The following is a 66,635-nucleotide window of genomic DNA, read 5'->3' on the forward strand; positions in this document are numbered from 1 at the left end:
CAACAGATTTACCACATTTGCCTTACTATAACATTGAAATGGTTATCTGTTGACCTAATGTAAAAAAGTGTTTTTAGGAGGAAGTGTTAGTTTTCGTTCGATATAAAAAAAAAAATACTGATTGGATGAAGGGAACACTTGAGGTTTTGACAAAAACCAATCACAGATGTCTATTTTCCACTAGATATCACACAGCTCTTCTAATGCTATGCACTCAACCGTGTAGTATAACAAAGACTACATGGAGACTAGACTCGCTGTGCTGCAAATATCTTTGTACTCAGGTGTATCGAGGTGGAAACTGTGCGTAGATGTATTCGAGAATCGTTTTTGTAGTCAAACCTTTTCATATGATATGATTTGATGAAACTGTGATTTTCATGTTATTTTAATTGACTTTGCGCAACTGCATTTTTACACGGTTCAAAAAAATAGTCACTGAGTCCTTATCAATGGTCACACGCCAGTCATTTTACAGTTGTGGGAGTACAAGATGTTGATTAAGCTATCAACTAAATTATGTTGACCATACTCATACATCTCATACTTTTTAATCTAGTGGCATTTTTCAAACTGTATACTTTATTTTGATACACCCTGTATTAATACTGACATCGACATTGCCCTGTGCGAAGAAATTCTATTAACGATTTTATATAATTTTTCAATAATCTCTGACATGAATACATGCAATCTTTCGTATTTGTAGCATCAGTTGATGTTCTTGAGTATGTTAAAATGTAAGCGTTCTCTCTGTTATTAAATGTTAAGTCATGACATATTTAGATTAAAAAGATGAAAACGTCATCATTTGCTCTTTGAAGATCAAAAAGAAGAAAATTGTTATATTTTTATTAAACCAACACTTATTGAGGAGAGTTTGAGGGGTATGGCCTAGTGGTGTTTGCAATTAAATATTGAGACAAATAAAGCTGACACACAAGAGAGATGGTATAGATTCTATAAAGGAGATCCCAAGTGATATTTTTATAGGGGTGTCATTTCCGCCACATGTGCATGATTTTTCTCGGGAGGGAGGAAACACCCAAAACACCAACACTCAAGAACCGCAAGACCTATGGAAATATAAATGCAACTATAGGCTTTCTTGATTAATGTATTAGGTTACTATTAAGGTGGCACGCAGGATCACTCAAAGTGGGAAATTTTACACATTGTTTTGTATTGTATCTTTAAAAGTTATGATGATAAGTACATACAAGTATACATTTTCAGAAAGGAAATGATGCAAGGAATCCAACTAGCACGGCAGATTTCTGCAAAAATTTGCACTTTGTGAGAAAAGCGCCAAAATTAATTTTCCATGCCATTTTTTTCGGTCCGCCATAAGAACTTACCCTAAATATCAAAATTTAAAAAAAAATGGCATATCTGTGTTCTAAAGACACACATCTAGAAAGTATTTTCTCAAATTTTTGATTTTTTTTGCTTCGTTTTGAAAATATAACTTAAATTATCTTAAAATTTGGTCAAAATTGAAAAAAAAGTCAAATTTTGATCTTTTTTGACCCATATTTTTAAAACGAAGAAAAAAATTCAAAAATTTAAGAAAACACAAATATGCAATTTTCGTCCATTTTGATATTTTGGGTAAGTTGTTATGGCGGACCGAAAAAATTGGCATGAATTTTGGCGCTTTTCTCAAAAACTGCTCATTTTTGCAGCAATCTGCTGTGCTAGTTGGGATTCCTTGTGTCATTTCCTTTCTGAAAATGTATACTTTGAGTGATCCTGCGTGCCCCTTATTAAGATATACACGGTGGGTTTTTAATTATTTTGGTGGCTAAAACTTGACAAATATGGCCCAGTGTTATCTCATTCTTCTTAAAGAAATAAAATTAAACTTTATTTACGTTGGTACTTAAACCTTTGAATTATTTTCATCTTTGTAAATCTTTATTGCATCTATTTTGACCTTTTTTCCATGATTGTTTTTTTATTAAACATATGTAAACGGTATCTGATGTATTTTAAAGATCAACAGTAAATAAATATATTCATTACATCAAAATGAAACTCTCTGATTCATTATTAGGCCTATTTTTAACAGACATGAAAAATAAAAATTAAAAAAATATTTATCAGATTTGATTTAGATGATGAGTTGGCAGAAATTAGTCTTGGGCGAGTGCGCATTTCAAAGGCACATGATAATGTACCGGTATGTGTCAATTTACTTATTGTTATACATGTTATATCTCGTTAAACTTCTGTCGCACACTCGTTATTCAAAGTTGACTGAAATCAGAAAAATAAATCAACAAATATCCGTATTGTGAATACCCGTTACATTAAGGAGTGGGGTATGAACGTTTGGACAGTATTTATTGTGGGACATTAGAGCACATCAGACATATCGAATTGCATTCTGAATACGAAGAATGTCCTTCTGATATCAAATAATTTTGATTTTTTGAAATTCGAATTGTAATACACATTTTATGGCAAATGATTAAAAATTGATATTTTTGATATGTAACAGTACTCGAAGTAAACTTAATAATCTGATGATTTATACTTAAAGTGTATGTAGGTGGGATGAAAAGCCGACGATCAATTGAACATTTTGACCTTTCGTATTGAAGATATGAATTTTTTTCCCAAAACACCAACAAAAATTAGGCCTTTTTGGGAAAAAAATCCATATCTTCAATATGAAAGGTCAAAATGTTCAATTGATCGTCGGCTTTTCCTCCCAGCTACATACACTTTAAGAATATATCATTAGATTTATAAAATTTACTTCGACGACTGTTATACAATGTATCAAAAATGAGAAAAATATCAAATTTTAATAATTTGTAATAAAATTTGTATTATATCGTGAATTTCAAAAAATGAAAATTATTTGATATCAGAAAGACAATCTTCGTATTCAGAATGCAATTCGATATGTCTGATGTGCTCTCATGTCCCACAAAAAATACTGTCAAAACGCTCATTCCAGATCCCTTAAGAAGAAGAATTTTTAAAATTCATTTTCGCCCTTCCTGTTACTGTTAATTAACATGATTAAACATTACTTCAAATAAACTATTTATTTCATCAACTCCGTTTCCTATTGATGACGTAAATTTTACGCTCACTATTTATAACCTCATTTCTGAAAATTATGTAACAATTTGAAAAAGCAACTAATTGGAAGTTTCTAGCGCAATCGAATGCTTAGCTAATTTGCTAAATTAATGGACAAAAAGTAGGACGCTTTCAAATATTCCTTCTCCAATGTCAAGTCGACAATTGAAGCAAAAGAGATTGAAAACGGGAACAATGAAAGTAAGAAAAACAAATTTGTTAGCCTGAAGCAATATCTAAACAATGGTGGAAACTATTTTAACAAGGATTTATTTACTGTTACAAATATTTATTCGTAGATTTTAAAAGAGCCTTTGACTCTATAGAAATAACATTTTCACAAGGTGTTTTGGTTTCGTACCGTATCTTTTGTTTCAGTTACAAAAGGTGAGCAGATAGTCGCAGCTGTAATGACGTAAGCTATCATATAGCAATAGATAAACACTATTTTTGACTATATCGCCCTGCACTACAATGTTCACGCGGTATCTATGCATTGAACCATATCATGCTGATCACTCGCACCTGTACGATTAGTATCTTTGAAAAGAGCGGTATAGTATTCAATCCAACGCACTACAGGGTTTATTGTTCTATTGTGTCCGATTTGAGTGCTGACATATTGGAAAATGTTACCAGTCAATATTCATGAGAGTGTACCTCTCGATGAATAGCGTGTCGGTAAATCAAATCGACACAAAGGAACAATGCGTTACGTAATCTATGATTGCAGATATACACAAGTGATGGGTGCAACCTGTTTGTAGTGCAGGGCGATATAGTCAAACATTGCTATGGTAGTTAATCCGATTATGACGTCACTTCTACAGCAAATAGCCGCAGTCTGTGGCCCTCACAGATTTAGCGAGCGCGTAGCGTGACCAGCCAAGAGACCGAAGCCGACTGAGTTTGCGTCAGATAGTAAAGTAGCCTATAATAGTAAAAAAAACAATGCCCGAAAGTACTGCTAGAGCAGATCGACTGGTCAGTGCCAGAAGTGGGTAAGTGAAATAGCTGCCATGTGTAGATGAGTACAATGTGGGCATTTCCAAGCAAAAGTGGAAATGACTCAAAAATACAATTGCCTCTATATATTTCTTTTAACTTTCATATCATTCCAAACAGATGTAAGGTTCAAGCTATAAACATTTTTTGTTTAAAAAAAAAAAATTCTTCGGAGAGTATATTTTAAGCGGAAAAATCCTGTTCAACTTAGATATTTTCCAAGTGGGCCTATTTTATTAAACATGGGCATTTTTCTTTAATATTCGATACATTTTATATCTATGAAATATGGTCTTCAAGAAATATCCATCACATTTTAATAACCCCCGTTAACTTATTCCTTTCATTGTGATTTCATATTTGTCTTATAATAGTGCCTTCAGTAAAAATAAGAAATTGAAATACAAAACACTATCAATCACATAATATTGACCCATTAAGAACTGACATAGCACGAGTTATTAGTAGCACGAGTTACCAGTAGCACGAGTTACCAGTAGCACGAGTTACCAGTAGCACGAGTTACCAGTAGCACGAGTTACCAGTAGCACGAGTTACCAGTAGCACGAGTTACCAGTAGCACGAGTTACCAGTAGCACGAGTTACCGTGTAGCACGTTAACATAGCTCACTTGCCCCTGTACCAGTAAAGGTAATACAATTACCACTTGGCAGCAATAAGATGGTTCTCTTCTGCATGAATATGCATTTATATAGGTACCATTACCTTTACGGAGTTTAGGGTTAGGGTTGGGGTAGGGCAGTCTTGTAATAAGACTATAGAGTTCACTCTATTCGGTAATCGCTCCCATGTAAGATCATTAAGGGGTCATTAACTTAGAGATCCGGTTTTTATGATTTATTTCACCATATCCACCCCATGTGCATGATTTTTCTCGTAAGGGAGAAAATAACCATTCGTTTTGATATATTACTGGCCTTAACTCAAGAACCGTTAAGACCTGTGGACGTACACGTATACATGCAATTATTTGCTTTCTTGACTCATTTCCTTGAAATGTATTAAAATTAAGAAATACAATAATTATTTTAGTTAAATGGCTAAAACTGGATAGATATGCCTCGGTGCCATCCCATTCTCCCTCCTTAAAGAAATGAAATTAAACCTTATTTACGTTGAATTATTTTCATCTTTGTAAATCGTTCAATTGTGTTTTTTTACATCTTTTGTAATTTATTTTGACCTTTTCCATGATTGATGTTTTGTAAACATGTTAAAAAAGACGAAAACGGCATCTGATGTTATTTTATATACAAGCAGTTGTGATGTGCCCTGAGTAATATAATTTAATTTAACTTTGTTTGCAAGCTAAAAGTATTTAACGAAAGAAAAGGGAAAACCAAGAGTTTGTGTGTTATGACATGTTTTAGGGAAACCCCCTTTGGTTACCACGGTTACAGTAAACAAACTCAATCAGAGTTATTAATAATCTTGGAAAATCTCTACTATTCCAGAACATTCTCTGTATTGCATCATTGGGAAAATCCCTTAGATTGTAAAATGGATATGATGACAACATAGTCTATTAATAGATTGTGTGTATATAAGGTGAAGGTTTTAGCTCGCTCTTTGCAGAATATCATGAGAGTTTGCAAACTTTCTACGTGTTGGTCATTGTTGTGCTTCAAAAAGAGGTACATTTGAACCAGTTTATATGTCCAATAATGTGCTATTTTAATACAGCAACGAAGGAGATTTTCAGTGTATAAAAGACTTGCTGGAGTCTGGGTTATAAAACAACACACCTATCAATAAAGTGGAGAAGTGCAGAAAAATCCTGGAAAAAGAGAGTGATTGGTGAAAGAAACACAATTTTTGGAGTTTGCCATCTTCGCAAGGAGTTTTAAATGTTTGGAGAACTGCGCAAGGAGTTTTAAACATTTAAAAATGTTTGGAGAACGGCGCAAGGAGTTAAGTATTTGGAAAACTGCGCAAGGAATTAAGTGTTTGGAGAAAGCAGACCCATTTTTGTGCAAGGATTTTATACGCAAAGGATAAACGCAAGTGTACTGTGGACTTCGCTGACCAGTGATTTTCGCAGGAAAAGTGAATAAGGATCATATAATGTACATCAGCCGTCCAGAACTCTATAATCACCAAGAAGACTGCTGGTTAAGTACTGATTAAACTGTGCTTGTGTGATTATATTGTATGTGCAATTGTTGCCATGTACCAATTATATTTTGCTTTCAATTAAAGACTTAGATTTTGTTAACTAAATCAAACAGTGTATTTTTGTTGTGCATTCGTGTGAATTCGGGTAAAAGGTAATTTTGACCTTGAGTCAATACTACTCGTAACACAGTAAAGAAATTATATTTATTACATGTACATTAAAATGAAACTCTCTGCTTCATTAGTAGTTTTGAGAAATGAGAAATGCAAAAACAGATTTGATTTAGCTGAGGAGTTGTCAGCAATTAGTCTTGGGCGAGTGCGCATTTCAAAGTCACATAATAATGTACCGGTATGTGTCAATTTACTCTATATACATTATACATGTTATATGTCGTGAGGCTTTTGTCGCCCAATCATTATTCAAAGTTGACTGAAATCAGAAAAAAAAAGTGAATAACGCCCATCACATTCAAAAGCACATAATGTGGTAATAAACATTGAAGAAGGAGGTAATTTCATTTTATTTTAGATTTCTTTTTCGCTCTTCCTGTTAATTACTAAAATTTCACATCTAGTTTTCTGATAATATAGTAATAATAAACATTACTTCAAATTAACTAATTATTTCTTCCATACCATTTTCTATTGAAAACGTAAATTTTATGCCCATTATTTACAACCTCATTTCTCCAAATTATGTAACAATTAGCCTATTAAAAAACGACGACGAAGTTACTGCACTTTTATATATATTAGCGCTATCGAATGACTTGGCTAAATTAATGGACAAAAAGTAGGCCGTTTCAGATATTTCTTTTCTCGTGTCAAGTCTGATGTGCTCACATGTCCCACAAAAAATACTGTCGAAACGCTCAAAACGCTCATTCCAGATCCCTTAATCATGTTAATCAATTGGCATGTTTCACTAGTTGAAATTTAAAATGAGAATTCTTTCAAATCGATGAGAATTGGACAAAACTATAAGAATTAAAATTATAATCATTTCTATGAAACTTTCACATCCAAATGAACATGTGAGAAATACTAATTAACGCATCAACAGTGTGATGCACTCTTTCTAAAGTCGTATGATCTAGTGTCATTTTGGGTGTTTGTTTTAGTGGCATTAATTGACAATTAATTAGCTTTAAACCTTTTAAAGGTTTTTCGTTGAGGTTGGTCGATAAAGTAGTTGGAAAGTGGTCACTTATGTCAGTAATCGTAAATGTTGATTAGATTATTGGCATTTAGTAAGGATATTATCAATAAATGTAGCAGTTGATTCTGTGATTATTGTTGGTTTATAATGAACAAGAGTAAAGAAGTTCAAGGTAATCCACGGCTGTTTGATGTATATAGAACTGGCTTCATTATTAACTAAATGCAAACTATAGATGGCGCTATTTATCCTAAATCATATTTCTTTATTTGCAAGGTTTAGGTGATTAATACAGCCATTAAAACATCTGTAATATAGGTGAAACAAGCAACAACGAAATTGCATAAACATATTTTATCAAATAATAAAAGGAATTATTTGTATTAAAAGCTTGAAAGGGTAATTTCCAGTAACTAAATAGCGCCACCAATTTTGTCATTAATAGATACATTTTATATCTGAAGAAGCTTTAAAAAATACTATAAAAGTGAATAATTTTGTAAAAGAGGGGAAATTAAAGTTGCGAACGACTCAAAAGCATCTGTATACATTAGCACGATATCACTTTTAGCTGTTTAAGCCTAAAATTTGGTTATACATGATGTTTTGTTCGAAAAACTAATAAATGATCCCATCAAACAACTGTGAATCATGAGTAGGTCTGTCGCTGTCTACTTTAAGTAACTCGATGTTGAAATATAAATATGTTTTTTTAAACCAAAGTTAACTTCTTAAAGATAGAAATCAATTGATTGGACTGTATTAGCCGTAGAAGTGACGTAATAATCGGATTAACTACCACAACAATAGATTTATACAATTTTTGAATTGTCCATTAAAATAAAAGCAACATGAAATCACATGTTTAACCACTTTCTTTCGGTACATGGCCACCAGGATATGGCTACAATTCCTCTGTAAGCAGATATCAGCTCTCCTCAACATGGCGTTCACACAACGTCATATGAGAGGTATATTCTGCCTGGGGATGTCAACTTATGCAATTGTGTGTCTCTTGAGTTCATCAGGTCTGCAGGAGGACTTGTGAAAACCTTTGGTAGCCCCACAAGAAGAAATCTAAAGATGTAACACCAGGAGATCTTAGGGGCCATTCCACTTGGCACAGTGGCGACACCCTGTATTATAAATATTTTTTCCCTGCAACTTAATACTGACCCATTCCATGTCAACTCCAGGGATGTGCACCGCACCACCTCTTCAATTTTTTTCTTTTTCTGTGTGGTGGTAGATATTGATGAGAAAGTAAAATCCCGAAAATTTGAGCTTCATACTCCATTTTGTTTTCCCGTGGCATCAATTTGAAATTTAGGGGGATTCAGCGTAAAAAATGTGTCGCAACGCGAAAGACGACGTTTGGAGGTCCATAAATGTATAAAGGGAACCCTTTACAACGTTGAAAAGTATGTATCCTGGGGTACTTATTTGTGTAGAATTCAAATCTGGCATCAGACAACTTGTAACTCCTTTACTTGAAAAGATATAGGGCCCTCAAAATGCAACTTCGTCCATTCAGACTTGACATTTAATATGGAATATTTTTTCACAAAATTCTAAGACTGGTCTGGACGGAGTCTGCATAAACCGCACGGGCTAAATATTAATTAGGGTGTGTCTGGAGATGGTGTAAAATATTTGTTTGATAGAAGATGTGCTTTCCATAAGTTGAAATTATGGTTCTCATAATATAGTGAATTTGCCGAATGGCGGATTTAGGAAGGCTGAATTTGAGCTTAGTAGGGGACACAATTTCGGATTTTATGCAACATTGTTCAGTTGTTATCAAATTTATAGGGGTTTGAGGTGATATTTCTTAAACTTTGTCAGCAATTGGCATTCATCACAGCTGAAATACACTTGCAATGTACCAATTTTTTGAACATGGGAGGAGCTTAAAAATAAGGCTCTTAAAAGTGGTACGTACTCAGAAAGTTTGAATGGCCCCACTGGGGTCAAATGTTATAAACCTACGGTACAAAACAAATTCGTGGATTCCTTGTTGTCCAATGAACTCACGCTGTATCTTTGTGTACAGTAAGTCTATAACATTTGGCCCCAGGGGGGCATTCACACTTTCTGAGTGCGTACCACTTTTGAGAGCCATATTTTTAAAGCTCCACCCACTTTCAAAACTGATAGATTACAAGTGCATTTCAGTTCTGACGAACACTTATTGTTATTTAGGTTCAGCAAATATCGCCTCAAACCTCAATAAATCAGAATAATGTTGCTCAAATTCAGAAATTTTACCCCCACAAAAATCAAATTCAGTCTCCTTAAATGCGCCATTTTAGACTAATTCACTACATTATGAGAGCCATAACGTAAACTAATGGAAAGTACATTTTCTGTCAAACAATTATTTTACATCATCTCCCGACACACCCCAATTAGTATTTAGCTCGTGCGGTTTATACAGACCCCTACCAGACCGGTCTTGGAATTTTGTGAAAAAATATTCCATATTAAATGTCAAGTCTGTACGATTTAAAAATCGTAATGTATAAAATGCAGTAAACTATATGCGTATAAAGACAACAGCAATCGCCGCTGAGTGTATTGAATTTCCAGTTAGAAAACAAAACCTAGGTTTTACCTGACAACAAATCGAATTTTCTTGTAATGGCAATATCATATGGGGTACTGAGCATGCGCAAATCGTAAAAACGTGTAGAATAGAAACTCTGTGGTATCTCATATCGTGTAAATGGTATGCTTAGCCTGAGTCGCTCGGCCTATCTCGAAGAAAATCGCCATGCGTAGCTTTTGAAAAACGAGAGGATTCGTGTCAAATTTTGACACGAATATATAGGGATGATGACGCTGTGCTTGGTGCTTCAAAGGAATCACATGAAAAATAATCGAATTTGCAAGACGTTCATGAAGATCCGATGGGATGGAAGGTGTCCACTGTGTTGACATCATAATTTATGGTTACAATGACGGAGAGACGGTTGTCCAGATACCTTTACAATGGTTGGCAAATAGTTTATGGTGTCTACAAGGTATCAGAAAAAAATTGGTAGTAGAATAATTCATTGGTGTCGGATAGAAGAAATTACCAGCCTTAGAACAATAACAGACAAAGGTCTTTCAAGGTCTGGGGGACTCAGACGAAAGAAAGGTCGCGTGGATACTCCAATGGCACCGTTAACCTTATGACGTTGAATCAAACCAAAAACATACTCTTGTGTGCTCATTATGTATTTAATATCATGATGCCCTTGATGGAGTAACCATGTGACCTTGTAATGTCCTGATTCTCCTAACACTTGTAAAACGTCGGCCATCTTTGGCTGCTATTTTCTCCCACCTTGCAGAAACCAATTAAACCATTTGGCAACCATTTTAAAGGCATTTGGACATTTTGTTGACTTAAGTTTTTTTTGTCTCTCGGTTCAAACGGATTTTCACTATTCCGCTATATTTTAAGCACTGGAATGAATACGCACATGATGTCACCCTGTGTGCCACCTCTCTATCACATTGATTAGGCTGTTCTTACTATCTAGTACGTAATGTGAAATCGACAAGATATTTTCAGCTATGTTGCACTACTTTTAGCCCCGGGGGCACTTCAATATGAAATGGATATAGGTGTAGGGCTAGCACTTTCGCACTAAGGGGCATTCGGTGAGAGCAAAATGTAAAAAATATGGGGTCATTGGGTGAGAACATGACCTTTTTAAAATGGAATCTTTGGGTGAGAGCCGAAAAGCGCCACAGAAACCTCGAAAATCGAATTTCTAGTTCTAAATGGCTTCAAATGTCTTTGTTTTTTTTTCAAAATAAGTAACAAAATCAGGGATAAATGAAAGTTGCTGCTCAAATTGAACTTGTAAGGGTCTTTGGGTGACAGATCAAATGGAAAAATATGGGGTCTTCGGGTGACAGCGATGCTGAAAAAGGGGTCTTAACAGCCCTACATACGCGTCACCTCCTAAGTTGGAGTGCCCCCGGGCTTTTAGCCAGTCATGTGTGTGTACATGCAACATATCTGATTGATTAACAAAGGTTGACCTTGTGACATATTTATTTCAAATAAATAAAAATATAAAAATTGCCAACATAATGAAGTCCACCCAGGCATAATATCTTATATCCTGCCTTATGAACTTTTAATATCCGTGATTACTACTTGTAACTTTCATTTTCTGCTGAATTTTGAATTAACGTATACTGATAAAGCAATTCGGTTACGGTTGGTTAAATGACCTTTTTAGCCAGGTTATGATTTGACGAACTCATATCACGGTATCAATATTAAGAAAGTGAACATATATATTCGTTAAAGTCGTGGAGGTAGAAGCTAATAATTGAAACATGCTAATAAATAAGTCTGATCCTTTGATTTTGTTGACTACTGTAGTTTTAGATACACACTCTATAATAATAATAATAATAATAATAATAATAATAATAATAATAATAATAATAATAATAATAATAATAATAATAATAATAATAATAATAATAATAGGTACATATCCACTCAAATAAGAGCGCCCAAGGAACTAAAACAAAAACTGAACAATAGACAAAGAAAACTAGAAGTAAATTAAGGAAAATAAACTAACCTTCAGAATTACAGAATGTCTCTGACATAAGATAACATTTTAACAGCTTTTTAAACACAGTTACATTTTTAGCAGTTCTAATATAATATATAGGCAGTTCATTCCATAGAAGTGGAGCTGCAATTGCAAATGATCTGTCACCCCCATGTGCGGTTGGATTTTGTTTGTTGAAGAAGTTGCATGTTTCCAGATCGAAGCGTGCGGGTGGGAACATAATTTGAAAGGAGTTCAGATAAATATGACAGAGCAATATCATTATTACATTTATATACAATCAACATTAAGATTTAAAAAAAACAATTTTTTGTGTGACAGGAAGCCAATACAGTTAATTTAGGATTGGCGTGATATGGCAAGATTTTCTGGTGAAAATGAGAATTCGAGCGGCAGTGTTTTGAATTTTCTGAAGACACGTTTTAAAGTCGTGTGATCTAGTGTGATTTGCAGGTCTTGCAATTTGGGTGTTTTGTAGCATTAATTGACAATATATTAACTTTAAACCTTTTAAAGCTTTTACTTCTAGATTGGTCGATAAAGTAGTTGGAAAGTAGTCACTTATGCCAGTAATCATAATGGTTGATTTCATAATATTGTCATTATTTGTAAGGATATTATCAATAATTGTAGCAGTTGATTCTGTGATTCTTGTTGGTTTATTAATTGAATTGGCATTAATGAACAGGATTAAAGGGGTACTACACCCTTGCCCAATATTGTGCTTATTTGTGCATTTTTCTCAAAAATTATAGCGCATTGATTACAAGTAAGATATGTATATTATAGGGGCAAGGACTACAACTACTGCAGTGGAAATTTTATTTCAGCACAGACAACAGTTGTGGAGTTACAGTCAAAAATGAGGGAGACCAATATTTCATCAATAAATCAATAACTACTTGCCTTGAGTTGCTGAATTTTCAGTGCAGTAGTTGTAGTCCTTGCCCCTATAATATACATATCTTACTTGTCACCAATGCGCTATAATTTTTGAGAAAAATGCACAAATAGGCACAAAATTGGCCAGGGGTGTAGTACCCCCTTAAGAAGTTAAAGGTAATCATGAGTAGGTTTGTCGCTGTCCTACTTTAGGTAAATCAATGTTGAAATCGCCAATACTGGGTTTTTTTTAATCCGAAGTTAACTTCTTTAAAATAGGGTCAATGTCTGTAATAAAATCATTGATTGGAGTGTGTGCTCTGTTTAATACTCCGACTATATCCAATTTCTATATTCGGAGTAGAGAACCTTTTTTTAAATTCGGATTAAATAACCTCTTTTTATATTTTAATTGGGGAACCATTTTTAAATTCGTTTTCCATAATTATTCGGACTAGAGAACCGTTTTTAAAATTCGGATTAAATAACCTCTTTTTATATTTTAATTCGGGAACCATTTTTAAATTCGGACTATTAAAGAACCTTCGAAATAACGAGCATTCGAAATAAAGAACCTCTTTTTAATTTTTTTTTTCGGACTAGAGAACCTATTTTAAAATTCGGACTAGCGAATGCAAAGAACATGTGTTCAGACTAACGAACCATCGGACTAAAGAACCTTCGGATTAATTGGGATTATTGAGCAGTCCCCATCGAGTGGTACCTCAAAACAAAAGGTTTCCACCATTAAATCGGTAACTGACCTGACAGCATATGAACACTTTTCCAGGCAGCCTAGGCTTTTAGAATAAGATCAATTTTAATGCTAATTCATTGCACATGCTAAGGAAGCCTGATTACCTTTTGGAAACACATGGAAAGGTTTCTATACAAAAAACGATTCTCTTATAAACCATCATGCGCACAGTCTCCACCTCGATACACCTGAGCACACATTTTCGTCCCAAGAGCTTCCAAGCAGAGAACAACAAGCAGCGATGTCTCCACCACAGTCTTTGATTACACTACACGGTTGAGTGCATAGAAATGTAGGAGCTGTGAAGCTTCTAGCTAAAAATGGGCTTCTTTGATTGGTTTTTGTTCGAAACCTCAAGTGTTCTCTTCATCCAATCAGATTTTTTTTATATCAAAGTTAACACTTCCCCCTAAAACACTTTTAGTCACTAGGTCAAGAGATAACACAATTCAGTGTTATAGCAAGGCGAATGTGGAAAATCTGTTGAAAACTATTTTTTCAAATGTTATGTCATTAAATGAAAAAGCACACTTATATCGTCCATATACTGGAGTCACTAGAATGAGCAATGGTCAATTCTCTTTAAATTGCAATCTTGTGCAAAAAGTTACTATTTTCGCCTGTTTTATCATACGGTTGTAAATTCAATGAACTATGACTTTTAAAAAAGAGCACTTACAAATTGATATGCAGCCGAGTGGGAGAGTCATGTGGAAAGGTTTGTATACAAAAACGATTCTCTTATAATAAACCATCTATGCACAGTTTCCACCTCGTGTTCACCCAAGAGCTTCCAAGCAAGCAGTGAATTGTCTCCACGCAGTCTATGCTTACACTACACGGTTGAGTGCATAGCATCGTAAGTGTTGTGTGAGCTTCTATCAGTAAATCGGCCTCTGTGATTGTTTTTTGTCGAAACCACAAGTGTTCCTTTCATCCAATCAGAATTTGTTTTATATCACACGAAAACTAACACTTCCCCCTAAAAACACATTTCCCCATTAGGTCAACAGATAACGCAAATTAATGTTATGTCTCAGCAGATGTTAACACTTTTCTTTCATGTCATTATTTGAAGACCTGAGCGCAAGAAGACCGTAAGTCCACTTGGCCCCTCAACATGTATACACTAACTTACGTATAGTTTCTTAGGGTTTTAAAATGTTTAATACATGTTCCAGGGTGAAAACATCATGAAACGTTGTGAAAGATTTGTTTTGGCCCCTGAACATGTATAAAACATTACTAAACTATACGCAACTTTAGTGTATACATGTTGAGGGGCCAAGTGGACTTATGGTCGTCTTGCGTCTTCATTTGAAAGGTGGATAATTTATTTTTCAAATACGTAACAAAAACTGGGTCTCTACGTTAATTGTACAGACAGTAAATCAGCAACTTTCAACGCAATTATTCAGCAGGCTCCAGTGAGTATTGCGGCATACATTAATACATAAGCGACTAGACTGCTGACATTTGCAGGTATTTTTAGATATCTTACTTTCAATATATCGTTTTAAATCAGTAACTTTCATGTACTCAGTCGAAATCTTATCAATTACACAGTTGAATTGTTAAGCGCGACATTAATGCGGTCGGACTACGACCATTAATGACATCAAACATGTCAAATGAAGCAAAATTCAGGAATGATAAAATCGTGTAGAAGCTTACATGGATACATAATACACAAAGTCAAAATTGTAGTTTTTAATTTATTTGCAGTCCTTTCCGTCCGATCATCGGGTACAATTTACTGTTTTCTTTTCAGAAATCGAACATTTCCGTTACTCACTTTTTTTTATAATTAGTAATAATAATTGTTTTCTCTCATATTATACCAAATTCCTTTCGTACAGAAACAGATAATTTCCATTAGACAATGTAACTCACCATTCTGACCCGAGAGTGGTCCAACTCCCAGGAGAGAGGCAACGAAGTGCGCCTGATTGCCCTGGACATCAAAGGAACATTTGACAAGGTCTTGCATAATGCTCTTTTACGAAACTCATGGTAAAAGGAGTAGCCGACAAGCTGCTCACTTGGATGAGAAGCTACCCGACACATCGTTCCATCAAAGTTGTCTGATCTGGCCAGTCATCAAATACTTTCTCCATCAATGCATCAGTTCCCCAGGGGTCAATATTGGGCCCACTCTGTCTTCGTTGGTGACATTGGTGATGAGTGTGAAAATCAACTCTACCGCTACACGGATTCCACCCTGTTTTGTGAGATTACATGTAGAGACAACCCTGAAGCTGTTACTGCAAGCCTGAACAGAGATCTGGAGAAAATGAGGATCTGAGTGACATATGGAAAGTGACCTTTGAGCCATCGTAATGAAAGGCAATGATAATATCAAGAAAGAGGAATCCAACCAAGCTAGATCTTCTGTTTGCTACCACCAAACTGGCTGAGAAGGATGAGCTGGAAATTCTGGGAGTCACAGTTGACAGCAAGCTGACCTGGCAAAGCACATTTCTAACGTCTCATCCAGAGCAGGACAGAAGCTAGGCGCTCTGAGAAGAATTGCAAATAAACTTGATGTCAGAGGCAGAGCAACCGTTTACATTAAAGCTCAAGTTTGCAGTGTAATAGAATACGCCACACTGTCTTGGATCAGTGCCAGCGCCACCACTTTAGGATTACTAGACTCTATCCAGAGGAAGGCCCTTCGAATCATTTGCGTAAGCGAAGAGGAAGCAAGTACAGAGCTGAACATCACATCTCTACATCAAAGACGTCAAGTAGCTGCAGCAATGGTCCTCTACAAAATGCACACCAAATCTAAAGGCATTACGGTCAAAGCCATTTGAAGTCAGGAGAGCTACACGCTCCAGCCTGTCCATGCCTTGCCACGCTCTCACAGTACCAGTTTCTAGCCTACCAGATGGAGTAGTCGGAGACATATATGACAATGGCGCACCATCATTCAAGAACAGAGTGCATAAGCATCTTATTACACGTATCTGATGCTTTACTATATTCGTTCACTCTTGTTTCTCCTAAGCTGCTGTGAACCACTGATTGGCCCATGTGGTTGTCTTTTATAGTGCCTAGTGCCTCTACACCACCATAAAGCTCCGTAAATTTGTAGCCCCTGGTTTGTTTTTATTTTGCCAAAGGTGGCCGTACAATTACTTTGTTTTACTGAAGGTCGCGTACATTGTAATATCTCGAAAATGTACCTCAAAATGAAATTGTCTTCAAAATCATGGCTTGCTTTTTTTGTCTCATATCCCTGCATAATGTTGCAATACTGACATGCATTTTCGAATAATTATATTACCCCCATTTCTTGTGAAAGAAAAAAATGCGTTTTTGAAGAACGCTTCTCTCAACTCATAAGAAATTAAATTGAAGCTAATGTAAAATGGAGGATTCCTGCTGCTACAATAATTTGGCTCGTTATGTATGGGAGCTCTGACCTGTCAATAAATATTTAAATTTCATCAAAGCTAATAATTGCTTTACGAAACAAGAAATCACAGGAAATGTCATTCAAGGCACAAGAACATTTCAGTATATGCAGAGCTTATTTGCAAACCGTGTTATGTCCACAATCATGTTTCTGATTTACCTGTGACATATTGCTATGGGTTTTGATGCTATAGGTATTATAATTTAAGTTGGATGCACCATTACAAAGCAAACAGTGGATGGACGTACAGTATCAATACTGTGTGAGGCCTTTGATTCCCAAATGAGAACAATAGTCTGCATATTGTTAACCAGCATTGTTGTGGTAAATAATGGCTTGTTGATGGTACAACTCATTGTTGCTAATGTCAAACTTGTCAAAGTAATTGTGATTATATCACAAGTAAATGAGAAACTTTTGGTTGTGGACTTCACACGGTTTGGAAATAAGCTCTCCATATCGAAGGCTCATTGCATCATAGCTCACCTGGGTAATGTTATGTACTATTTCATTTATATATAACATTACCCAGGGAAACTTTGTAATACTGAACCTTTGGTACGACGTATAATCAGTCGTTTCAACCTACAATACAAGAAAAGATAATGATAGGAATGTAAAACAGATCGTCAAGTCACTTTGTCATCTGGGCCTTACTTAACCACTTGAATTTACTGTGTACATGCATGTGAGTAAAAGCGGGTACCGGGTGGACAGGTTGGGTCTACAGCCTGTATCAAAATGGTCGATACCCATCAGTTTTAATATTTATTGAAAAGTCTGCTTCTCCCGAATGTATCATTGGATCGTCCCGCGTCTTGAAATGTCACAATTTATAGTTGACCATTTATAACATTCACATACTTTAGCTGCTGCTAAGCTCCAAAATTTGGTACAAGTGTCCACTTTGTGATAAGAGCATTTGAATTTGACCCCTAGTGACCGTTTGAAAATGCCCCAATCTTGTCTACAGATACACCAAATTATTTGTCTGATGACAAGGATTTCAAAAATGTATAGTTTGTGCTAGTTATTCTTAATCTGCGAAAACCTCATTTTTGGGTAAAACAGCACATATACGAGCCGTATACTAAGTATTTATTTGTACTGAGTAAAGATTCAACTTGCTCCGATTTTGCCAAAATTGGTGGCAAATTGTTTGCCTTGACAATACCATCCAAAAAATGTACTCTTGACAAATTGTTTGTCTTGACATAAGAATCAAGAAACAGTGTAATACTTATCATCTAAAATGTACTAATTACTTATTTACAATGGAAATCAACGATCAACGTGCCATTTGACATTTTAACCTCTACCTCAGTAGGTTAACAGAGTAGATATGCAAGACTCTTCTTTTTATGATTTGTGTCAGCTAAACGGACAATTTGCCATCATTTTTGTCAAAATGAGAGCAATTGAAATTTTTACCCCGTACAACCAAAAAATTAGGTTTTTGTAGAATAACTCTGTAACGATAGGTCGTAGATAGCACAAACTATACATTTTTGACATTCTTGTGATCAGACGAATAATTTGGTAATCTGATTGGAGCATTCACACCTTTTTACCACTGTGTGATCTTTCGTGCCCTCTAGAGGCCACTAGGTGTCAAATCTGAAATCCCTCCCCAATCTTAAAATAAGGACCATGTATTTCATGTGTGGGCGCTTTCATAATTTTATCACAAAGTACACAATGATTCAGCTTAGCAGCTGTACTATTAAATTACGTGAATCTTATGTTGTATTTTGATAGTCTTGTTAATAATCAGTGAAAACTGTTGGGGACCAATCATTTTGATACAGCCTGTAAAGGTTATATACCACTAATGGGCCTGGGCGATACATGGAAATACGACGAGTAACTATTTGTTTGCATGGCATCTGAAAAGACTGCATTAAAATCGCTGAAATTGATCAAGTTATATAGCCAAAAAGTACTTTTTAGGGTTTGGTGCTTCAAAATGGTATATTTTTTCTTATTATATGACATTTTTGTTGGAATAGTACCAAAATTCATACGCACGGCTTCGGTTTTTAGTAAATATTCGCCCTACCATATTGTAACTTTCAGCTTAGAGGGCGCACTGTAATTTTAACATGTTTAAGGTGTTTACGCTTCAGTGCGTTCAAACAAGAAAAGACTCAGGTCAACCTATGTTGAGTTTTTGATCATTTGGCATCTAAATCATATAGTTTCACCTGATATTAGTGGCATTTAACTGTGAGTTCTGATATGAGAAAATTCCACCCGAAATTAGCCATTTCCTCATTGAAACCCGTATAATACATTAGTGGTATTGAACCTATAAGGCCGGCCGCATGAATTGAACGATGTAAGAGAAAACGATGCGCTGCAATGTAAAGGAATTTTCAGGAATATCTTTTTTTATTTATATCTTTTTACGTAAAGCATTTAGAAAGAGTCCCAGATTGATTCTTGATGTTAGCGTTGTTGGCAGAACATTATGAAGGGCGGAAGTTATGCTTTTATGCATAACGACTTGTGTATATGCCATATAAGATCTCAACTTGTTCAATCAAAATGTATTAATTCACCTTGAGGACCTCTGGATGTTTCAGTCAATTCCAACTGCATTACGATTGCATGATTGACCATAATGGTAATAATTATATTAATAATACGCCATTGCAGAACTAGGTATCTGATGTCTTTAAGTTGTTTGCATATTATTCACCAAATTCTAACATCCGTTGGCACATTTCAAACCCCTTAACGAACCACTGTACCAATACTAAGGAGGATGTACTTTTTGTGTCCCTTTAATATGATCATAAACATATAAAATCCGTGAATTTATTTGTGGTGAGATTAAAATATCGATCCGCAATTTTGCTTACCATAAGCGAAGCGGGTCATGTTTTACTGATGTTTTTACTGAAAATATATAGGACAATGAAACGGCAATTATACTGTGAACAGAAGGTGATTATTAAGAAATGCCCAAGACCAATGGTCAGTGGCGTAGCCAGGGGGAACATGGGGTAAATTGACCCCACATGAAAATGTCAATAAAATGACTAAAATCATGACGAAAAATTGACAAATGGGGACGAAAATTTGGCTTTGCCCTCTCACACTAAACATGCTAAAAGGATGGCTACGCCGCTGCCAATGATTTTATTCTGTTATACACGATATATGAAATCAGATATAAGTTTAGAAGTTCAATTTTATTTTGCCATTTTACGCGCGGAACACTATTGTGCATTAATTCAATTTTATTTCCATTGTCATGTAGAAAAAAGTATATAAACATAAAAATAACATCCACATCTACTAAGTGTAGTAAAAGATCTACCCAATACAAATAATGTACTCTTTCCTTTTAATAATGCAGTTTGTCTAACGTTTTGAAGGTCTCTCGTTGTTGTCCATCTTTGTAAACCATTCAATTTATTACATCTCTTGTAATTTTGATATTCTTTTCCATGATTGATTTTTTGTTACACGTGTTAAAAACGAAAAGAGTATCTGATGTATATATTATGTAAGCAGTAAAGAAATATATTTAGTATCTACATCTATCTCATACTCAAAAATTAATTTCTAATTGAGAAACAGTGCAGTGGCATTGAATAGTTATTAGATATTAAAATGAAATTCCTTGGTTCATTTGTAGCCCGTTTTTAACCGACAAAATACAGGAATACAGCTAGGAATACAGGAATACAAAACCATATTTATCAGATTTGATTTAGATCAGGAGTTGTCAGCAATTAGTCTTGGGCGAGTGCGCATTTCAAAGGCACATAATAATGTACCGGTATGTGTCAATTTACTTATTGTTATACATGTTATATAATCGTCAAACTTCTGTCGCACACTCATTATTCAAAGTTGACTGAAATCAGAACAAAATACAAATGTCCGTAGGTGAATAACGGCTGTTACTTTCATAAACACATTATGTGTCAACAAAGAAGAAGTATCTTTTTTTTCCCTTCTTCTTCTTCTTCGTTTTTTTTCACTCTTCCTGTTACTGACTAAATTTCACGCATGGTTTTCTGACAAAGTAACGATTAAACATTACTTCAAATTAACTAATTATTTCATCAGCCCCGTTTTTTATTGATGACGTAAAATTTCTACCCATTAGCTACAACCTCATTACTGAAAATTATGTAACAATGAGTTTATTGTTCATGTTGTTTGAAAAGCGCGACTGATTGGAACTTACTCCACATAAGTAGATAGGCTTTCACGATGGGATTCCATAACAATTGAATTTCACTGTGTGAAATTGGTCAAGCTTTCGTCAGATGTGGCTCTGACTTCATCATGACTGATGAGAGGTCTGGGGTTCAAGTCTCCGCATAGGCAGGTATGTCTGGAGATTTTGCTTTGGTTTATATGCCTGTGCATGTTATGTTTAATTGTTCTAGTGTGCGAAGCGTGATTCTTCTTTCCCCTGTATTATTAAGAATTAACGATTAAGCATCATTAATTTGATCTCGTGCGCTAGTTTGTAATGTTTGAATGTTTCTATGTTTCAGTGTATGATGCGTAAGCCTCTTCCGTTGTTTGTTTCATTATGTCGATAAATCAGCAGTGGCGTAACCAGTGGGGGTTGGCCGGGGGGCAAGCTGCCCCCGGACACAAAAAACTGGGAAGAAGAGCAAAAAATTGGGAAGGGCAAAGGGGAAGGAGAGAAAAGAGGGAAGAAAAAGGGAAGGAGAAGAGAAAAAGGGGGGAAAAGAGGGAAGAAGAGAAAGGGGAAAGAAGAAAAGAAAAAAAGGGGAAAAAGGGGAAGGGAAAGAGAAAAGGGAAGGGAGAAGAGAAAAGTGAAAGAAAGATGGAATTTGAAATTTGTATTTTTTAGCTTCTAATATGCCAAAAAACAGGAGCTTCAGGGGGCGCCGCCCCCTTGACCCCCGCCGGGGCTTTGCCTCTGGAACCCACCAGGGCCCCTAAGGCGGCCCCTGGACCCCACCCATTTAACGCTTCGCGGCAAGCCGCTCGCGACTTTTGGTCAAGAATTGGGAAATTTTTCAATCTTGCCCCCCCGGAAGGTCAGGTCTGGTTACGCCCCTCAGTGGCGTACCGTGGCCGCCCCAACCCCGGGGGGCTGAAGAAGAAACAATTTTGCCGCCCCTTCCTTAACAGCCCGAAAAGGTTGACCCAATTTTTTCACGGTCGTTTGAAAAGTGAAGAGCAAAAAAAAAAAAAAAAAAAAAAGGATTTTAGGCGCTAGCGCCCTAAAAGCAACCTTTTTTCAAATTTTTTTATGCTTTTTCAATTTTTGGCGCCCTTTTTCTTTGTTAATTCGTTTTGCCGCCCCTTTGTTTTTGCCGCCCCTGTTTTTGCCGCCCCATCTTCTTCCGCCGCCCCTTCGTTTTTGCCGCCCCCTACTTTGACCCCGGGGGGCTGGCGCCCCCAAAGCCCCCAAAATACGCGCATGCCCCTGTAAATCAGCAACTTTCAACGCAATTAATCAGCGGGCTCCAGTGGGTATTGCGGTATCGATTTAAACAAATGGACATTACAACATTAACAATTCATAAGCGACTAGACTAGTGACATTTGCAGGTATTTTTAGATATCTTACTTTCATTATATCGTTTTAAATGTAACTTCCATGTACTTAGTCGAAATCTATATCAATTACACAGTTGAATTGTTAAGAGCGACATTAATGTTGACTGCAGACGTAATTATATGACATATAAACATCTCAAATGAAGCAAAACCAAGGAACGAGAATCGTGCAGAAGCTTACATGCATACATAATATACAACGACACAATTCTATAGTTTTTTTGCAGTCCGTTTCCGGGCCAACATCGGGTCCAATTCGCTTTCTTCTTTTACGCAACCGAACATTTATATTACTCACCTAATTATGTTTATATTTTTAAAATTAGTAATGATCGTTTTCACTCATCTTTAGCAATTTCTTTGTTACAAAAATAGAACATTTCCATTTGGCAATATAACTGTACTGTTAAAAACACCGCCATAAACATGATAAAGCTCCGTAAATTTCTAGCCCAGGGTTTGTCAAAGGTGTTATTACTTTGATTACTGAAAGTCGCGTACAGTGACCCTGACGTTTACGGGGAGTACAGCAAGTCCAAACGGTTTGTTGCATTCTCGTCTATATTTCCGAGACCATTTTAATATAATTTATAAAGTACCTCCAAATTCAATTTACATACAAATCATACTTGTGCTTGAACTTTTCAATTTACATACAAATCATACTTGCTTTAATTTGGCAATAGAGAGCTTACGATTTCCAAACACCGTGATCGTACGCCTGTCTGTCTATGGAAATTCACTCTCCTGTATCGAATTAAGCGAGAGGTCGCGTATTTAACCAGTTTTCAAGATTTTGCACGTACGAAATGAACGTGGAGACAACGTTGAAAATGCACAACATTTATTTATTTAACAATATATTAAAGACAGTAAAGGATAATGAACATACGAAGGAAAGTCTAACTATTAATATGAGATTTATGGATATGTAAATACAATGGAGCAAATAAACATGCAAACAATACAGCATTTATTTGCTAAGAATTGAACAGGATGTCCGTCTCGTCAAATATTACTCTAATACCTCTTTGAAAGTAACAGAGGTGTCATCGAAGTTGGAACATGCATAAAGGGTTTTAAAAAAATACCCCCCCCTCCCTAAAATGACAAAACATTTCTTTGGATAACTTGACAAACATTTGGTTGATTTAAAATTTAAAAGTCTGTAAATAGAGAATTCTTTTACCTACCCTCCCAACATTCTTCTTTTCAAAGTCATTTTTGTTGGTCAAAAATAATCACATGCTTTCAGACAAAGTTGCACTTTTCAACATCCTATACATGTAATGTACAAAAACGTTCTCGATATCAACGTGATCAATGTTTTTATTGATTTAATTGTGAGTTTATATTCTTTAATTTTATGTGTCCGATTACTCAGTCACCCATGCAATAATCTTTCGGTATAAAATAATGATTCATTGACATGAATTTTGACATGAATGGCGGGGTTTTCAGTGGGTATATCAAAAATGGTAAAATCACTATAGGAGTAGAAATAAGGTTAGTAGTGTGATGTTTATGTCTTTCGTTGGCTAGATGAGATGAAAAATTTACTTGCAAATGGTAGACTGAAACAGTTGCAAAGATCTCAAGCAATGGCTCTCTTGAATAAAGGCGTACAAGACAAAAAAGAAATTATAGCCAACATACAGAGATTGGATGAATTAAGAGGTTGGAAGTCAGCATCCAACCAATTAACTGCATGCAGCCAATCTCTTGTGGCCACATCATGAGTGTTACGCTTTTATTAAGAAATCCATCATTATTTTGAAATCAAAATTCAAGATGCTTCAACCTACCCATTACAGGTAAATGTTCACCCATTTGGTTAAATGTATGCATGGAGAACTCATTTCTCATCCCTAGTGATTTATCATTTTAAAACTACTGCTGATTTTTAAATTTCAAAGAAAATCTCAATTTACGTCAAAATTAAGTTCAACGAATCATTTTTTTTGCACTGAATGAAGGTTGCATGGGTGCCTGAAGTATCAGAGACAGAAAGGTGGAGGAATGTTGAAAAGTGCAACTTTTCTGAAAGCATCATGTTTGGAAAATGTGATTATTTTTGACCACAAATATTGATTTTGCAAATTAAACAACTTTGGGCGGGTTGAAAAACGATTCCTCTATTCAGAGCTTTTTGAATTTTTCAAATCAACCAAATGTATCTCATGTTATGCAAAGATTTGTTTTGTAATTTTCGGGGAAGGTTATTTCTTTGAAATAGAAGATTCGTGCTGTTGCAATATTTCTAATGTGAATCGTTGTGTAACAAATGGGAGCCCTGGCCTGCAAATGCTTTGCGAACAATATAGGAATATTAATTGCTTTGCGAACAATTATAGGAGATAGCATTGAAGGCACCAGAACAGTTTCTGTATATCGAGGCTCGATCAGTGCAACAAAGGCTCCCCTGGGTAATGCTATTCATAAGTACGAGTTCATATATGTGGCTATTATAATGAGCCTTTGTTGGATCGTATACAGCCACAATTTAATAGTGATTTGACCATTTATAACATTTATCTATTATTATAAGTGAATCTTTTATATTGTATTTTGATATGGCAGTCTTGTTAATAATCTGTGGAAACTGTTGGGGCCAATCATTTTGATACAGCCTGTATAGGGCTGGCCTCATGAATTAAAAGATGTAAGCGAAAATGATGTGCTGAAAATTAAGCTAATATATATTTATGAATTGTAGAAATATCTTATATTTTATTTATCCTTTTTTAAGTAAAGCGTTTCTAGAGAGTCCAAGATTGTTTCTTGATGTTATCTTTGTTGGCAGAACACTATAAAGGTCGGGAGTTCGGCTTTTATGCATAACGTCTTGTGTGTATACCATAAGATCTCAACATGTTCAATTAAAATGTATTAATTCACCTTGAGGACCTCTGGATATTTTCAGTCAATTCCAAGTGCATTACGATTGCATGATTGACCATGACGGTAATATATTAGTACCTGATATCTTTAATAAGCACCAACGGTGTTTTGCATTTTATTCACAATTCTAACATTCATTGCCACATTTCAAACCCCTCAACAAATCACTGTACCAATACCATTGGCGTGGCAGGGGCACGTGCCATGGGCGCCACATTAGGGGGGAGCCGAGATGACGACGGTTTAAAAAAGGGTAGACGAAAAATAGTACTCAACATTTTTTTTTTTAAATAGAGTTGTTATTATGTTAGTTGTTGCTGTGTGGAATAATTTTGGGGCAAAAAGGGCGACGCCATTTTGTATCCTTGCCCCGGGCGCCACAGCCCCTACGTCACTGCTCAATACTAATGAGGGTGTACTTTTTATGTCCCTTTAATATGATCATAAACATATCAATTCCGTGAATTTATTTGTGGTTGAGATTAAAGGAGTATTTCGTGATCCTAGCATCCTCTTTTTATGACATTTTTCAGTAGATATTCATGAAAAAGCTTATTCCCAAAATTTCAGTTGATTCCGATTTTGCGTTTGCGAGTTATGCATGATTATGTGTATTACACTGCTTCATAGGCCACTGTGTGTAATTTCGTTCTGGTGCACCAGAACGAAATTCAAATTTGACGATATTTTTGCTAAACAAAATAATCTGCAAGAAATTTTTGGTACATAAACATTATGTAGCCAGAGGTTTCCAGTGGTATACAAATCTCAACTTTTTTTGAAAAAAGTGGGGGATGAGGCTGTGGATCACGAAATGCCCCTTTAAAATATTGATCCACCATTTTGCTTTCCAAGTAAACGAAGTGGGTCATGTTTTAATGATGTTTTTACTGAAAATAAAGGATATTTGATTAGAATACTGCAATGGCAATAATCAGAATGTGATTATTAAGAAATGCCCAAGACCAATGGCTTTGTTCTGTTATACACGATAATAAGAAATCAGATGTAAGATTAGAAGTTCGTTCAATTTTATTACGCCATTTCATGTGCGGAAACACTATTGCGCATCTATTCAATTTTACACATAAAATAACATGACCGCATGGTCAAATAGTATAAGATCTACCTCAACCAATGCTAATGAATGTACGAACAGATATTGAATCTGCCCTTTCTGTATAGACTGTCAATGTAAATGCTTCCAACGAATTCCTGTCCCTGAAAAATCATACTTGACCATTACGGGTCGGAGTGGAGCATGACCTACCGGTGTCTGCACTCATAATTGATACAAATAAAGCTGACACATAAGAGAAATGGTATGGGCTCTATAAAGGAGATCCTATGTGACTGACTTTCCCGGGAGGGGAAACGCCCAACACGTTCCTTTTTGATATTATTGGCATTAACTCAAGAACCATAAGACATATGGAAATATGAGTTCGATAATTGGCTTCTTGGCTTCTTTGCTATAAGAGCAATGTATCAATATTAAGAATTACACTCTCTATGGCTAAATGCCTAAAATTTTAAAAATATGGCTCCAGCCACCCACTTGCCTTAATGAACAGTATCAAATACAGAGGTCCATGTTAAACCATCTCTTAATTCCACCCACTGATTGCTCTTTGAATGCTTTGATTCCAATCAGACTTTTGATTATATACTTCCATCATGTCTTTACCTAGCCCGAAAGAAATCGAATAGGCGACAGCATTAGCATATCAGCAATACCCTGTTTCATCCACTTTTGAATTCCCGGCAGTTGATTTATTACTGCATAGTAGGGTAACCATTAAAGAAAGTCTCCGGCAATCACAACATTAGTCCAGAGGATGATTTAAGGAAGCCCCATCATGCACTGCAAACGTGTTATCACCAGAGTTTCAACTGCTACTTTACTTTTCAAATCCCATTGAATTCTGTGCAAAAGGTGTTGTTTAATAATTGTGCGTGTGTCATTATTACTTTGTCGATTTCAGATCTAAAGTGATGTATGCATGAAGGATAATTCACACCTTCTGTAGGTAACATAAATGTGAAATCGACCAGCATTGTGAATGCGTTTTTATTGTAAATATATCAGTCCAAATTCAAATTTAACCATGTCCGTCAATGCAATGTGCGCGCAGTGGTGTCATGTTCACTCACACAGCTGTGCTGACCGCAAGTCAACACAGTGGCGTGGTGGGAAGTGCTTAAATCATCCTCTGACATTAGTCCTTATATGTAAGAAAAATAATTATCAAGCACGAATCACGTTGTTTTATTTAAAACAAACTCATAGTGACCATAAAAACGAATAAAAACATCCGTCTCTCAATACGCGATATTCAAAATTCCCGGGCGCCGAAATTGTTGAGTGCAGTGACGTCCCAGTAATACAATGAAGGCTGACGACAATCGAGCACAAGTAACCATTACGTCATTGCACTTAGACAATTTCGGCGCGGGAATTTTGAATATCGCGTGTTGAGAGCCGACTGTTTTTATTCGTTTTTATGGTCAATATGAGTTTGTTTTAAATAAAACCATGTGATTCGTGCTTGATAATTAGTTTTCTAACATATAAGGCACAATGTTATGATTGCCGGATACCCCCTTTAATTGTCACTCAAAACGTGAATCTGATATGGACTTACAAAAGGAAATCCTGAATGGTATACAGTACACACCGACATCGCCCGGTTAATAATTACATTATACAGCAGAGACACTGAAATGAATACCCCGGGATCGATACACGTGAATGTGCTATGCACGATTTGATATTCAGACGATAAATCTTTGGATACCGGGGTAGAAAATGATGAATATCTCCGTAATTTATTTAGTCTAAAGAAGCCAGATTGTGTTCCTTGCACTTGAATATATGCATTGAACGGATATGATAGCCGTTAGCTTGCGTCTTGAGAAAGAAGCTTGCGTCTTGAACTTTACAAAAATTCTGATTTTATGTTTGCCGAACTATAGCGCAGCGTAGGCTAGCTCCACTCACTCGTATGGAGGCAGTCTAAAAGCAGATGACCATTGACCTCATCATGGCGTATACATGCTCACTCACACACAGAGAGGTCAATTACCAGGGTATTGTCAGTAGCCTTAGTCATATGTCCCTCGGCTCATTATGCGTCTCATAGGTCGGAACAAAATGGCCATGCGTGGCTGTGGATTCACCCTATCATGGCGATTTCTGCCATGAAGATATCGGGGCGATGACACTGTGCAGTAGTCCCAACATGTTCCCGTACTTGGTTTCCCTCTTCTTTTCTTGTTTAGGTATTGAAATGGCGAAACTTTGGTACAGGTTGAAATTTGGCACCAAAGAGCGAAATATGAATTTAATTTATGAACTGAATTGACTTATGACTCTGTTCCAGATGACAGGTGCGATGATACCAAATTACTAATGATCTGATAATGCAGTTTTTCCTTTTAAAAATGCAGTCTGTCCCCCGGAGTCTGTCTAACGTTTTGAAGGTCTTTTGTTGTTGCTCCGTGAATATCTTGTTCAATCCAACTTGGCGATATGTTAAAGGCGTTTGAAATGAGATGGATTTTGTCCAGTTTAGTGTTGCAAAATGTAAACCTGTTATTTTGAATAGAGTATCTCATTCCCTTTAATCCACACAAAACATTAACATTATTATTTCGCAGTGCGTACATTCAACTGCAATAACGTATCCATTACGAATTCCCGGGGACGTATAAGGGGTTTCAATCGGAAAAGGCTTGCGGGAACTTCCGACTTTGTCTATTGGCAACGTCCTTCTAAACAAGCACCCGTCCTCTTTATACCATTCTCATTGAACATTGGATCGAACACACACATTCTAATAATACTAATGATGATAGATTTGGAGCAAAACATATAAAAATATAAACAATTGTAGTACATTAATACATTTTTTGTAATTACAGATCTCACAATTACAAAGATTTATTCTTGAAAAAAATTGTCTATATACACATTTTCGGTACTTCCCAGGATCCTTTGCGAATTTTTCGTCTTCGTCGATGCTCACATCGTCATTGTGCACGTTGAACTGCGCAGTAACGATATGCGCATCAAAGATGACGAATAAGTTTGTAAAGCTTTCGGGAACAAAGGCTTTCTCAAATGTTCAATAAGTATTATGCTGGTTTCATACTTTCCTTTTGCTTCACTGCGCAGTCGCACGCTAGCGGTGACCAGCGACAAGCCGATATCGATCACTCTACCGCTTTGCCTGAGCGGCAGCATCGCTGGGAGTTGAATTCAAGTCAACTCGGAGCGGTGCCGCTCTGACGTATGAGAACAAAATACTATTTTGGAGCGGTGCTGAGCGGCAATATTGGCTTTCAGTGTCATACCGCTGCCGCTCAGCGGTGTGCCTCTCCGCTTGCAGACAACTGCAAGCGGCACGATGAAGCGTCACGCCGCTCAGCGGCAAGCGGCAGAAAGTATGAAACCAGCATTACAGATTATAGTACCTTAAAAACCTGATTTACACCAATCTTCTCCGACATGTTGTAACCTTCCACTTTTTCATTTTATTATTGAAGTGGCCTTCGGCAATGGCATCGAAAAACGACAACTGCCATTTACAAAGTAGACTGTTTAAATTAAATTAAACGATTAATCGTCTAATAAACAAGAATACTCACTTTATTACTTCACTTACCCAACACTAGTAGTAACTCTGTCTCTACATACAATGAAATCGATTTGACCTTCAAGAAAAATTAACGCAAAAATATACTGTATCATATAGATAAACTGCAGCCAGTTTGTCACTTTTAAACGTCGATCTTAACACATTCAAATGCTTGCAGCAAATCCAAAGAGTCAAAATATGCAGTATAAACGTAGATTACTGTTAAGTTTAACATGATGGGGTCTTTCCACAGGTGTAAAAATATACTTTTTGTGCGCAATTTACTTCAACTAGAATACTACTACTATTACTGTTGCTGCTACTGCTGCAAATACATTTTTGCATTAATCTACTATATAGTAGGTAGTCTTATCGTTTTGCTATATGTGATGTGTCATGTCAAAAGCAGACACTTTTGGGCAGGATCGTAAATGGAGAAATAGCCAAAAATCTGTCCGGGGTGATTTTTTCACAATTTGGGTTTGTTGCAAATTTGTGATGTTATTAATGTTTAAAATATTGTCTGATAGTTTCAGACTGGAATATAACTGGCATCTGGTATTTTTGAGACATTTTTCAAGATAATTCCTACTCTTAAAATTGTCAATTATATTTTTAAAGGCCGATATCTCAATTTCCAACTTTATAATACCATAATTTACGAATTCAATATCTTCGCTTAGGAATGTCCGATTTCATTGGGGAAAACGGCGTTGTGGAGCAAAATATCTCTATAAGATATGTAAAAACCTCAAAATTGATAACCTGCCCAAAAGTGTCTGTTTTGTGACATTATATTACTGTTTAGTGTTGTTGAGAAAACTTCTCAGCACAATATACATGAAACTTTATCCGTTTTACAATTTTCTATCAGCTTATTTCGCTTTCAACCTTAGATCTTTAAACACGGTTAAATACAATGTCAGAGTCATAAACTCTATATTGTTATTTGTCAAGGTGACAATAATTTGTGAAACACTATTTATAGTAAAAATACATAAATTTCACTTTTTAAAGTGCAATTAATATAATACTTAAAAGTATTCAGTAATATAACTAGGTGAAAGCTCTTCCTGCAATGCATGAAATTTTCATCCCAAATAATTACTGGAGGAAATAAATACACTCAAGATGGCGCAACTACATGTTATGACGTCATGTCACGCCGAAACTGGTCTAGTGTTACGAACAGTCTTTAAATTCAGTCGTTTACATATACCATGTAAACGACTGCAAGAGCTCAGAATAAAAGGTTAGAGTTTTAAGCAAGAGCTGCCACAGTATCCATATCAGAAACGGTGCTGCCAGCGCGTCTCCCACAGAGAGCAAGTTTGAGTGCTTTTCGATAACTTTTACTTTTAAAACCGTATATCAATGGATTCATGCACGAATTACAGAAAGCAATCAGGACACTGAAATGATAAACCGGACTTCCAAAGTTTAAATTATAACCTAAATTATAGGACAAAAACAGAAACTGATTTGGCGCCCAGCAAATCGCGAACGTAATAACAACAATGGCCAACATCTTTATGACCTTTTTTCGCGCGCGCAAAAGCTCTAACGACGCCTCGTTTTCTTTCCCAATATTTCGACTCAAACTCTTTGCTGATTTTGACAGATTCATCATAATCAACACATAGCATATCCCCATTGTTGTCAAGGGGATTGCATAGATGACAAAAAAGTTGCTTATTCCTAAAAACTTTTGAAACACGACGTTTAACCAATCTAAAACACATTGTTCACCGTCGAAGGAAAACACATAAAACATGTAGCTGTTCATGATGATTGCCGCCACCCATACTGCCACGACCAACAGACCCGCTTTCATGTTGGTGAAGATGGCCCCGTAGTGAAGTGGGTGACAGATGTTGAAATACCGTTCCAGTGTAACGCATGCTAAGCTAAGAACGGAAGCGGTGAAGCTTGTCCAGAGCGGCCATTTTGAGAGGAGCATGCTACACATGACAGAGCCAGCTGCTCCTTGTGGAATAGGGATGTTGAAACCTGTGGACCAAAAGTGAAAAGAAAAAAATAATTATGCAAAATGACTGTTGTGACCTTAAATCAATAGTGTATCATATCCATAGGAAATAGATTTCCATTTTCCATCATAAAATGTTAATTTTCACTATTTTGAGCTGAATAAATTAGGTCGAGCGAAAAAAATCGCATTCTATCAATCAGTCGGTCGTTGATGAGGTTTATCGACTCAATGTGTTATGAACATCCCGTTGAGACATTTCAGTCATGCGCAAGTTCGACTAATATTTTGAACCTAAATCTCGGGATGAGGGCGTCCTACTCAGCAAATGTTGCAATCATAGATTTTGCCAGTATTTCGAAGTTGTTTGTGCAAACTTAGCAACAATAAAAAAGCGCAGTGATTTATAGTGCGCTACAGGTTGTCGCTGACCACTACGGCTCCACATCATTCCATAAAGCATTAAACAACAAATCAGGGACTTTGCTGCTACAAGAGCGCACACTCTACACATTCCACAAAATAACCGTCGCAACCAGGATCAGCTCCCCGAGGTTTCGTACGGGTTACAACAAGACGATTAACAGTAAGTTCCTTGTCCAGGGGAATTTCAAGCTATTTCCATTTCTCCTTGTTTTCCCCTCCTTTGCATAATTTCTTCTCTTTTATACATTTCCTCTTTTACTTGTCCACCCGGGATAAGCCTCCGATTACTCTATAGACGAATTCAATTCAACTCATCCCTACACCTCAATGGCAGCCATTGCTGGCTCCCACTTAGGTCTATTCCACCTAAAATGTGAAATGATGTGGCCTTGGAGGGTATTTTAAATTGCATTCTATCACCTGTGTTACACGTCAGACAAAAGAAAGATGACAGTTTACAACACAAAATAATCTAATATCGATTTTTAAGCGGCTTTAATCCACCCAATTGGGCAGCCACAACACCAGTTAGGTGCTGCGGGGACCCAAAAATGGCCGACCAAATCCTGACCATGACTTGGCTCGTTGGATTCGTCTACACTGATAGACTACTGATGATCAACGTGAACTTTACAAAGGCATGCATTCTCAAGGTCGGGGGGGGCACTCACATGTTAAGGTGGTACGGGTATGTGCGGCGCTCAAGGGTCCCTTTTCAGGCTCTCCGGCAGTTCCTTAAGCCCCACATTTGGATCTGCTCCAGTTCTTTGAGCCTCAAACTCTGACAATTGTAGCTCTTTAAGCTCAAATTTGGAAATAATTTAGAAATTTTTAGCTCAACAGCCTATAATTTGGCCCTAATTTCAGTTCTTCAAGCCCCTATTTTGCCCGAAAATCAGTTCTTAGTTCCCAAAGTTCGGCGCTCCGCGCCGCACACCCCTACCAAAATTTCAGTTGAGTGCCCCCCCGGGCTCAAGGTCTGTGTATGGACAGCGTTTTCATTAACGCCATTAGTTAGTAGCGATCGCTGTATCAGAATTGTTATATAACATAAACATCAATACTGGACAGTTCCACACGCAAAGCTTAACCATCACTGATTATGTGTTTTCATATGAAAAAACAAATCTTGTTTATTCAGCAATGCCACATGCATTCACATTTGGTTCAAATTATACGCATCGTCAAACGTCTCGATAAAATAAACATTTCATTAAAAAATGTTACTGTGTTTAAAAGAAAATTCCAATTATGAGTTTGACATTCCTTAACAGTTTTGTACAATGTTTGTTGTTCTTCGGAAGCTTTTTATTTGGAATCAAAATAACTTATTCCGTGTGAATAACATCTTTGAAAAAACTACCGTGAATAGTTGACCTTTTCGGTATTTCCCAGAATCCTTTTCAAGGCGATGCACAGATCGTCACTAAGCCTGCGCACCTTAATTGACGTTATACTGCGCAGTAGCCGACGATGACTGCGCAGAAGCCGGCGAAATTAATAACAAGAAAAAAAATCAAACTGACCAGCAACAGGGCAACAAGCTGGAATCAGAATTTTAAAAAATCGAGCAAAAGTTAACAGCAACAGGGCAACAGGGCAACAAGATCAAATTAAGTTACAAATAGTAAACTTGAATAAAAAAAAATAAAAAAAGTATGAAACCTACCAGTAACAGGGCAACACGGCAACAAACAGGCAGAATATGATTGCAAAAAAAATTCGAGCAAAAGTTATCTTTAACATGGCAACACGGCAACGAGGGAACTAAAATACATTAAATTTTTTTAAATTAAATTGACCAGCAACAGGGCAACACGGCAACAAGAAGGTAAAATATCGAGCAAAAGTTATAATCAACAGGGCAACACGGCAACAAGGAAGCATAAACTTGTTTGTTGCCGTGTTGCCGAGATTGAGCGATGATTTTTTCTTTTTTTTGCATTGATTGTAGTGTTTGTTGCCTTGTTGCCGTATAAACTTTTCTTTAGTGAATTTCATGTTTGTTGCCGTGTTGCCGAGATTGAGCGATGATTTTTTCTTTTTTTGCGTTGATTGTAGTGTTTGTTGCCTTGTTGCCGTATAAACTTTTCTTTAGTGAATTTTGTGTTTGTTGCCGTGTTGCCGTGTTGCTGCGATTGAATAATGCTTAGCGAATTAAGTGTTTGTTGCCCTGTTGCCGTGTTGCCAATTGATAGAGGTACAACTTTTTATTTTTTTTGCATACCTGTACAGTCATATGCCTACGTCTGCTGTGTTGCCGCGGCAACAGAAAAAGGTACCCTAACCCTCAACCTCAAATCGTGCATGTTATGGACTGACCACAATCTAGTGCTCCTTGCAGGTATTGCTTTATTAGTACATGGTGTTACGTAGAATTATCATAAGTCAGTGCAAAATTTGCTACATTAGTGGAACCAATGCTTTTTAGCTTCTAAATACCCCTACGAACAAAACCTGAGTTGGTTCCATTTTTTTCAAATGTGTCTTCGGCGGCCATTTTGAAATTTAAAATGGCCACTATATTTAGCCTTTTTTAAGCCATATTTGTCCCGAAAGTGCACAAAGTCATATTTTTTAATGATTATTTATACTTTTGATTGTCAAAATCCACTAAGAACATAATTAGGATCATTTTCTAGAATCCAATATGGCTGCCAAATCCAAAATGGCCGCCAATTTGTCTAAAATGTTCTGCCAGCTATAAGGATATTGATTTCTTTCCTTTTTTGCTGATTATTTTCACTACTACTGTTTCTGAGAATCCACTGAGAACTAAAAACTTAATTTGGTCCATTTTCTACAATCCAAGATGGCCTCTAAATCCAAAATGGCCGCCGTTTATTAAAATATGGCATACCGCTTTAGGCAATTACTATCATTGAGAGTAAATTACACGTATCTCATTTCTGTTAGATATAAGAAAATGATTGTAAACATCTTAAAGTAGTGCAACAACATTGTTTAAGGAGAATATAGGTGCATTTCACCTTTCAAAATGGCCGCCAAAATGTCTTGAAATTGGCTAAGATTAATTTGTCAGCATTTATGCAAATAAATGCAGAAAATCATGTTTTTAAAAGTTGAAATTTCAATATTGTAATTCAACTTCAGACATTTATGATCGAGCTGACCTTGAGGCATTTAAATGCCTAGTTGTCATCATCCATGTTATCTGTATTTTCAAGTTCCTCAAAATAGCTGTATTGGTACATTCTTCATCTGCTCCACAAACACATGCTACTGTACATTGTACAGTGTACAAGTCAGATTGTGTCGTCTGCAGGAACATATTCTGGAGCATTTCCTTATTCCACATACGCACCTAACAAGCTCGACAACAGACTCGGGAGCTATTGCAATGTCTGACAGGATATGTACTGGAATGTTATCTGCATCACTCGACCATCCTAGCTCGAACGGGTCTGGAATATTTGGATTTACCACAAGGTCTTGACTACAAACATTATGCTTGCATATGTGCCCGCAGAATGTGTTGATGCCATGCACCAGAAGTTGGCTCTTGAATTGTTTCCATCTCAGTTTGTCATCTGTGTTAGCCTGAAGGTTATTTTTTGTGCCCATGAGCCTGCACAAAAACCTCTCACAGCCTGAAACAACACTTTGATGTCCTAAGACGGATATGTATTGGTTTCAGCAAGATTTTCCTTCTGTTGTCACCTGTCCCCATAAGCATGGTTGTCTGAAGACCATGAACTGTCTGAAGACAGTGAAGAGCAAGGACCATAACAGCTAGAAAGAATGGTTGTCTGAAGACCATGAAGAGCAAGGACCATAACATCTGTATCTGGAATCTGGAATCTGGAACAGAATCTGGAACAATCTTCCTTCATCCATTATATCGTCTCCCACAGTTACTACTTTCAAATGTAGCCTGAAACCCCATCCTTTTAACCATTGCTGATGTTGTTTCTTTTGCATGTTTTTTGTTTTTTGTATGTATGTATGTATGTATATTACATGTAGGTCATGATATGGACATTCTTTCTAGCTTCAGAGATCCCTGCTGCATGTAGCATGATTATAGTGTCTGCTTTCCTCTTGTTGTACTAACACCTGTCGATGTCTGAACATCATTCATGTTGCTTTTCACCGATGATGCAGATGTGTTACAGTGACTATGAAGGTTGCCGTGTCATCTTTGATGATTATGGAAGAGAAAACTCAATCAAAGATATAATCAGACGTCACAAGTTAGGAGTCCAATCATCAGCGAGAGCCAAATGGTTGCTGACACAACCCCCATCCATGACTCAAAGCTATGGCTAACAATGAAACTAAGGACACCTTCGCAATCTACCTGGCAAACAAAGTTTTGAAGCTGAAGATTCCTGTAGTCAATGTAACACGTCTGCATGTGAGAAGCAACATGAATCATGTTCAGCCATCGACAGGTTTTAGTACACAAGAGGAAGCAGACACTCTAATCATGCTACATGCAGCAGAGATATCTGAAGCTGGACAGAATGTCTATATCATGACCCAAGATACAGGTGTTATGGTCCTTGCTCTTCGAAGACTAACGGTTCTTGGTCTTCAGACAATCATGCTTATGGGAACAGGTGACAACAGAAGGAAAATCTTGCTGAAACCAATACATATCCGTCTTGGGACATCAAAAGCAGGATGCGACACATGTGGACATATCAGAGGTATAGGCAAGAAGACTGCCTTCAATGCCTTCACTGAAGCAGCACCTGAAGAACTCACAGCACTGAGTCAACTTGGTGATGCAGCAATGCCATCTCAGAGTGTTGTTTCAGGCTGTGAGAGGTTTTTGTGCAGGCTCATGGGCACAAATAATGACCTACAGGCCAACACAGTTGAAAAACTGAGATGGAAACGCTTCAAGAGCCAACCAGGGGGGATCGATAAAATCCCTCCAACTTCTGGTGCATGGCATCAACACATTCTGCGGGCGCATATATGCAAACATATATTTGTAGTCAAGACCTTGTGGTAAATCCAAATATTCCAGATCCGTTCAAGCTAGGATGGTCGAGTGATGCAGATAACATTCCAGTACCTATCCTGTCAGATATTGCAATAGCTCCCGAGTCTGTTGTCGAGCTTGTTAGGTGCGGATGTGGAATAGGCAAATGCTCCAGAAGATGTTCCTGCAGACGACACAATCTGACTTGTACAGAAGCATGTGCAGATTAAGAGTGTACCAATACAGCTATGCTGAGGAACTTGAAAATACTAGATGATGACAACTAGGCATTAAAATGCCTCAAGGTCAACTCTATCATAAACGTGTAAAGTTTAATTACAATATTGAAATTTCAACTTTTTAAAACGCGATTTTCTGCATTTCATTGCATAAATGCTGAAAATTAGCTTAAAATCTTAGCCAATTTCAAGACACTTTGGTGGCCATTTTGAAAGGTGAAATGCACCTATATTCTCCTTAAACAATGTTGTTGCACTATTTAAGATGTTTAGAATCATTTTCTTACCCATATCTGACAGAAATGAAATACATGTATTTTACTCTCAGTGATAGTAATTGCCTAAAGTGGTATGCCATATTTTAATAAAAGGCGGCCATTTTGGATTTAGAGGCCATCTTGGATTGGAGAAAATGGACCAAATTAAGCTTTTATTTCTCAGTGGATTCTCAGAAACATAAGTAGTGAAAATAATCAGCAAAAAAGGAAAGAAATCAATGTCCTTATAGCTGGCAGATCATTTTAGACAAATTGGCGGCCATTTTGGATTTGGTAGCCATCTTGGATTCTAGAAAATGATCCTAATTATGTTCTTAGTGGATTTGACAATCAAAAGTATAAATAATCATTAAGAAAAATATGACTTTGTGCACTTTCGGGACAAATATGGCTTTAAAAAGGCTAAATATAGTGGCCATTTTGAATTTCAAAATGGCCGCCGAAGACACATTCGAAAAAAATGGAACCAACTCAGGTTTTGTTCGTAGGGGTATTTAGAAGCTAAAAAGCATTGGTTCCACTAATGTAGCAAATTTTGCACTGGGTTACGTAACACCATGTACTATATTTGCTTACCATCTACACACTATGAGGTCTTGCTTTTGGTGAGTGCAGAAATGGATTCACCAAAAATGTGTTCCTCACTGATGCATGTGCATCAATGGTGGATTGTTCAGGGGGATCATGTCTCCTCCACGTTTGGGAATGGGGGACACAATATCAACTGCCCCCGCCACGTTTCGGCAAATACTTCCCTGGTCTAAGTAGGCTTGCTGTAAATATTCAGTATTATACCTTGATTTTTGGCTGAAATACTAGAAGTATTATATGGCACATTCTCCGATAAAGTGTTCAAAAAGCCAAATTTGTGTCGCCCATAGTTTCAAGTCGTAATCAGACTTGTTTCGTCAGAAAGAAATGACTTTTTTTAATATAACTAATAATACTTAGGAGTTGCTTTCTAAAATGTGTGGGGCTAGAGGTTCTAACATGCCTAGAAAGTATAAAACAATAAAGCTGATTATGCATATCCATTTTCCTCCATGTCGCCACTCAAGGTGCGTTCCGTATAATGTGTCCCTGTTCGCTATACATGCGCGCATAATAATGGATTATAAGTACTTTTCATTAGCTGGTATCATGCCCTAATTATAAAGTATAAAACATCACAACGCAGGTTATTAAATTTTTCCAACAGGTCTTTGAGACTATGTCGCCAATATTGTTAACAGATACGTTACCATATCTCTAATGGATAGCAATCTGTCAAAATAACTAGCTATATGAATGTTCTCATATGTGATGGATCAAGCAGACTCCATAGTTATATTATATATGTGGTACATAACACAATGGTTTCAAAGTAAAAAAAATCAGGTCTATTAATGGCAAAAAATCCTGACGTTACGTTCATGTCGTCACAGATACGTTACCTAAATTATACTCCCCTCGGAAAAAACGCTGTGATAAATGAAGCCAAATACCATACCAGACTTTAGTACTTTGGGTGATGACTGATCAAGTATGAGTATTAAGTCGGTAAGTTTTTACACTTGCACGATGAAGACAAAAGTGTGAAAAGGCTTCACAGATACGTTACCACTGATACGTTACAAGTAATATTGCTCAAAAATTAAGTATTGTTGAAAAATCACCCATGCATTGTTTTGTGCTCTGAAACTATTAAAGTTTACGATTCTGAATGATTTTCATGAATTCTTCGTGGTTGGAATTGTGCAATTTGCGAGACCAAACTTGAACGCTTTATCGGAGAATGGGCCATATGAAAGCAAATGTGTGCATGTATTCAACTTTCGATATGCGATATTTGATATTTTGACACCCCTGTCACCTTGCACTAAAAGTTGCTTTTAAAACACGTAGATGAAACTTAGCAGGCAATATTACAAAAAGGATGAATAAATAATATCTCAGGGTAACTTTGGCAGTATATTTTGGGGGGCCTAGTCGTACTTGTATAAAAAAAATATTAATTTTAGAATCTTCTAGCATGGTGTAGTTAGGTATCCCGCAATGTAAATTGTCAGGGGAAATCAACTGGCATAATAGTTTGGAAATATTATTTAAAATAGGCTATGCCAAAAACAACCTGCCAAAGTTACCCCATTGTATGGGAAGTAATTGAGAGCAACTACAAGTAAAAACTAATGCTTTTGCAAGCATGCGTTCTCATTAGGTCTAATGACTAAAATTGGTGACCGCCACTTCCTGTTATTATTTTAATTATTTATGTAGGTCAGTTTTGCATCTGAATGTCATTAAAAATACAAAAGGATGGATATGCATTCGCACCTAATGGAAGACGAAATGACGAAATAATTGACCGATGCTGGGAGGTAAATAAGAATAATGGGTTGGGTGTGCAAGTTTAATTGTTTTTACCCAATAATAAGGAAAATTAATTAATTAATGGATAGGCAGCTGTATTTTTTAAATGACATCTATACTAAAAACTGCTCACTTGGGCTATTTATATAATATATATAAATAAGACAAAAAAGCACAGTCATGGCAGGAGTACAAATTAGGGATAAATGGACCAATTGTGTGACGTTTGTGCGTCTAATGGGCTATTCCATTTGAAATTCCTACACCATATGGAAGACATGACCTCAACCTTAACCGCAAATGGAGTCACTCATTCAGGTAACCCTATTTGAAATTCCAACTCCTGTGTGGAAGATTAAAGTTATTTCTTGCACAGGAGTGTATGGATTTCAACTAGAATAGCCCAATATCCGCATTACCGCTTGAGTAATTCAACTCCGAACTTTGAAACAGATTGCTTCAGTAGTAACCGATTGCAATGAATGTAAAACACCATAATGAAAACATCGTACCACATTCCTTTAAGGGAATGTAGATATTGCTTAATTTATTTAATTACTTTATTTAAATTACTTAAATTTATATAGTCATTTCCCAATACTCGTGATTTAATTGCATAATAATGTGTAGCTTATTTTGCAGCGTAATTCTTTCGACCTACATTATGTTTTATGTCAATCTATTAAAAAATCTGTCAACACATTCGGTCAGACAATGTTTTCATATGTTTATTACTCTCTATTTCACGCAACACGATCTGATCCAAGAATACCAAAGAAGGCAAAGTTATGAGGTTTTACAATGTCAATAATCTCATGTATGTTATTGCTTTTGCTCCGTATATTAATTTGTCTTATAGAAAAGACAAAACAAGTGTTTAATTTCCTGTGTGGGCAATATAATTTACTGGTGGGGAAATGTCAGTTAACCTGTTATTTGCCTCCCTGTGCAAATATGTGACCTGGCACAACGAAATGAGTATAAAGTCGCAAGTTGGTAGTTTGGAAACATCCTGGCTGACTGAGTTCATGTTCTTTGTTTGCCTTGCACCTGTACAAGCCTGTAGTATGTCCTTCGTGAACAGCCCTTTGTGCCCCGCACACCGACACCGCCTGGCTAATAATTATTTGGTGCAGCAGAGACACTAAAATGAATACACGGGATCGATACACGTGAATTGCTATGCACGATTTTGATATCAGACGAAAATCTTCGTATACCGGGTTAGAAAAAGATGAATATCTCCCGTAAATGATTTTTTCTCAAGAAACCAGATGTGGTCTCATACACTTGAAAATACGTGTTGAACAGATATGATAGTCGCTAGAATGCGCTTTGAAAATTGGCCGTGCGCTTTGAACTCAAAATTTGACCAAAACTCTAATTTTATATTGCGTTGGTCCTGTAGCGTGTAGCGTGGTACTACAGCGTGTAGTACAGCTGCACTCACTACTAGGCAGTATAAAAGTCGATGACCATTGACCTCAATGGGGTATACAAGCTTATTCACGCACAACCAAGATCAATTACCCGGCTATTGTGTGTAGCCTTAGTCATGTCCCTCGACTAATTCTTCGTCTCAAAGAGGTCTGAACCAAATGGCCAATCGTGGCTGTGGATTCAACCTACCATGGCGATTTATGCCATGAAGATATAGGGTCGATGACACTGTGCCCCGTTCACAAAGGATTTTACAGACATACATCTGAGTTGAACAGGTGCGTGTGAAACTAAGAACACCAACGAGGTAGCCAGGCTGTTTCGAAACTCCCAACTTGCGACTTTACGCTCATTTCGTGGTAGCAGGTCACATAATGTTTATATTAAGGGGGTACTACACCCTTGGCCAATTTTATGCCTATTTTTGCATTTTTCTCAAAAATTATAGCGCATTGGTGACAAGTAAGATATGTATATTATAGGGCAAGGACTACAACTACTGCACTGGAAATTTTATTTCAGCACAGACAACTGTTGTTGAGTTACAGTCAAAAATGAGGGAAAACCACTATTTCATCAATAAATCAATAACTACTTGCCTTGAGTTGCTGAATTTTCAGTGCAGTAGTTGTAGTCCTTGCCCCTATAATATACATATCTTACTTGTCACCAATGCGCTATAATTTTGAGAAAAATGCAAAAATAGGCAATAAATTGGCCAGGGGTGTAGTACCCCTTAATGTTAGATTAATAAATAATGTGGTTCATGTTCAAGGGTTCTGTTATTGCATTCTTCACTGGGAATATAGTTACCATGGTAACAACAATTATTTATACCAATGCCTGGTGAATCCGTGAATGCCGATGACAATGCATGCATGATATACAGTAAAAACGTTTGAAAATTGATGTAATTGGTAATTACAAATCCCTTTCATATAGTTGCAAGGGCAGTCCATTTGTTAAGGGGGCTGCGTCAAATGTCATCCAATGCATGCCCTCAGAGAGTTTGATGCAGACTGTTTTTTAAATGCAAGTCAAACATATTGTAAGCCTAAATCAACATCCTTCGTGTAAAAAAATCACGATTAACACAATTCAGGATCCTGACCCATCGATGTGCCTGGACTAACTTGCCAGCACAGTTCAAAAGGAGGAAAGCGCTCACAATATGTCCCCAGCTTTAAATTTTTAAAGAATGATGTATATTCATACGTAGCGATAAACGTAAATAGAAAGCAAAATTAAACTTCTCCGCTACATCCAATTTGGTACACTCATCGGAGCTATTTCACCGGGTCAACCGGCGTCTTTAGCGGATGTTATTGCTCTAAAGAAATCTTCAGAGCAATAACATCCGCTGAAGACAAATCTTCAGAGCAATCCGCTGAAGACGCCGGTTGACCTGGTGAAAGCGGTCCAGTGAGTATACCAAATGTGAGGTGCGTAGAAGTTTAATTTTGCTTTCTGTTTAAGTTTTTATAATTTTTATACTCTCTGAGTATCTAAGGCAATGTTATCATTTGATATTGTCAAGATGCCATGGAGCATAACTTAATATTCAGCATGAACAATGATACTAGCAATTATTATGAATAAATATTGGTGATGAGATCAATCAATAGTGATTTAAGGGGTAACTACACCCCTGGCCAATTTCGCGCCTATTTTTGCATTTTTCTCAAATATTATAGCGCATAGGTCACAAGTAAGATGTGTATATTATAGGGGCAAAGACAACAACTACTGCACTGAAAATTCAGCAACTCAAGGCAAGTAGTTATTGATTTATTGATCAAATATTGTTATTCCCTCATTTTTTACTGTAACTCATCAAACATTCGTTTGCAGTTAAATATTACTGGAAATAGAATGGGACTATGTTAAATATTGAAAACATGCATGTTGCATCATATATTCTACGTCGAAAAAATGTATACCAGCACACTTCAACAATTCCGGTACCGCAGAGATACCTCACTATCATTCCGCTTCAACAGCGGCAAGGGAGCGACCGTAGCGCAGCTCGTCTCAGTAGGTCAAATCAGTAATTATTGGCGGTAATAATACTTTTTATTGACGAGGAAATAAGTCAAAATTGGCCGTCAATTAATTTTCTATCAAATTGGACAAACTACCTCATTAATAATCATGATAATTAGTCTTCTAAATGGGTCATTAAATACTCTTAATTAATTGCTTTTCTCAATAAACATTAAACTTCTACTAAGTTTATTTGTTAATTTTAATTTTAACAATACTCGCTATTCGCCAGCGAAGTGTTACGTGTAAACCGATTATCACTATGTCACTGGATTACGCTTTTGAGTTCTGCACCACGATCGAAATGATCGCAACACAAAATCTATGGCATGCACTACCAATTCCAAAAGGTGCGTGATCCAGTTACCAAGGAGTTATGTAACCACTTCGCTGGCGAATTGGCAAATTCGCCAGCGAAGTGTTACGTGTAATCCGATAATCACTATGTCAACTGGATAGCGCTTTTGAGTACTGCACCACGATCGAAATGATCGCAACACAAAATCTCTGGCATGTCTACCAATTCCAAAAGGTGCGTGGTAATTTGCCTCACCTCTTTGCGGTTAAAGATAATTAAAAAAAGGTGCGTGCCCAGCAAACACAAAACGTTTTCGACATCATTCGCAAAAGGTTATAAAAGGTTGTCAGGAAACGTTTAAATGTCGGGTTATATAAAGGGTATATTAAGGGTATAAAACGTTTTCATAACATTAAAAAACATTTTTTGATAATCTACTGCCCAGCAAACACAAAATATTTTACAGAAAACGTTTAAATTTCGGGTTATATAAAGGGTATAAAAACGTTTTAATAACATTCCAAAAACATTTTTGAAAACTTGATACAAAACATTCTAAACAAAATGTTATTTTGTGGTTGAAAAATATTTTGCAAAAATGTTTGCCCAAAATATTTGCAATAACGTTTTAAAAACGTTTTCATGACCTTTATATAACCCGACATTTAAATGTTATTAAAACGTTTTGAAAAAGACATTTTGAGAACATTTCTGTGTTTGCTGGCTGCAAATATTTTAACATAATGTTATTTAAGTATTGACAAAATGTTTGGCAAAAAAATGTTTGCAAAAATAGTTTATAATACCTTTTGAAAACATTTAAAAAATATTGTTGTAGTGTGTTTTCATAAAAAACGTTTTAAAACGTTTTCATGACCTTTATATAACCCGACATTTTAATGTTATTAAAACGTTTTTACCTAAACCAAAAGTCAAAATATAACTGATTTAAAACGTTTCTAAGACGTTTTTGTGTTTGCTGGGTGATCTAGTTACTAAGGAGTAAATGTAACCACTTCGCTGGCGCATAGCCAAACAACGTTGCCCAATTTCAAAGCTAAATTTCTCAAACGATTACTGAAAAATAATTTAAATTACAAATGTGGCACAAGCTTTAAGTCAAATGGTCAATAATTGATTAAGTTTATCCACGCACAAGCCTTTAGGATGTTTCATCACAGTGGTGTAATTTCGTCGATCATTACGTGAATCAAAATCAAGAAGCTTCAAGAGAATCAATTTAAATTTCTTTCTCTTCTGCAACCTTTAATTTATATTTAAATGAGTGCATCATATCAGTTGTATTTCTGTTTAGCTGCTCTTTTAGGTTATTTACAACACTACTAACTACTAAGTCACGTAAATTTCCATGTATTTTATGTGAATTCCTTGTGATAATTTCAAGTGCCGTCACGTCCGTGGGCCAAAAACTCTATCATGTAAGTGACGTGACGTATTAAAATCCATTAAAATCTCACAAAGCATGCAGAATGTAATCTACAATTGAAGAATTCTGTTGTAAAAGCCCTTACATCCACTTTTGGCTCAAATTGAGTTATTGACATGACATTATAATATGGGTAAAAATGCACATTTTAGTGGTTGTTTGACCTTCATACCACCTTCCCTTCCGGAGATATCGTATAATTCCTGTTTGGGAAATCTTAGGGAATTTCAGGAAATCTGTACCTAAATTAATTTGTATCAATCCCAAGCAATTCATGGTTTATAGTAAAGAAGAGATTGATATAGAGATTGATACATGTTTTCGAAACATAAACACCTTCCGTTACCTCTTTGTAGTTACGAGAATATACAAGAATGCATTTCTTTTGTAGCCTTTTGTGATGTATAAATTAATTATTATTGTTTATATTTGGCTATTCCGGTTGAAATACATACACCCGCGGGAGACATGACCTTAATCTCAAATGGAGTCACCCATTCAGGTAACCTTAAAATTGACACTCACTGTGTGGAAGATTAAGGTCATGTCTTCCATTGGGGTGTATGAATTTCAAATGGAACAGCCCATTACAAGTACCATTTATATACAAAATACATAAGATTGAAAAAATACTTTCCTGGCCTGACGTGTTTATGTTTGTGTATGTACAAATACGCGTATAGAAACATACCTGAATTCCAATGGTGCGTATTTATAAATGACCAATTATAACGACCAAATCAACTAATATAATATTGTTAGATGTGAAATTCAAATTTTCTAGCAATAATTCATTCATTTATTTTAGTTTCTATCATTAAAATACAAATAAACCCAATAAATCTGACACATATTGGTTTCAGTTTGATCCACTTTGCTATATGTGTCATAATTATTGTACTTAATTGTTTGATAACATGGTATTTTGGTTTCATTATTATGTTGCTTTATTATGGGTATTACTATATAGCGAAATGGATCGAAACGGGTGGAAATGGATGAAAATGGGTCGCAATGGGTCGAAACACATCGTAATGTATCAGAATGGATCGAATATGTTATTGATTATGTCTGAATGAATAAGAATAAGTCAAATTCGGATTTACAAGTCATTAAAAAGACTAACTCCTGGCGTATTTTACCGCAATAGCTAACCACGGCCCGTAACGTTTTTTGTGATGGGCGGTAAAACTTCTGTTTAATAGGTGAGAAAAATACCAGTATTAAATAAACCAGTTTATAGCATGTTCAGAGCCATTATCCCCGTATCGTCGATACTGCCTAGCCCTAAAAAGTGCTGCAGTTAGACGGGCTGTACTTAGCTAGACTTACGAAATCGTTTTAACTTTTATTAATTTTCTTGTTCCAACTTTTCGCGAAAGTAAACTTAAATTGGATTCATTCTTGACATATTTCGATCCATTCTTATACATTTCGATCCTTTTTGGCCCATTTCGACCCATTTCCATCCATTTCGCTAAATAGCAATACACCTTTATGACTCGTATTTTTATGAATATTTTATTCAAAATGTTTGTTTATCTGCATAATTGTACTTCATTCTGATTTTGCCTAGGACAAGGATTTTGTTTGAAATAAATGCTAGTTGTTATAAACTGTGCTTCATTGAAGTAAGACATGCTTATTTTGCTCTGAGCTTATCTGGTTTGCTACTGAGTTCTATTTGAACTTGCCTTAATTTTTTGACTTGAATTTGTTTTTAAACTACACACAGCATGTAGTTTTCGTTGTTTGCTTTTATATTTTGTTGTCTGTCCCTGAAGAAGAGCAGTTTATCTGCTCGAAACATCGGTTGTTTTTTGTCTGTTTGGTTTTGTTTGTCTGCTCCAGGTTATTTTGTACTGTTTTGCTGACACTTCTGTGGGCTCTGAAATTGGCAATTTTTGGCCATCGAACTTTGCCTGTTTTGGTACCTACATTAGTTGTTTGGTTTACCGAGTGTGCACAGTGATTTACATCATTGATCCTTGTTGTTTTTGCAGGTTTAGCACTTTTGTGAGCCTTGGAACTGGTAATTTTTGGCTATCGAACTTTGCCTACTTCCTATGCCTACATTTGCTGGTTTTGCCCCCCCCTGCATATTGTCTAGTCTGTATTTTACATGTTTCCCCACATCAAGTTGGTGTACCTTGCTCGTTTTCTTTTCTGTTGTTCATATTCAAGGTATCCTCTTGTATCATTTATTGATCCTTGATGTGTTTTGTGTCCTCGTCCGTTTTTTCACCATTACCCACTTTTGCTAGTTGTTATGTCTTTTCGTGAGTTTTCATACGAGGGAGTAAATGCTGGCTATCCACACTTTTTGAAAATACCCTTTTATATCCTGCCGCTTTATAAAGGAAATGTACTTTTTGAAATTTGTATTTGTATACTGTACTATTATCAGATTATTTCGCTTGCCTGTTTTTTAAAATCATCACGTTTAACGTTTTGAGTTTCAATCTCTTGTTTTGGCCATTGTTCTGCTCTCCTACTAACTGTTCTTGATCGTGTATATTAACGTTATTTCTTGTAAAGCGTATTGACGCACTTAATAATACGCTACGAATAAGTGCTTAATAATACTAAGTGTTTCGTAAGGGTAAACGATTTGTATACTAAAAAATTGTTTCCGTTTTTTATCAAGACGATATGAGTACTGAAAACAATAAAAACCAAATTGTGAAAGTGTTTTTAAACCATTGTCTCAATTGGAGACTCTGGTTGTTCAAGTCATATTTAACGAGGAGGACGCACTCAAGTTTTGTCAAAAATGTGATGTTTGTAATATGCTTTAGTAAACTAGCATACCTACCAAAAATCAAGGCTTTCGGTGTTATATGTAATAAAATATGAATGTAAAAAATCCGATATTTTGATTAAAACGTCTGAATACGTTGTTTAATTATTGTGTTCAAAAATTAGTCGAACGCGTACACGATACCCGCATAACAAAGTAAAGTCTGCACAAAAAGTAACTCAGCTGTTATAAATACGCCTATAGATTCAGAACTAATAATTGTTTTCGCAATATGTTAACATAAAAAGAAGGATGATTTATTTACGCGCATTTTGATACCCCATTTGTCCAACTTTGTTCAATATTGACAATACAGCAGTGTTTTGAAACAAAAATACCCCAATTTAAAAGTTGCAGTTATTTGTATTGATTTGAAGTAAGCGCGAAGATAATGGCGGGCTTTACGTGTTTACAGTGCTGGCATTATAACCATTGATCGCTGTAAACTGCAACTTTTAAATTCGGGTATTTTCGCCAGCCCATCGGGCTGGTACCTATTTCTGGGATGGGGTCAGTTTGCTCAAGAGATTATTTTTATTGGTATTGGAATGACTTTTGTTTAAAACTTTTTGTGGTTGAATTTTTTTTAAATATTTTAATTCGATTTGTAAGGAAAAGTAAGTATGTTTTGCAGTTTCAACGAACGAAAACGAGTGAGTATTACCAAAGTTATGTTTGAACTAATTATGACTTTAAAAGTTCTAGGTATAGGCCTAAATGTAACAATAATAGTTATAGCATCATATGGTCAGCAGAAGAAAATCTGACATCACCTATGATCCCAGCAAACACAAAACGTTTCCAAAACGTTTTGAATTGTTTTTTATTTGGTTTTGGTTTTTTAAAACGTTAAATACACGTTTCCAAAACGTTTTGATAAACATCGAGTTATCTGATGGCAGAATAGTTCGACCAAAACGTTATAAAACGTTCTAATAACGTAGACCCATTGTAGACAAAATACTCACGAAAAAAGCAAATAAAATCACAATGTTCATAGATCGTTCCATTCGACTGGGGTTCCACTATATAACCAATTAGCTGGATATTAAATAATTATTTAATATTTATTATAATAAGTAGGCTATCGAATCAACAAGAGACTTGCATTTTATTTTTCTGTAATTTATTTAGGCCTACTGTACGTTATTTGCATGAATGATGACAGATATGAATAAAAACGTAAGCAAATTAAAGTAAAAAGTACCGGTAAATTTACATTGCTTTATTTTATAAATCAACTTTCAAAAGATGTAACCATGGTAACGCACGGTCTCGATTTCGTAAAATAATGAACCGGCGGTTAGTCTCGGTCCCAGACGGCTTGTGCTCCTCGTTACTCAAGGAGCACAAGCCGGCTGGGACTAAGACTACCCACCGGTTAGTGCGGTTTGTGTGTTTCGAAATACTAGTAACAAATTGTAACCGTTTTGACCATGCATCCCCGCATGCATCAACGGATATATCTGTGAATCTCAATTGCTGACTGTTTACGGTGGAATTTAATAGGCCTAGCTAACCTTTAATCATGTTTATAGATCAAAAGATAAACGTGTATAGGCCTTTGATTTTGTAGACAAGTTGCAGCTATGTTTTGGGCGAAACATTTGCGTTTTAATGGAATTACTGACATATGATTTTAGTCTGCACTGATGGCGAGCAATGGTGACTACTACACAGTATTCTTATTCAATGGGTGCGTCTTGTAAAGAATTCACGTAATTTGATTGGTTTTCAGGTGTATAATATCTCACAATAGTTGTTAGTGATATTAGTCAGGGCGCGCGCCGCCACGCAACGGCGGCACGCTTGTTGCTCCTCAATGATCGCGCAATAATGCGTTCGCGTAATACACGTGCGAGAACTAAGAACGCGATTCGGCGGCTTAGATGTTCGTGATGGTTTCGTTCATTTAAAACAACAGGGATGTCCTTACAAAAGTAACTTTATTTTTTTCTGAAAAAGGGCAGTTTTTCTCGCAAAAATTACATTAAAACTGAATAAGAATGAGAATAAATGATAGGATTTTGTCTTTTGCCTATCAATATCGTGTCATAATGGATGGGCTGGCCAATATTTTTATCGTAGTGGATACCGGCTGCGCCGGCATCCACTACTCAAAATATTGGCCAGCCCATCCATTATGACACGATATTGATAGGCAAAAGACAAAATCCTATCATTTATTCTCTAACTATAGTACTAGTATCCTTGATCTCAGTGACCTTATACTTGACTAGCCTATACGTGGTTACTGCTCAACTACTATATATTAGCTGTTCAAATTTGATTCTGGTGTGGAGAAAGCGATACAATTCTACATGTATTTTTGTTGTATTTAATGATAAGTGTTCCAGCTCCAAGAGTAAAGTATAACAGCATTAGGTCTACTCATTTAGGTAAGTTTTCATTTTCAGTTTTAATTGAGGCCCTTTTATTTCTTAATTCTGTAAATTTTAATAGCATGACATGGTATAAATGTGCCATTTGTTTCTGATTATAATCATATATAATATTCACGCTAGTTGCCCATTGCAAGTCTCTTGTTGGTTTATATACTGCGCCAAAAAGTATCCTTACACTTGGAAGAAAAATAGATAGCGCATCTATTAAATAAATAAATTTACCCAAATATGGTTTAGTTTTAATTCACATGTTCAGTTCAGTTCAGTGAGTTGTAGAATTGATTTTTTCCAAGTGTAAGGATACTTTTATAATTTTAGCGCCGAATACATTTACATTAATGTATTTTAATATCACATTTAATATCCTAGCTAAGGTTGGCTTTCATATTTTGGTTATCCGAATCATGCTGCCAGCTGCCGGCAAGAATAATCGATGCAACAGGACTGGACTGGGACGCTGAACATGTCTTGATGTCGAAGACATTGGGGACATGGAGTTATACATTATCTCATGGTGGACATCTTTTACTTTCATGTTTAATGTATTTCTTCATGGTTTCATGTCTTATATACTACACAAGAGATCGAAGTGTTAACGTCATAACCATGATAACTTGGACTACCAAAGTGATGCGGTTTATTAGCATTTGGAAAACGGTCTGATAACGTTTTCAAAACGTGTCATGCCAACGTTATTGAAACGTATTTAGAACTACGTTTTAAAAACGCAATATTGAAACGGTTTTTAAACAAAAGTGAAACGTAATATTAACGTGAAAAAAACGTAATCAAAACGTTTCATGCAAACGTTATTGAAACGTATTCAAAACTCCACACATTTACGTTTTTAAAACGCAATATTGAAACGTTTCTTAAACCAAAGTGAAACGATTTTTTAACGTTTTAAAAACGTATTTTGGCTAGCTGGGATGTCATATCAGTGTCCTTGACCGGGGGTCCTTAGGCCTACTCCTTGACCACTGAACAGCGTGATATCATGTTGATAACAGATCTATAGAATCAAAATCTTCATCATATCCCCGGATCATATCACAGATTCTCAACAATCTGTGATCATATGGACCATATTGATGTGAAAGTAGTTATCTATCATATCCTGTGTCGTTTTATGGATAAAAATGACTCAAAATGTTATTGATGAAATGGTTGCTATCATAAACATCAGGTTTGTCTTTTCAACGGGAAAAATCCGATGCAAAATAAAGTTTTTAGGGCCTAGCTATAATATGGGCATAATTTATGCATGTAGGCCTATAGTATTGAACAATGTACCCCATTTGACATGCACTTATAGATAAATAAATTGTCTTACTTTATTAATTTAATAACTTCTTTATTATAAATAAAATGACACATAACTATTTGATTCATAAAATTACATTCAACAAAATGATTGAAGAGAAAACACACAAGGCACTAGGCAGACTGTTATAGAATATGGAGTATGTAAGATGCCATGTCCATAGCCTCGCAGGAGTTTCCGACTAGCAATCAACATGATCAGCACATTCAGAAAAACACAGTTTAAGAGTGAAGATTGTAGTGAGTAACCAGTCCTTTATAAATGTACTGGCCACTATCTATTATAATATAGTAGGCTTAAACTATACATTGCGAATTAATTAAGTTATTTTAAAATAAAATGTACATGTAAGTTAACTCAAACCGGCAGTGTATATATCGAAAGCAGTGAAATCGGACATTCCTAAGCGAAGATATTGAGTTCGTAAGTTCTGGTATTACAAAATTGGAAATTGAGATATCGTGGGGAAAAAGCTGAAAAGACAAAAAAAAACAACGACAACAACAACAACAACAACAACAACAAAACAAACAGACCAGAACAATTTGGAGTACATGTAATGAATTAAAAGAGTTGACATGAGATTAGGAATTAATGTTTTCTGCTGTTTCAGTGTGCATGTTCTCATCGTTGATGGTTTGGTGGACTGTCATGTAGATGTAAGCGTGATCCTAAAAACGGCAGGTTCGTTTTGCATACCTGCATACTGCATATTTTTAGAGTTTCTTTGTGGCGAGTTGACGGGTTGTAAGCATCAAATGTTGCATGATTGGGCATATATCGTAAACAAAATATAAACACATGATATAAACACTTTTGTTTGATCCTTGGGCAGATATCTCAAAATTTGTGAGAGATGCTAATTAGATTGCATGACTGTACAATGCTCTGTGTCATGAGTGTGAATTAATTTTCTGGGTGTCTGATTATGATCAGTCTAAAATGATTCAGTCAGCATCACCTTAACATAAACTATTTTATTTAGCACATGTCTATCCTTGCCTCCTTGGCAAATATACAACAAAATACACATTGTTTATGTAGATTAGTGATATCATATCCCATAATGCCTATCTTTGGCGGTCTATGCTTTTTACCCTGGTACAGGTATAAGTTGGAATGTCACACTGAATGATGGGACATACTATGAAATCCAGATTTATTCGAAATATAGTTTGTATTCAAAATCTAGCAGTAAACCTGAGCCCTAACATTTGGTGAAGGGATAAAGGGGAGAGGGGTATAATTAACCAGAGGAAAAGTTAGTATCATAGGCCTATTTAATAGGAACACAGGAACGTGGTATGGTAATTTTTTTTTTTTTTTGAGTGTTCATAAACTATAAATGAGGTAGGGTTTTTGTTTTTACTTCAATGTAAAATTTGCATTGTTAGTAGTTTCAGTCTTTTCCTACAGAAAGGAGCATAAGCAGGCCCCTTTTCTTTTCTTTTTCAAAATATGAGATTATGAGGGATAAATCCCTTAAAGTACTGCCAAAAAATGTACGAAGCCTTCCTAAAGCAGGCCTAAAGCATTCCAAAATAATTTAAAAATTAAAAAAAGCTGACAAATCTCACAAATCTCAGAGGGAGAGTACGAGAACCAGAACGTTGACTTTTTTCGGCCTACAATGGTGCCATGTAATTCATAAATAGTAAACATTTGGTGACCCCTTTTTGTTATTCAATTCTAAAGGGACTCATCAGTATACAATACATTGCTTGTTTGCAATGATACATTTTATTAATAAAAATAGGAAATGGTACTGGATAAACCATACACATGTATGGATAGTGTTTAAAGTCTGTTTGGATAATTATGTATAGCCTTGGGGAAGTCCAGTAAAACTGTTAAGGTGACAGTGCATCTACTACATATCTTGGGGTGTTTTTATTTTCAAGTTATTTTAACGAAGTAAAACACACTCATTAACCTAACAAAATGAAAAATATCAACAAATTAAACGGAAGTGCACACCCATCCACCCTCTCTAGCTCTCCATGCACGCCACCACCACAAAGCTCGTACCAACATCTCCAAAACATGCTCTCCAAATAAAGTAGCTTTAATATATTTTATATACTCGCCACTAAGAAACTCTAACAATATGCAGTATGCAGGTATGCAAAACGAACCTGCCGATCCTAAAAATGCCTTTCACATTGACCAAAACTAATTACAAGACCTCTTCTACATTGAGGCTGGCTTTCCCTTTTAAAGGGAATTTTATTCTGTAAAGCACTACTGTTATTATTGAACGACATTTGACGAATGGGGTATCAAAATGCGTGTAAATAAATCATCCTTCTCGCTATGTTGAAATATTGTGAAAACAATTATTAGTTCTGAATTCATAGGCGTATCTATAACAGTTGAATTACTTTTTGTGCAGACTTTACATCACGGCATGCTGTAAGGCCATAACACATCAAACATGTCAAAAGTTACATTTTTCGAAATAATGAATCAATGTTGTGGAATGTGCAAGTTCAGTCGAAAATGTACGTTTTCTAGAACTTGTAATTTATATTTCAAAGGTATAGATATCACAATTAAATGGCAAAAATGTAATTCTGGTATGTTTGACATATGCATATATTGATAGATAAATCGGCCTGAAATTACTGCTCAAACAAAAAAAATAACCTGTAAACCTTCCCCTTAAAGATGCGCTATAACTTAACTGTTTCCGATGATTATTTCTAGGCCAAATATGATTCGTAATATGGCAAACCCATAAAATTTTAGGGCCCGTTTTGACAAAAATATTCATCCCTTAAAATCATTTGCAACTACATTAAAGGAGTATTTCGTGATCCTAGCATCCTCTATTTATGTCATTTTCATTAGATATCCACGAAAAAACCTATTCCCAAAATTTCAGTTGATTCCGATTTTGCGTTCGCGAGTTATGCATGATTATGTGTATTACACTGCTCCATAGACAATGCGTTGTAATTTCGTTCTGGTGCACCAGAACGAAATTCAAATTTCACGATATCTTTGCTAAACGAATTAATCTGCAAGAAATATTTTGTACATAAACATTATGTAGCCAGAGGTTTCCAGTGATATAAAAATCTTTTTTTGAGAAAAGTGGGGGGATGAGGCTGTGGATCACGAAATGCCCCTTTAATTAATGTCCCTCTTATCACTCTTACCTAAATGCAGTGGTATAAGAAACACAGAAGTGATGAAATCACACGACGCTAAAGACACAATAAACACATTCGTTAATGTCCGCAAATTAGGCACCCTAGCCACAGTGAATATCACCAAGAAATTGCCAACGATACCAAGAATCGCGATGCCTCCATAAATGACGCGGATGGAAATCTGGTCCTCTAAGGATTTACCTCCTGAAGACCAGCCGGTATCTTCGTCAGGTTAGTGTTAGAGTTAGGGTTATAGTTAGGGTTACTAAACCCTGAACCTAATTAGCATATCGTGATGGTCTGTGGTAAATAAGACATTTACCCCCGATTACACGTGCACGAAACAAATTATTCACTCAGTAGATATATTAATATATAGAACATTTAGTGATTGTTCTTACAAGCACACTTCTGTTTAATAGGTGAGTAAAATACCAGTATTAAATAAACCAGTTTATAGCATGTTCAGAGCCATTATCCCCGTATCGTCGATACTGCCTAGCCCTAAAAAGTGCTGCAGTTAGACGGGCTGTACTTAGCTAGCTGTCGCGCGAAATCGCTTTAACTTTTATTAATTTTCTTGTTCCAACTTTTCGCGAAAGTAAACTTAAATTGAATTCATTATTGACATATTTCGATCCATTCTTATACATACATTAATAATATGATTCGTAATATGGCAAAACCCATACAATTTTAGGGCCCGTTTTGACAAAAATATTCACCCCTTAAAATCATTTGCAACTACATTAATTAATATCACTCTTATCACTCTTACCTAAATGCAATGGTATAAGAAACACGGAAGTGATGAAATCACACGACGCTAAAGACACAATAAACACATTCGTTAATGTCCGCAAATTAGGCACCCTAGCCACAGTGAATATCACCAAGAAATTGCCAACGATACCAAGAATCGCGATGCCTCCATAAATGATGCGGATAGAAATCTGGTCCTCTAAGGATTTACCTCCTGAAGACCAGCCGGTATCTTCGTCAATTGGCTTAGTAGGCGAAACTGAAGAGGCACTTGTAGTGAACACATCTTCTGTGATAATGTTGGTTTCGTCAGTGAAATTCATTATTATTTTGTGTGATAGTCCCGGATAATAGTTTAGAATTTATATAGATGTTTTTTTTTCTTTGGGATAAGTTTATGTGTTCAGATCAGTATAACTGAGTACGAAGCGCGATATCTGAAGTATTTATACCTTCTTTCTTCACAGAAGAAAATAAACTAAAAGCATAACATTATGTGGTAATGAGTATTGTGACAATACGATTCCAATAGTTACAGATCAAAATATGAATGCGCGACTTTCCTTGCGAAGCAACTTCCCAAGTAGTTGCCGAGACTCTTGTGTTTCGACGTTAATGTGGTGGTCATAATCACAAAAGTAAGTTGTAGAGAAAGTCATTGGTTTCTGTGAATAACATGATTAATAGAAGTGTTAAATTCTTGATATCCACGACAAGTTTCCTCTATTCCATAATTTAAAACCAAGTGATAACAAGAGGTGGTATATGTTCTTGAAGAGCTTGTCTATTTTTGAAATAAGATGAACTGTATCTCCGCGTTGCCGATATTTATTGTATTAAGAGGGAAACACTATTGTCTTCCGTATATTGTGAATTAGCTGCTGTTCCGTGCTTTTGTATTTTCTGAAAACCAATTCCGTGGTTACCAGTACTGAGGTTTTTAAAGAACAACAGTCCCAACGTCTTGACATAACTAAACTACCACAGCAATACAGTTAACCACGACGCCACATTTACGCAGATATACATTAACAAGTCCATTTCCAGTACCTGCATTTGATGAAATGATTGTAATTACGTATCATGGTAGTCAAGTTGTTGTCGATTGCACGTGTCATGCTCAAACCGCCAAAAATCAGTTCTGCTGGAGCATGGACGTGAGGAGTTCTCGCATCTCTAGCTGGAGATATAGGCTACACTGTCAAACATTTACAGTACAACTTACGTTTAAGTATTGGCAACCCGTACATTTTACTGTCAAAATTTAGGACTTTAATTTGTAGATGGAATGTGAACATTATATCTGCCCTTCAATAGCGAGAGACCAGTGGTTCTTAAGATAGCTCTTGATGTTTTGAGAAAATATCTTTAAAAATTTACTTTTATGTTGAAGTCTCTTGCTAGCACGCAGAAGATAAAATAAAGCGCGAAAATATTTGAAGAATCCTCGTGGAGCTTTATGCCACGTAAACAGATATAGATTTTTATTACTTGTTTGAGATTAGTCAAGTGATTAGACATAAGTATTATTAGACAGTTATTCCGGGCAGTTATTACACAGCACGAAATTAAATCCGGATTTGTTACCCACAGCGCCCGATTTCAATTCAAAACGTACGTACCAAATAATGGATCCTTTTATTGTTACGTCTCGACTGCTTAGTGCCAGATGCGGGCAAGTATAGATTACATGTACCTCATTTCGGCAACAAATGGACGGTAAATTCTGCCCTCCATAATGAAGTGACTTTGGAAATATGCATGGTCACTTAACCATGGTTCATCAGTTAGACGCACGTGCGGGCGCAAGTGGCCAGACCCCAAAGTCACATACATTTATTATGGAGGGCAAAATTAACCGTCCATTTGTTACCGAAATTAGTAACATGTAACTAACCCACTTCTGGCATTGAGCAGTCTAATTGACACAGTTGATTTATTTTCTAGACACTCTTTCAGCTCACTGCTACCATGGCTACTGCATTGATTTCGTGCTTAATTGATGTTAAAATCTTACGAGTAAGATTCCCGTGTGACATTAATCCTGCGATCATTTTACCGGTAATTAATTTTATTGTATTGATAATTCTCGCAAGCAAGCAAACGTACAAAAAGGCAGAAGAAAGGCGAAACATGGTCAATGGGGTCCCTGGCGGATTCCCTAAATTAATTGCGAACTAAATCACTTTAAAATGAGTCTCCGAAGTCCGACAACGCCGTTGACGAAAAAGAAAATGATCTAAAAAATCAAAAAACATACACAATAATAACTAATAAAGGTACATACAATTTGCGCCAAAAAAACCCTAAAGACAATTTTAATGGAGACATCGTTTGGTAAAGTGGAGCATAATCAAGGGACGAAAAGGGAAATTATGAAAAGCATCAGTCCGGTTACAATGGAAATGGCGGAAATTTATGTTGACTGCTTGCCTGCAGAAACGAGTATTAAGCTGAATATAGTCAGATCAGCGCAGCTAATGTTGTATTTACTTCACAGACACCCAACAGATAACACAAAGATATTCACAATGAGAAAGAGTGGTAGAAATCTCAAGGGGTTGACGCCTTGTGCTGTATGAAGGCCTTGGATGCCTACGAACATGGTCAGGAAGAGCAGTAGCTTGGGAAAATTCTTTGGACCCCTTCCAACATATTTCCAACATGGTCCTGTGTCGTAGCAGCATTGGTACTATGAAGTTGTAGGGACCAATCAGGTATCTTGGCAACGGTGCACGTGCGCAGGTGGCCCAATAAGAATCTCGTAGTGTATATTGTTTTAGAGACGCTGACATCGGGGGCGCATGTTTGACGACACATAATTTATTTAGCTAAACTAATTACAACAAGAGCATGTGTCTTATAATTATACCGTAATTATACCGTAGTTATCACATACTGACGAACCCCGTGTAAACCGTCCTTTTGTATTTTACTAATCATGCTAATTTCAAATCATAACGGGCAATGCTACTGACTTGTTTTCAGAACAAAACCGTTTTGGAATGATCGCTATCAGAGCTGAGCTAACGAATCACACAAGACACTTCACGGGGTGTAATCACACCACCATGACCATTTCCCATTATCTAGTCAGTGTTATCCGTTCTCTCCATCACGGTGCTGACAGGGTATAAAACAACGTCTGGGGTAATGTTTTGACGGACTTCACCAAAGCGTTTGATATGATTGACCACACCGTTCTGATTGTGAAAGTAATCTGCCTGTCGGAGTCCGCAGATCCATCGTCCCTTGGTTGTGGCTCACAAGTTGACAAGTTTAAGAAAATATACTGAAATATATTTAAAAGGGACGGTTTATATAAGTCTGCTATTCATTAGTATGAGAAAACCACTCAATACGATCTTCTAATCACCCACGAAAACTATTCAAACGTTTGTCATTTGTCTATTTTATTAATTTGTTGTAGACTTCTTTTAAACTTTACACGTGCCTATCAAAAACACGTATAAGCCCGTCTATTCCAGTGAAAAGATAGATGGCAAAATGTATGGGTTAATAAAATGCATATCACTTGTTGGAACTGGAATTGTACAATGCACGCGTACTAAGATGTTGATGCATCTAACGCATTAGACGCATCAACATCTCAGTACAAGTACGCTATTTTGTACAATTTCTGGAGTAACAAAGTGATACGCATTCATTAACCTATTTCATACACAAGACAAAAATCCTTCGGCATTTTTATAACAAAAATTGTCAATAAAAATGTAGGAAAATGCGAGTAAATACAAATACGTCAACACGCAAGACAAATAAACGCGCCCGAATGCACTGCGAGTAGTACGCGGAGTGCGCGCACGTGCATTATACACACCATTTCACATTTTGCTAACGTTTGTTCTGATTGGCTCTCACTATCTAAGATTGCAAGAAACTGTAATAAATGATCATTCGAAGTAGACTATAGTGATTTTCTAGCATTTTAAAATATCATTGATAATGGTAATCGATTTCTAGCAATTTATCAATTAATTGATTTATATCTGAATACAAGCTCAATAATTATATGCCTAATTCTCCTCGTCATTTTCACGTTGTTCTTTCAAACTTTCCACCAACAATTTTTCTCCAAGTTGGTCCTCTTTCTCTTCTAGAGCTTCTACCAGTCCACCATCGTCTTCTTGGTCTGTATCTTCGAAACCTTCAAGAATCTCTTCTGCGCGACAAATATGCTCCAACACAGATTTCTCAGGTTTGGTATCTGTACATGTAAAAATATAATATAGTAACACTATTATTATTACAGAGCTTAAAAAAGGTTTAGACTGTGAATTTACATATTATACACTCTGAAAAGCGATTCACTTTTCACCCAGTACACACATACATGTATGTACATGTAACACATTGTGTTCATACGGGTCGTATGGGCACAGTAAATGTCGTGCTGGGATGGATACTCTGCATTACAGCATACGTATGCATGGGCACGGTGTACCCCGTTGTCAAAATACCATGTACTTTAGTACAGTGATAGCGCCCTCTGTTGGTTCAGCTATAAAACAATAATAGTTGACACCATAGAATATGGAAATATCATTTTTATTGGTTCAAATCGAAGTGTGAATGGGACTTGCGTCCGGCAAGGCCCGTAGAGCTGGCACAGTGAATGCTTGAGGGCAACTCAACCCAAACCTCCTCATGGTGTCGGATGGGTCACTCTAACTTGGGCAATGGGGAACAGGCTTGGATACGAGGATTTCAGCTGGCCGGAGGATCATGTGGAGTTTTGGCCACGGCTTAGCTATTTCTTCGGCTGACTCAGCCTGGTGTGGCTCTGAGAAGATACTGTTTGGTTTATTGGAATGCACGGAAATCACACCGTATGGATAATTACACAGGAAACATGTTCAATTCAACGTGGCAACACGCCATCTGGACAATAAAAATAATAACGGTGCAGTGAAGCATAAAACGCATTGCAGTGGAATACAGCTGTCTAGAGTTTAACAGGATTATATCTAGCTAATGGTGCACATGACCATGGTAGTACGGGTTCTTAAAAAGAGAACCACTGGCCGCGAAATGTGGATATCCAACAAGCTTAAACTATAAATTAGCCCCCAAAAGAGGGCAGGACTTGATGAATGAGGGAAATTATGTGGTAAAAAAGTAAAAGAAAAAAGTAGGGTTAGGGTTTAGGGTTAAGGTTAGGGTTAGGGTTAAGGTTAGGGTTAGGGTTAAGGTTAAGGTTAGGGTTTAGGGTTTAGGGATATGGTTAGGGTTTAGGGTTAGGGTTAGGATTAGGGTTTAGGAGTAGGGTTTAGGGGTTAGGGTTAGGGTTATTAATTAATTATGTTACAAATTTAAAATACGTACTACTTATTTTTACAACGGGGTACACCGTGTCCATACGTATGCTGCAATACAGCATTAAAAAAACGAACCACTAAACGCGAAATGTGGATATCAAACTAAAGTCTGCACAAAAAGTAACTCAGCTGTTACAAATACGCCTATAGCTTCAGAACTAATAATTGTTGCCACAATATTTCTGCATAGAAAGAAGGATGATTTATTTACGCGTATTTTGATACCCCATTTGTCAAATGTCGTTCAATATTAACAACACAGTTGTGCCTTTGAAGAAAAATACCCGAATTTAAAGTTGCAGCTTACAGCGACTAATGGTTTGTTTTTATTTCACATAACCAAAACGGCTTTTATTTCCTTGTGCTCAATGGGAGAAAGACATGTATACAGAAAATGAAAAACTACACAGATTTACATAATGTAGGAGAACACTGAAAATAAAACATTACATGATGTTTGAAAAGAGCGCAATCCATTACAGCTTTTAAAACAGAATGGTGAAAGTTAACAACACATCTGTTCTAAAACATGCCATTTATCAATAAATATATGCATTGTATTATTACTAATAGCAATTCGTTTCTCAAGCTTGTAATGAAATTTAATCAATTGCAGAAAAGACACAAAAGATGGCTCTTGGTTTTTAAATCTACTGTCATAAATAACCTTTTTGATTAAAATGACACATATGGTCGAATCCAACGAAAAGTGTACACGGCATGTTCAGGGCCATAACTTAAAAGTATTAATCAATTGGCATTCGTTTTTTGTATTATGTTTATTCGCCTTGATCATACGCTTCGCGCCATATATAATAAGACCCCCTTCTGTAAAAAAACTTAGACACAGAGACCCCAAAACATGCTATTTTTACCCATTTTTTCAAAATATTTCTTAAAGTATTTTTAAAAACATCTAAATCAGTTATGAAAAGAAGTCATTGGATTGAATCTAAATTGATTTCCTGAAAGGTGTGTATTCAAAGATTGCCTGTTCAATTTTTCACATATTTGTACATAATTATGATTTTTTGTGATAATTTTTGAGTGGTATTTTTTTACATTACCTACGAATACAATTTTTCATAGCACTAGATATATCTTTAAAATGGAAATCACTAATAAATGCGCAATTGATACAAGCTTTGATATGTCCAATACTGAAATGCATTGCATTCGGACATCTTTATTATTGTGTTTAGCTGCCAGAAATTCTAAATGGCACAAAGGTAGGTTTGGTAAAAAATATGAATTACCTCCGAATACATGTTAAAAGCTGTGTCATTTCCACAAACTGAGAGAATATTAAACAACAGTTAAGCTTTATTTCTACCTAGTTTCAATAGCTGCGTTTAAATATTTCTGATATGTCAACAATAAAAGTATTCGTATGTAAATTTCGGTAACCGAATGTTACCTACGAATACAATTTGACATCATGACAGTATTGTGAAACACCGCCATTCATTCCGATGCCCATATTGGTACATAACGAAGGCCTGTATGTTTGCTATCAAATCATATGTCAATGAAAGTTGCGAATTCACATACATGCCCACCATGCAAAACTGAATACGGCTTAATTGTTGAAAAATATGTACTGAAATAGACGACGGTCTGCTCATTTGAAAGAAAAATCAGATTCGAAGAAGATTAGAAGTTTGTCAGCTGTCTTGTGTGTTTCATTTTAAACGTTTACCGACCTTCTGGTTTCTGAGTAATTTGTGTCCACATTGGTTTATTCGAAGGTAACTTTTGACGTTTTCGCTAAGTTTACCTACGAATACCATGGACAAAAACGACTTTTCTCATTGTCTCATGATCTAGACAACACAGTGGTGGACCCTAGTATAAAGCTAATTATAGTTGCCCTCAAACGAAAGGCCACAAGACGTAACTGACTCCAAGATGGACTTCACAAGTCTGCAATAACGGTTTTAAGCGATTTGTGTGCAATTAAGCAAATTAAAGTCACTTTAGTGCCTTTGTTTCTTACTTCAATCCTCTTTCAACCACTGTGAACCGATATTAAATATAAATGATAGGGTCTGAAGTATCAATAAACGCACATAAAGAAAATAATACATTCAAAGTGCTTTATAAAATGAAGATTACTGATTTGATTGCGATATCCACCAAAAGTCTAATTCTTACCTACAAATACTGAAATGTTACTTACGAATACAGCATAATACATGACATGTGTAATGAAGTGTCCCTACCAATGGAAATTAATTGTCAAAAACTTTAAGCGGTACCCCCGGATAATATTATTACCCATATACGGATTCATTCAACAATTATTTATTATGTAAATTTGCTGTTTAACTATTTGTATATCAAATTAAAGTGTTCAAAATCTTGCTGAAAGCATCAAAAAAAATTTGATCTAGGGTAAAAGCACTTATTCATTTGGACGTACCATTTGAAAGAGATCTAAAAACTACCATTTTGTTCATTCATTATCATAATAGCAAAATTTGAACCTCTAAACTAAATATAGAAATTGTTAAATCGCTCATGTTACCTACGAATACCCGGGTTTCTTCACCTATCATTTTATAAAGCATTAGGTGTATGCGTATAATTCCTAATATTCCCGAAAACAGATATCACACTCGTTTTTATACAATATGTAAATTTATTCATACTCATTTGATAAATAAAATACAGAAACTGACCTAAACGTCATTTTCAAAAATAAACTAGCATAAATTGACTAAGATCATATTGATCGCGTTATAAAAATAAAAACAAATATTTTCTGGTTGAGCTAGCATTTTCCTGACACCCTGTGGTCTACATTACACGAACAAAGTGTTAATGGGAATATTCCATTTGTTTTAGGTTGATTAGTATTGCGATAGTGAAAGCATCCTAGTGGTATTCGTAGGTAACATTGGGTTTTGATGTCACATTTACTATCACACGTCCTGGATTTATTTTTCAAGATTAGTGATGGCACTTTCGGTTCCTATAAGGCCAACATGCCATCAATCAATGGGCAAAAGGAACAAATTGTGGAGACATTTTTATTTTGGACTTTTATTTTTGGCCCGTGAACGCTTTTGGTTCGATTCAACCATATATTCAGTAAAGTCTCAGAACCAAAACCAAAAATAATATGCTTATAGTTTCGATCAATGTTTCCATCAATATTGTCTATATACCATGATCCAAAATCATTCCACATTTTCTTTGCATATTTACAATCCCAAAACAAATGCTTCAAAGATTCAGGAGAGTTATTACAAAAGGTACACATTTCACTGTTCACAAGGTTCATCTTATACAGTCTACTATTTGTCATTAGACAATTAAGATTAATCTTATATTGAAAAATCCTGGTTCTTATATCATAAGTTGACTTGAAAGGCATAAGATAAATAACACTCCATTCATCGTCATTAATATTAAACTCATTCTTACACTTTTTCTGTGATGTTGGAGGCGCTTGTATTTTCTGTACAAAAATACGATTAATACATTGAGATGTCATTTTACTAATATTGATTTCTTTATCTTCATGATACAACACGAAACCTTTAGGAGTACAAAGATCCCTGTCAAAACCTTGTTTCAAAACTTGCTTCCATGAGGAAGGAATTGCATCAATAATGCTCCTCCATTGCAAAATTCTTAAAAATCCCCATATCACTCCAGACCTTAAATGGAACAATCGTACCATCAGTGTAAAATAAGTCGCTAACTAACTTCATACCATGGATCAACAAATGCTGAAAATAGATGGACTGGCGATTCACAAGGATGCGACGATTGTTCCAAATGCATTGCTGGTGTGGGTCGACATTATCAGGATTAGTTAAATTAATATACGAAATCAACATCAATATATATATAAAAGGATGGAATATGCCATTTCATTATCTGCTTTGGGGATATATTACAATAAAAGATTAAATCATTACCATATGGGATGATAAATTCATTCAAAATAATTTTCCAAGGTGCTGAAGTGGTATTGTATTTACTAACCCACTTAATTTTCTGAGCAACAAAAATGGATTTTACATCAACCATTTTCAGCCCTCCTTGATCAATTTCACCAATAATTGTGTTTCTCTTAACAAAACCTTTACCTCCATTCCAAAAAAATGTATAACTAATAGTGTCAATTTGCTGAATCACATGGTCAGGGATATGAATGACTGATGCCAAATAAATACATTTTGATAATGCAAATGTTTTGATCAAGAGGATTTTACCAGAAAGGGTTAAGTTTCTAGTTTTCCAAATATTGAACAGAGTCTTTATATGCTTGATTTTTGGAACAAAGTTCAAATTTCCAGCAGCATCATTATCATAAGAAAAATACACACCCAATGCCTTAACGGGATTATTTGGCCACTCAACATTCAATGGTTTTTCTTTGCAATTTCTCTTAGAACCAAGCCATAACGCTTGAGATTTACTTACATTTAATTTCAATCCAGAGACCTTAGAGAAAAGATCTAAAGCCTTTAAAAGATTATTTGCTGACTGAACATCATTTAAAACACATGTAGAGTCATCTGCATACTGAATTAACTTAAGTTCAAAGTTATTCACAATTATACCAGAAATAGATGTGTCTTCACGTATTGAACATGACAATAATTCTATCGCCAAAATAAACAAGTAAGAGCTCAATGGGTCACCCTGTCGCACGCCGCGCCCCACCGAAAAGTAATGTGATGTAAGCCCATTATTAAGAATACAACTACTAATATTAGTGTAAAGGGCTTTGACATATTTGACCAAACTTGGACCAAAATTCATTCGATTTAAAGCTTGAAAAATAAAGTTCCACTCTAACGAATCGAACGCTTTTTCAAAATCTAAGAACAAAAGAAGACCTGAAATATTCTTAAATTTGGTATACTCCATTATATCATTAATAGAACGAACTGAGTCACCAATGTATCTACCTTTAACAAATCCACTTTGGTCAGTATGAATCAAATTATGAATAACCTTTTCAACTCGCATCGCTAGGGCTTTAGAGGCGATTTTGTAGTCTACATTAAGTAAGGATATGGGTCTCCAATTCTTTAACTTGCATCTGTCTTTACCTTCTTTCTCAATCAAAGTAATCACAGCTTGCCTCTGAGACGATGACATTTCCCCTTTATTCAAACCTTTATTTAATACATGCACCAAAAAAGTATCAATTTTATTCCAGAATTGCAAGTACCATTCACATGATAAACCATCATTACCCGGACTTTTATTGTTTGA

General features: G+C 36.0%; 1 protein-coding gene across 1 annotated transcript; it reads right to left on the reverse strand.

Annotated features, from left to right (window-relative positions):
- Positions 1-31,215: 31,215 nt before the first annotated feature.
- On the reverse strand, positions 31,216-57,092 carry LOC140141346 (allatostatin-A receptor-like). Its single transcript, XM_072163181.1, has 2 exons — positions 56,075-57,092; positions 31,216-32,161 (listed from the first exon to the last, which is right to left on the reverse strand). The coding sequence occupies exons 1-2, from the start codon at positions 56,379-56,381 to the stop codon at positions 31,413-31,415; spliced, it is 1,056 nt and encodes a 351-aa protein (XP_072019282.1). The 5' UTR covers positions 56,382-57,092; the 3' UTR covers positions 31,216-31,412.
- Between the last annotated feature and the right edge of the window lie 9,543 nt (positions 57,093-66,635).

Source organism: Amphiura filiformis, chromosome 19 (assembly GCF_039555335.1).
Source record: "Amphiura filiformis chromosome 19, Afil_fr2py, whole genome shotgun sequence".
NCBI classification, from domain to species: Eukaryota; Metazoa; Echinodermata; class Ophiuroidea; order Amphilepidida; family Amphiuridae; genus Amphiura; species Amphiura filiformis.

Excerpts from the sequence above, each read along its gene's own strand:
- LOC140141346 (XM_072163181.1), bottom strand. The coding sequence starts at position 56,381 with ATGAATTTCACTGACGAAACCAACATTATCACAGAAGATGTGTTCACT. Across the intron at positions 32,162-56,074 it reads TCTTATACCATTGCATTTAG|GTTTCAACATCCCTATTCCA; the intron begins GTAAGAGTGATA and ends TTTGGTCCACAG.